This window comes from Nicotiana tomentosiformis, chromosome 1 (assembly GCF_000390325.3).
Source record: "Nicotiana tomentosiformis chromosome 1, ASM39032v3, whole genome shotgun sequence".
Taxonomy (NCBI): Eukaryota; Viridiplantae; Streptophyta; class Magnoliopsida; order Solanales; family Solanaceae; genus Nicotiana; species Nicotiana tomentosiformis.
In genome coordinates this window covers 115,286,739-115,358,827 of record NC_090812.1, presented here as the reverse complement: position 1 = coordinate 115,358,827, position 72,089 = coordinate 115,286,739, and the positions used below count along the sequence as shown (strand labels likewise).

General features: G+C 36.1%; 1 protein-coding gene and 1 non-coding gene across 2 annotated transcripts; one reads left to right on the top strand and one right to left on the bottom strand.

Moving 5' to 3' along the window:
- Nucleotides 1-51,483: 51,483 nt before the first annotated feature.
- Nucleotides 51,484-58,931, bottom strand: LOC104112535 (transcriptional corepressor LEUNIG_HOMOLOG-like). Its single transcript, XM_009622481.4, has 19 exons — nucleotides 58,594-58,931; nucleotides 58,442-58,485; nucleotides 58,246-58,327; nucleotides 57,535-57,632; nucleotides 57,224-57,333; nucleotides 56,826-57,127; nucleotides 56,606-56,681; nucleotides 56,388-56,496; nucleotides 54,971-55,020; nucleotides 54,628-54,882; nucleotides 54,348-54,434; nucleotides 53,875-54,069; nucleotides 53,525-53,666; nucleotides 53,333-53,439; nucleotides 52,996-53,145; nucleotides 52,669-52,824; nucleotides 52,450-52,569; nucleotides 52,132-52,329; nucleotides 51,484-51,927 (listed from the first exon to the last, which is right to left on the bottom strand). The coding sequence occupies exons 3-19, from the start codon at nucleotides 58,275-58,277 to the stop codon at nucleotides 51,784-51,786; spliced, it is 2,331 nt and encodes a 776-aa protein (XP_009620776.1). The 5' UTR covers nucleotides 58,278-58,327; nucleotides 58,442-58,485; nucleotides 58,594-58,931; the 3' UTR covers nucleotides 51,484-51,783.
- A 510-nt stretch (nucleotides 58,932-59,441) lies between these two features.
- On the top strand, nucleotides 59,442-59,655 carry LOC117280626 (small nucleolar RNA U3). Its single transcript, XR_004511178.1, has one exon. It is a non-coding gene; the product is annotated as a small nucleolar RNA U3 (small nucleolar RNA).
- Nucleotides 59,656-72,089: the final 12,434 nt, after the last annotated feature.

Sequence of the window (72,089 nt, the reverse complement as noted above, 5' to 3'; positions counted from 1 at the left end):
GGGTTCATCCAGTTTTTCACGTGTCTATGCTCCGGAGGTATCACACCGACTTGTCTCACTTGTTAGACTTCAGTACTATTCAGCTAGATGAGAGTTTGGGTTATGAGGAGGAGCCAGTTGCTATTGTTGCTAGACAAGATCGCCAGTTGGGGTCCAAGAGGATTTCTACGGTAAAGGTTCAGTGGAGGGGCCAACCAGTCAAGGAGGCGACCTGGGAGTCCGAGGAGGACATGCGGAGCAGATATCCACACTTATTCAGCACTTCAGGTATGAATCTAAACTCGTTCGAGGACGAACGTTTGTTTAAGAGGTGGATAATGTAACGACCTGACTGGTCGTTTTGCTTTCTAGAACCCTGTTCCCTTAAACATGACTTCCCGTACTTGCTTTTATTGATTTATGACTTGCGGGGATGGTTGGTTTGGGATTTGGAAGAGTTTGGGTTGAAATCGGAACACTTGGTTCCTTAAGGTTGGCTTAAAAGGCCAAGTTTGATTTCGGTTAACATTTTGAGTAAACGACCTCGGAATCGGGATTTGATGATTCCAATATGTTCGTATGATGATTTCGAACTTGGGCGTATGTTCGGATTAGGTTTTGGATGACTCGGGAGCGTGCCGGCGTCCAATAGTGAAAGTTGGTTCTTGAAGGCTTTAGAAGTCCTTTAAAATTTGGTTTGTAGAGGGTTTTAGTGATATCGAGGTCCAAATGGAATTTTGAGATCGGAAACAGTTCCGTAGTGTCATTTAAGACTTGCACACAAAATTTGGTATCATTCCGAGTAGTATAAGTACATTTCGGCGCATTGGAAGTAAATTGAAGAACTTGAAGTTCTTAAGTTTGTTTCAATTGGTTTTAGGGAGTGATTCTTAGTTTTAATGTTATTTCGGGCGTTCTGAGAGTTAGAGCGAGTCTGTTTTATGATTCAAAACTTGTTGGTAGGTTCGGGCGGGGCCCCGGGGACCCCGAGTGTCAATCGGACAAGGCTCGGACCAGGTTGGAAATTGGGAGCCAAAGCTGAAGCTCCCAGCTGATGTGATAATCGCACTTGCGCTTGACCAGCCGCATGTGCGAGCTCATAGGTGCGAGGAAGGAGCCGCAGAAGCGAGCAAGCCAAGGCTGACTAGGATCCGCAAGAGCGAGAAGTTTGGCGCATCTGCGAGCGCGCAGGTGCGATGCCCGTGTCCGCAGAAGCGGCTTTCTCCGCAGGAGCGCCCCCCTCGACGCAGAAGCGAACTCCGCAGGTGCGGCTCCCCCCTTCGCAGAAGCGACCTTCACTGGCTTGAGGAACTCCGCAAAAGCGGCCCAAGCGCCGCAGATGCAGTACCGCAAATGCGGCCAAGGCACCGCAGGTGCGAGAGTCGCCGAAGGCAGCGGGTGTTTTAAATCGGGGTTTGAGCATTTTTGCTCATTTCTTGCACTCTTGGGGCGATTTTGGAGCTGGATAGAGAGGGAATTTTCATCACTAATTGAGGTAAGTAATTTCTATATAATGTGTGTTAAATACATAACTTATGGGTAGATTATAACATGTAAATTAGTGAAAATTATGGGTTTAGGTGAAAACCAAGGTTTTTTTATAATAAAAATGAGATTTAACCATGAAATTTGTTATGGAATTTATTAAAAATCATATATTTATGTTCCTAAGGTTATGGGTAACAATTTTATTTAAATATTTCCGAAATCCGAGCATGTGGGCCCGAGGGTGAATTTTACGAATCTTGCAATTTTTGGTTGGGTAATCACTTAAATGGTGGAATTATGAACCTTTGAGCATAGATGGATTAGTTTATATGATGTTTGACTAACTTCGAGTCGTTTGGCATCAATTTTGGAGGTTTGAGCGCGTTCTTGAATTGGGAATTAGGCTTTGAGACGAGGTAAGTCTCCTTTCTAACCTTGTAAGAGGGAATTAACCCATAGGTGAATTAAATAAATGTTTGTACCTAATTGTGGGGGCTACGTACGTACGAGGTGACGAGAGTTCGTACGTAGCTACTATTATGCTATTGTCCGGGGTAGTTTAGGACCCGTATCATGCTATACTTGGAATGTTTGTACCCTTACTTGCTAATATAACCACTTAGTCATGATAAAAATTGATAAAACAATTATGTAAGGTTAAATTCACTTACTTGAAGGGTTGTATGAGATACTTGACTGTAAATGAGAAACTTATATTTTTTTGAAAATAATTGTTATTTGTGGATCGGGCCGAGTGCCTCGGTAATAAATAGATGCATCTATGGTTCACATCGTTCGACTCTCCGGCAGTGCACATTTTAAAATACTTTGTTGGATCGGCCCGTACGAACTCGGCATAATTGCGCATGTTAATTATTTGGAACTCTCCGTGATTTATACTGCTTAAATGCCTTGAAATGTAAGTGGTTAAATGATATGACCGAAATTCAAATTTTAAATTAATGAAAGAAGTACTTATCTCTTAATGTTATTGAACTGTTAGAATTATTCATGATATCTATACTTAGCATAACACTTTAATTTCATTATTATTGGCCCTAGTAAGTGTCAAGTCGACCCCTCGTCACTACTTCTTCCAGGTTAGGTGGGATACTTACTGGGTACATATTGTTTATGTACTCATACTACGCTTATGTACTTAATTGTATAGGATCTGAGGCTGGTGCATCTAGTTACCCGCCCAACGCGCATACCTGATCTTGGACCGAGACTTCACGGTGAGCTGCCCCTTCTGAGCCGTCGAGCAGCATGCATGAGTTTCTCTTTTATTTTATCTAACTATCTTGTTTCATATAGTAGGATAGTCATATTTTGTATATTCTACTAGTTGCCCACATACTTGTGACACCAGATCTTGGCACGTATTAATAGACTTTGATGTTTTTGGGTTGTAATTTAATAGTTATAACTGGTTTTAGATGTTTCACTTTGTTTGCCTTAAAAATCCTTTATTTATCAAATGCTTTAAATGTAAGTATAGCTAAATGTTGGAATTGCTTAATAAACAAAAATGGAAAATCACTAAGTTATTCACTGTTGACTTGTCGAGCAACGGTGCTGGACGCCATCACGGCCTGACATGGAGTTGGGTCGTGACACTTTCAATGCCACCCAATAACTGTTGTGACGACCTTTCCTCTAAGGAACATCATTCAGATACCTGAATCATCTAGTTGTTTGGCTAAATGGGCGGTTAAAATTAGTGAATTTGACATTGAGTATAAACCTCGGACTGCTATTAAGTCACAAGTTTTGGCCGACTTTGAGGCTAATTTTAGCCCGAGAATGGTTCCTTTAGCTACTAAAGAAGTAATTCTAGTACAAGGAACTGTCTCTGGTGTATGGACCTTATTTACTGATGGAGCCTCCAACGTAAAATGTTCCGCTCTTGAGATAATATTAATCACTCATTCGGGAGAAACCCGGAGACAGGCCATCAGAACTATTCCGTTAACTAACAATAAAGCCAAGTATGAAGCTTTGGTTGTAGGACATGAATTGTCTCGGGGACTAGGCTTCGAGGTGATTGAAATAAAATGCAACTCTTAGCTGGTAGTGAATCAGATATATGGAATCTTCAATACCATAGAAGAGCGCATGCAACAATACTTGAGCAAAGTTCAAGTTTTACTTTCTTGGTTCAGGGAGTGGTCGATGATTCATATACCAAGGGAATAAAATGTGGAGGCGGACGCGTTAGCCAATTTAGGTTCATCCACGTAAATGAAAGTAGTTGATTGTGGTCTAGTCGTTCAGCTTTGCATTCAGTCCTAGACGTGGATAGATATTGTGAAGTTAACTCAACCAACCTAATTTGAAAATAGTGAAACGAGTTTATAGAATATTTAAGGCATGGAAAATTGCCTGAAGATTCTAAAGCCTACTAGGCATTACACACAAAAGCTGTTCGGTATTGTCTCGTTGATGGACAATTATAACGAAGGTCTTTCCAAGGACCGTTGGCTCGATGTTTAGGAACATCAGAGGCTAATTATGTGATGAGAGAAGTTCACGAAGAGGTTTGTAGAAATCACTCCGGTGCAGACTCATTGGTGCTCAAATTGATAAGAGTCGGTTACTATTGGCCCCGGATGGAGCAGAATTCTAAGGCATTCATTCAAAAATGTGATAAGTGCCAATATCATGCTCAATTGGCACATCAACCGGCGGAGCTTTTGCATTCAGTGGTGTTACTGTGGCCATTCATGAAATGGGGTATGGATATAGTGTGTCCTTTGCCTTAAGGACCTCGTCAGGTAAAATTTCTTTTAGTATTAACTGATTATTTTACTAATTGGGTTGAATCATATGCTTTCAAGAAGATTGGAGAGCGAGAAATGAGTGATTTCATTAGGGATTATATCATTTGCCTGTTTGGAGTACCAAAAGAAATTTCTTGTAACAATGGCCACAATTTATAAGTTCAAAAGTTACAAAATTTCTAGAAGGTTTGAAGATCAAAATGATCGCATCCTCCCCGTATCACCCAAGTGCTAACGGTCAAGCGGAGTCAACCAACAAGGTAATAATTCAAAACCTCAAAAAGAAATCAAAGGATGCTAAAGGCAGATGGCCAGAAGAGCTGTCAGGAGTATTATGGCATATCGAATGACAAAAATGTCGAGCACAGGAGAAACACCTTTTTCTCTTGTGTACGGTGCGGAAGCTTTGATTCTGGAGGATATTAGAAACCGACCATATGGTATTCTTGAGCAAACGAGGAGGAGAATGGTGAAGCAATGTTGATTAAGTTGGATTTGCTTGAGAATCAACGAAATTTAGCTTATGTAAGGATGGTGGCATAAAAGCAAAGGATGGAACGTTACTATTATCACATAGCAAATCTATGTTATTTCAAAGTCGGAGATTTGGTTTTGCGAAAGTTAACTCATAATATCGAGAAAGTCAATACTGGAAAGCTGGGACCAACCTGGGAAGGACCTTATTTGATTTCAATTATAATCGGTAAAGGGTCATATCAACTGAAAAATCAAGATGGAGTAAAATTATCAAGCAATTGGAACGTGACTCACCTCAAAAGGTATTATCGTTAAAGATCCTTGATGATACTAAAAGTATGTGCTACACTTTTTTTTCATTCGTCCAGTATTTGTCCCAATTGGATTTTTCAGGCAAGGATTATAAATGAAGCAACAACGTAAAGCATACTCTAAGAAGGATCGTTGACAATAAAAAGTACTCCACTGTTTGAATTCTTGTACTTTGCATCCGAACACGGGGGAAGGAGGGAGGGTGAACTATTGTATATCAGAGCACTAAAAGTGTGTGATACTGGGGACTGTTAGAACCGAAAGTTTTATCTTGAACTTAAAAGTTAAAAGTTTAGTTCTTTTGAAAGACCTTGAGTTAGGACTGGGGACTGGATGATCAGCCCGGTAGAAATAAGAAGTACACTACTTAGCCACATGTATTGGCAGCTTTATTTACTTAAGCGAATGTAAAAAAAATTACTCATGTAAATATACTTTTGGAAATGGAAGGAATAAATTAAATTCCTTTTGTTTTTATCTTATTTCTTGTCCAAATGATATGATATGGTATTGTTTTATTTGAATATTACTTTAACTTCAAATTCTAGTGCCGCAATGAACATGAGACGTCCTTTTCAAGAGCACCGTAAATATAAGGGTACTCTCATATAAATCTCTCATAATTAAGGGGTAAAAATCAGAAGTATGAATGCTCGGTATTAAAGTTATGATGTAAAGATTTTCGAATTTTATCAAATGGAAAAATAAAAAGATGTCCTTTGCACAAAAGTTAAGTAAAAGATGTCTTTTTTTTCCAAAAATTGGCGAACCCAATAGAGGTTTTGACATAAAGACAAAAGAAAAAAACATTTACATTAATTTGTTTTATCAGCAGAGTGCGGAGGACGAGAAGTCGTTGCTGCATCTTTTAAAGGTAAAGGTTTCTCAGCGCCCGTTAAGCACCTTCATCCTTGCCCTTATCTTCTTCTACTTCAGCTTCCTCCTCAGTTTTTGAGGAATCAAAACAAGTGCTCGAGGAACTTGAAGTTGTGGGTCGGGCAGGAATGTTCTCGAAGGCGGTATTCTCTAAATTGAGAGCTTCAGAAATGCAATCGTCCATGTTTGCGATGCCTTCTTTGGCTTCCACCAAAGTCTTCCTACTCATGTGATAAACTGTATGCGTTTTCTCAAGCAGGAAAGAATCCTCTTGATCTTGGAGTTTGGTTTGAAGTTTTTGGATTTTAGACTGTAACTGATCATTTTCAACCCTCCAGATATCCTAATTCCGGCAAAGGTCAGTATTTGTCTTCGCATGTTCGCAGTTTTGCTCCATGACCCTTTTGAGCCTTTCCTCCATTCTTGCCCTCTTCTCCTATCACGACCCAAATTCCACTATAGGTCGTGATGGCACCCAACGTCGTCGTTAGGTAAGCCAACAAAGTCACAAGTGCATGAGCATCTATTAGAGAGTACAATACTAATAAAACCTCTATCTAAAATTAGAAAAACATAAATGAATATGATGGAGACTCTGTATGCTACGGATCATGACATAAAATGCAGCTCGCCATAAATTTCCCTCAGCAGTTGCGCCTATGCACCAAGATGACCACCAAATGAACATGTCTCAGTACCTGACCAATTAGTGCAGAAGTGTAGCATGAGTATGTAAATCAATGCACATACAATAAATATCTATCCTAGCCCTGAAGAAGTAGTGACGAGGGGTCGACATCGACACTTACTAGTGGTACAATAAATCAAATATAATAAAAGTAAATATGTACGAAGCATGGAAACTAAACAGTGATATCCAATATATGTATATAACACGATCCTCAACAGAAGAAATAATATGAAGTCCTCAATAACAGGATAATTCCTAGACTAGAATACATAATGGCCAATACCAAATAAATAATGTAACAATCCGATCGGTCGTGCTAAGAATTTATATTCCGTTCGGGTGTTTTAGGTCACGAATAGCTTCATATGATGTATTATGACATGTATGAATCATTGGTTTTGGTTTTCAGGTGATTCGAGATTTATTTAGAAGAATGATTCTCAGCTATGAAGCTTTAAGTTGGAAGAATTAACCAAGTTTGACTTTTATGTATTTGACCCCGAATCATATTTTTGATGGTTCCGTTAGGTCCGGATGATGATTTTGGACTTAGGCATATGCCCGAATTTGCATTTGGATGTTTCATTTTGGCCATAATTGGCGAAAGTTGACAATTTCAAGTTTTGGAATATTCAGAAGTTTAACCGGGAGTTGACTTTAATGATATCGGTATAGGATCATTATTACGGGAGTTGGAATAGTTTCGTTACATAATTTGAAACATGTGTGCAAAATTTGAGGCCATTCCGAGTTGATTTGGTATGGTTCGACCCGAGTTTTGGAAGTTGAAAGTTCAAAAGTTCATTAAGTTCGATTTGAGGTGCAATTCCTGGTTTGGATGTTGTTATATCTGATTTGAGGCTTCGAGTAGGTTTGTATTATATTTTAGGACTTGTTGGTATGTTCGGTCAAGGTCCCGAAGGGCTCGGGTGAGTTTCGGACGAGTTTCGGACCATTTTGGGCCATGTTGGTATTGTTGGTTTTCTGCTGTTACCTGTTGCCTCTGGTGTTCTTTGCGATCGTGAAGTGTGTTTTTGCTATGTTACAGATTTGTTCATCGCGGACACGATAACTCTCATTCGCGAAAGGTTTAACTGATTGTTATACGCTTGCGATGCAGTGTCGCATTCACATTGAGCAGCTGGGAGTTGGAGGAAATGTCTTCGTGTTCACGAGGTAATTGCCGTGTTTGCGAAGGTCTGGGTCAGCTGTGCACCGCTTTCACGAGGTCTTGGATGCGAACGCGAATGGTTATTCTGTAGGCTGGGAGATTTGTGTTTCGCGAACGCGAGGCTTCTTCTGCATTCGCGAAGGATACCCCTGGGCAGTGCATATAAGTACTCTATTTCGAACCTTTAAGTTATTTTATCATATTTTGAGTTGGGGAGCTCGGATTTGGGCGATTTTGGAGAGGATTTTCATCACATGAATTGGGGTAAGTAGTTTCTACTAAGTTTTGATTATATTCCGTGATTCCATCTTCGATTTTGGCATTTGATTGATCATTTCAAAAGAGAAATTGAGGCTTTTTGTCTAAACTTTTCTAAAGTAAAATTTTGAGCTTTGCACATCGATTCAGAGTCGAATTTGAGTAAAATTAGTATGGTTGGACTCGTAATTGAATGGGTTATCGCATTTTATGAGATTTATCGGGTTCCGAGGTGTGAGTCTGGGTTGACCTTTTGGTTGACTTTGAGTATTTAATTAAAGATTCGACCTTTATCGTTTGGGTTTGTTTTCTTTGGTATTATTTGATGTTTTGAGTTGATTTTAGCTAGTTTCGAGCCGTTTGGAAGTGGATTCATGTGGGGTGGAATTTCTAAAGTATTGTTTGGCTTTCTCAGTATTTGATTTGGCTTATTCGAGATAAGTAATATTTCTAAACCTGGAATTGAGGGTAATTATCCCTGGGAACCATGTTATTTGTGATGTGTTGAGGTGACACACTTGCTAGGTGTTGGGCGTGTGGGCGTACCTCGAGGTAATTATGATTCAAGTTGACTTTAGACTAGTACCAGACTTGTTCTACTATCATATCCTGCTATATCTGCATTTTCCCCTACTTGTTGATTATCTGAGTTGTGGTTCATGTGAGAAACCATGTTTAGGCTAGGTGCTTATTCGGTTGAGACCTAATGAGGCTATTCCTGTTGTTTTGAATTATCTAATTTAACTGTAACTACACTCAGTCATGGTTCTTCATTTGCATATCATATCTCACTCTATTTTCATCATTCATTGTTACATCGCATGTTATCATTGATCTTCCATATGTGGAGTTGTTGGGATGAGTGGTATGGGACAGTGGGCCCTTGAGACTTGAGAGGTTGATGATTGAGGTGGGTGTTAAAGCCGTGTTGAGAGTGTTGTTGTGGATCGGGTTGCACACCGCAGCAGGACATACTGGCTATATTATTACTATTATTATTGTGGATCAGGCTGCACGCCGCAGCAGGCGTTATTGGCTTTATTATTATTGTGGATCGGGCTGCACGCCGCAGTAGGCCATTGGCTTTTAATTAGCGCTTGGTCAGGATACGCCCCTCCGGAGTCTGACATACACGTAGTGAACGCATGCACAATGATAAATATATACACGTGCTTTGATGAGGGGCTTATGAGCCAGGCACCCGTACAGTGTTGAGTGATTGTGTATGTGTGATGAAATGGGAAAATGAGACAGACAACTTGAGCTTGTTGAGAGTGATAGTACCTTGGGATATCACCGTAAAATCATTCATATGACATGCATACTTGGCATGTAGACATAGAGATGCATCTTCGTCATGCTAGACGGTAATGTGACATTTATGATTTGACATATATATTTGACATGTAAGCATAGAGATGTATATTGCTCATGCTAGGCGGTATATCATAATTGATGACTTGACATGCATATTGACATGTAGGCATAGAGGTATACTTTTCTCATGCTAATTGATAAACGAAACGTCTTATTTGATGTTGTAAATTTGGAAAGCGCGATTCTTTTGATAAACCCATGTTTAATTGATTTCATTGGTAAGATTTAGACTTGAACTGTTATACTTGAAAGGCCTGTCTACTTTTCTGTAACTGTGAATGAGTTGATCATTACATCTCTTGAGTTATATATCTTTACTATCTTCACTATACTGTTATGAATTGTTATTGGTTATTGGTGATGGGAACTGACCTTCTTCCGAGCTCGTCGGTGCTTTTAATCTGAGGTTAGGTTTGTTACTTATTGAGTACATGGGGTCGGTTGTACTCATACTACACTTCCGCACCTTGTGTGCAGATCTTGGGGTTGATGTTGCTGTGTACGGTGAGATCTAGCTTTGAAGATGTACCTGCATTATGGTTGCAGCTGCCACTTATCCTTGGTAGCTTTAGATTTGTAAATCTATTTATGTATATTTCGAACAGATGATGTATTTACTTCGTACCAGTATTGTAAACTCTAAGTCTTATAAGCTCATGATTTGTACCACTAGTCCTTGGAATTTGTATATAAAGTTCAATTATTTTATTCATTGTCTCTTATTACTTGATTGGAGTTGTGTTGATGGTTATTTGGCTTACCTAGGGGATTGGGTTAGGTTTCATCATGACTAGTTAGATTTTTAGGTCGTGACAAGTTGGTATCAGAGCTCTAGGTTTATAGAGTCTACGAGTCATGAGCAAGTGTCTAGTAGAGTCTTGCAGATCGGTATGATGACGTCCATACCTATCTTCGAGAGGCTACTGGACACTAGAATAAACTTTTCATCTTTCTTTCCTTATCGTGCAACAATGATTCAGCTTGAAGCGTATCTCTTGGAATTATTTCAACTCGCTCGTATGTTATGTGAACACTCAGTATCAGCTGTGCTTCGACGACTTGTGATGCCATTGATGAGGTGCGAGATGTGTTTTCTGTGTTTTTGTGATGGGCGAGTCTGTAGGACTTGAGGCCAAGTTTGGACCGCAACTTAGGCTCGGTAGTTTCAGTTGTGTAAGCATGTGCTTTTGGACTTATATGTTCGGTAGTGTCCCTCGGAGTAGGATTTATGGCACGGTGAGTGTTTGGATAGCTATATGATGAATATGATGCAACTGCGGAATGTGTTCAGATGGCTTGGATGCGACGAGAAGAGTTTGCTTGGGATGTAAAAGGACTATTGAGTTCTTGATTTCTGTCTTGATGTATTGTTTGGTCCTAAGTTACGAGTGTGTTAGGGATCTTTCAGTTGTTTGTTTGTGGAATGAAGTGTGTTCTTATGCCTTGTTGACGATTTCAGACTCGGAAAGATTTAGTGCTTGCAGAGTGGTTATGGACATGAAAGGGCATAGAGAGATGCTAGGTTCTAGGTTGAGGCTAAGTAGGTGGGTTTTCTCCGGCGGGATGTTCTGATGTTATGTGATTCATATGATGATTATGTGGATCGGCTGAGGAAGTTGACTTGACTGTCACGAGGACGAATACGAGCATAGCAGGTGATTTGAGGTATTTTATGATTTCTGTTAAATGGGATTATGAAGGATTTAGTTGAATTACAATGCAGGATTATAGCAGAAATGGAGTAAGGGTATTGTGGGTCATCGGATGTCGTGTTCCATGGCTTCGAGCCAAGTGGGGTAGTATCTATCGATGATTTGATTGCATGGTTATTATTTATATTAGTTTGGTGTGAGGCATACTTGTGGACCAGTTATGACTTGAAGAGTTTCATTTTGAGGATGACTTGAGTAAGGGAATTTCTGGAAGCGTGATGTATTATACTTTATGGAAATATGGGAATCTTAGAATGATTTGGGTTTGTTATTTGTGATGGATGTAATGTGCTAAGAAAAGGGAGTCACTCGAATGCATTAAAGTGGGGTCACTTCTTTGGGTGTTTGTGTGCTAATGTAGCATAGGTCGTTCAGTTTGTTTAGGAGGTGCATTTGAGATTAGAATAAGGTGGATAACTCTCGAGAAGGTTCTAATGGGTCCAAGATTCATATGTGATATTTGAGGAATTTTCGGACTTTTAACTGGATAAGATCTGAGCTTTGAATTGGATGGTGTCGAGACTCGCGCTATTTCTATATCATTATGGATTCCACATTTCAGTATCGGAGGGGTAAAGGAAACAGATTTAGATTCACATAAGGTCTCTTTGGAGTGGGTATCTCGGATGCGGCATTTTTGGGTACTTAAGAAGGAATACAATGACTTATGGACTTTAGGGAAAAGTCGTTTCATGCTAAGATCTCTTGTTGTGAGCATTGGGTTAAAGATAGTAGTGTAGTGGCAATAAGAAGTGTTAACTTGAAGGCAAGTTGAGAGGAACTTGAAGAAATAGATTAGCTTGGTAGTAGTTTAGATCGGCATGGTAATGGGAATGATCAGTTCTTTTTGGTTCTCTTGGTGTGGTGTGGTTCTATCGGTATTTTATGGCAATACTCTTGGGCTTGGCCACCTATGTGACTTGGTTGAGTTAGAGAAATTCAGTCGTGATGGCCGGCTATGTGCAAATGGGTTTCATAGAGTTCTCTCTGATTTCTATCATGTCTTGCGATGAATGTCCTCTACAAGCATGGGGGACAATACACCTGCCAGGCCCCCTTCTTCGCAATTGCGGTCATTAGCCACACTATCGCGGTTAACAAATGTTCTGACATGATTTTCTTCATCACGATCGCGACCAAGAAGGTCCGCGATCGAGATGTACAATTTTTATTTTCCTTTGCATAGACACCCTTAGGTATAATAGCCATAACATTTATAAAAAAATCTAAATGAAAAACAATTTGATTTTTAAAAAAACTAGATTCAAAGATCTACAACTTTCATTTTTTGGATCATTATTAAATTCCTTATAGATTGCAAGATAAAAGCTCTCAAAGTCACACCACTGATAGCAGAAATTCCTTCTACGCGACCGCGATTCATAAGGCCTGAAATGCACTTTGCACTTCGCGATCGTGGCCCATACCTCCACGATCGCGATTCACACCTCTGACATAAGTTATTAGCAATTCAACAACGCCTAAAAGTGGTCTAAAACTACCACAAAACTACCTTAGGTCCGAGAACCCTGTCCAATCATTCTAACAAGTTTATATACCCTATGTAAACTTTTCCAAAGGCTCGGCACATGAATTACAACATCGAAACCAAGAATTAAATATCAAACTCAATTTCTTAAACTCTCTTAACTTTCAAACTTTCAAACTTCACCACACGCATCTGAATCACACTTAGATATTCCGGATCGCGATCAAACTTCACGCACAAGTTCCAACCAATAAAATGAACCTATCCAAGGTCCCGAAATACCTCCCGGAGTTTGATAATACCAAAGTATACTCTAAGTCAAATTTAGTGAATTTCAAAACCTCTAAAATACAAACTTCCGATATTAAGCGCATCCCGAACCATCTAATACTCAACCTGAATACACGCCTAAGTCCGAAATCACTTTACAAATCTATAGAAACCTTCAAATCTCGATTCTGAGGCCGTTTACGCAAAAGTCAAACCTTGGTCAACTCTTCCAACTTAAAGCTTCTGAATTAAGTGTTATTCTTCCAAATCAATTGTGAACTTCTAAAAAATCAAAACCAACCACACGTGCAAGTCATAATATATATAATGAAGCTACTCAAGGTCTCAAACTACCGAACGACATGCTAGAGCTAAAAATGGTCGGTTGGGTCGTTACAAAATCCTAGCTTATAACTTGCTTGACTACAAAATCTATACCTATATTGACACAAGTCAATATTGGTTCACACGAAAAGAATGTCAGTACACCATAACAGTACTCAATGAGTAAAATAATCCTCCCACTAAAGCTCGAACGAGAGTCTAGAAGGAACATTAATTCATGATACAATAAAATTCTTGAAATATTTAATAAGGTAGATGTGCAAAAAAATTCATAATACTTTCATGAAATCTTTTCTCTATTTCTTTTCTATAAACAATATATATAAATCTAAAATAGATAAATATTGAAATCTAGGGAGTACCATTGATTCTGACATTCTTGTTTAGTTTTATTTTGAAAATGTTACTGTATGGTCAGTATGGTAGAGGATCCTAACCCAATCGCCTAGACTCTATTCTTGTGGTGCCTCACAGTTCAATGTTCTAGCATGCTCATTTTTTGTGCCTTACCAAGGCATTTCTATTATAGTTCTCGAACCAACAGTATGCTAATCTCTTACTCTGGTACGATTACTTTTGGGGTAACGTAAATCATCATAGATTATGAACCCTTCTTAGAAATCGAAGGAAACACCCAAAATTATTTTAAGGGGAATTCTTTAATCACAAAATTCAAAATAATAATATTCCTTCATAGTCCTCATAAAAACACTTCTATAAGATAATATAAAAGAAACTTCAATAGTCTATAATATTGAAAGTCATGAATGCATTATGGAACAACAGACTATTCTTGTAATATTAAATATGACAATCATCTAAGTTCTTTCCTATAATTCTAATGGATAATATGGGCATGCTCGATCCAATCAAAATTCACATTAATATCCTATCAAATTTAACAATAACTTGTAACATGATCGTTGTGAAAAGAAAACTTTAGTAAAAGCATTATCTCAACTCACCTTAGTTCTTTTTTCAAGCATTCTCGTTCTCTCTGATTCAACTTTCCAAATCAATATCTACACAATTATACCGAGAATCAATACTATTAGTTGCACAATTTCTAACTTTAAAAATCCTAGGTTTAATTCCTCCCAGTTTCTAGTGTTCATAGTTAATCTAGGCCTTTGTAGGGATTTCTATGAAAAAATATCAGCCATAATTTCTCTAAATATTATAGTTGCAAATAAGTAGCGAAGTTTACCTTGAATCATGAATCTTTTGGCACTGGGTCTTGAAGAACTCTCTCAATTCTTAGTAGAAACTTAAGTGTTTCGAATTTTAGGTATTAGATGATGTAAACCTAGTGCTTGTAACATGAATATCTGATAAAAATCTTACGTTGTGTGGATTGGTGGAACCCTTAGTCATTTTCCCCTGAAAAGGCTACCAAATGTTGTAGAATAAAATAGATTTCTCTCTCATTGAAATGCTCTTTTAATTATTATTTCATGCTAAACCGCATCGCACATGGATCACCAAGGACATTGCATCAAGAAAAATCTCCATAAACCTGATTTTCTACACTTTTGCACGATTTTAGCATGTCGCATCGCGTCAAGGCCTTTTTTTAGAATCAGATTTCTGTTATGCTACCTTTCAGTAAAAGTTCATAACTTGTTGTAGGAGTGTCAGAAAGACAAACAACTTGATGCTCTGGAAACTAGACTCAAAGAGCTTTTATTTTTTTTTTATATATAAATAGCTCAATTTCTGGTTAAGATGGGGTCACATAAGGGATCAGTACTCAGCCCATTTTTGTTTGCTCTGGTGATGGACGTACCGATGCGCAACATCCCAGGGGAGGTGTCGTGGTGCATGCTATTTGCAAATGATATTGTATTAATTGATGCGACGCAAGACGGTGTGAATGCGCAATTAGAGATATGGAGACAGACCCTCGAATCTAAAGATTTCAAGTTGAGTAGGATCAAGACAGAATACTTGGAGTGTAAGTTCAGTGATGAGACTCTATGAGGGGGAAGAGGGTGTGAGGCTGGACTCGCAGGTCATCCCTAGGAGAAGGAGTTTTAAGTACCTCAGGTCTATTATTCAGGGGATGGGGAGATGATGAAGATGTCGCACATCGTATTGGGGCGGGATGGATGAAATGGAGACTCGCTTCCGGTGTTTTGTGTGACAAGAAAGTGCCGCCAAAACTTAAGGGTAAGTTCTACAGAGTGGTGGTTAGACCAACGATATTGTATGGGGTTGAGTGTTGGCCAGTCAAGATTGCTCATGTATAGAAGATGAAGGTAGCAGAGATGAGGATGTTGAGATGAATGTGCGGGCACACCAGGTTAGATAGGATTAGAAATGAGGTTATTTGCGATAAGGTGGGTGTGGCCTCTATTGAGGACAAGATGCGGGAAGAGTGGCTTAGGTGGTTTGGTCATGTGAGGAAGAGGAGCACAGACGCCCCGGTGAGGAGGTGTGAGAGGTTGACATTGCAGGGCCTACAGAGAGGTAGAGGTAGGCCAAAGAAGAGGTAGGGAGAGGTCATTAGGCAAGACATGGCGCAGCTTCAGCTGACCAAAGACATGACCCTTGATAGGAAGGTTTGGAGGTCGAGAATTAGGGTAGTAGAGTAGGCAGTGTAGAGTGTTCATAACATTAGTATTGACACGCAGTCTCATTTTCTGTTGGTAGTAGATTTTTATGACTAACCATTGTTTTCTTTCATTGTTGATCACTTTACTGTCTTCTTCTTGTTGTATTCTTCTTTTATATGGCTTTTTGATACTGTCCCTTTTTGCCTATATTTTCATTAATGTGGTACTTATAATATCCTGAGCCGAGGGTCTATTGGAAACAATCTCTCTATCCTCACAAAGTAGGGGTAAAGTCTGCGTACACACTACCCTCCCCAGACCCCATGGTGTGGGATAATACTGGGTATGTTGTTGTTGTTGTTGTTGTTATTGTTGTTGTATATAAATAGCTTAATTCATGATAGGCTAGGATATATAATCATTTGAAATTAGGTCTTATGTAACTATGATCATCTTCCCCCTTAAATATTTTCAATTTATTGCGTACCACCTCCCCTCACCTCCAAACATCTATACTAACTTTTAAACATAAGATTTAGCTATCATAACCCTTTAATACTATTCAAACATCATTGTGTCCAACTTAGAGCTTGAGAAAGACCATAATATTTAAAAACAAAATTGGGGCTTTACAATTTTCCCCTTAGCATGAGTAATATCTCACGTAGTCATATAAATGGAGGAAACATAACATCAAAGAAGCATGATAGCAAAACAAGGCACATAATAGCCTAAGAACTACCTGGATCGTGAATACCTCAGAGCACGCACACACGTCCGTCACCTAACATGGTGTCACCCCCAACTGATCTCAAATATCATAGTTCTCAGGGATAATTACCCTCAAATCTAAGTTTAGATATGTTACTTACCTCGAACAAGCCAAATTCATACTCTAAAAATGCTATCCCACATGAATCAACCTCTAAACGGCTCGAAACTTACCAAAAACAACTCTAAACATCAAATAATGCCATAGAAAACAAACTCAAGCGATAAATCTCGAATCTTTAACAAATACTCAAAATCAACCAAAACGTCAACCTGGGCCCGTACCTTAGAACCTTGCAAAACTCACAAATTCCGACAACCCGTTCGAATGTGAGTCCAAACATACTAATTTCACTCAAATTTGACTTCGTATCGATTTTCAAACCCCAATTATTCATGTTAGGAAAGCTTAGGCAAAACCCCCAATTTCTCTTCTAGATTCATCAATCAAATGCCAAAATCAATAATCGAATCATGTAAATCATTAAAAACGAGTCAAAAATACTTACCCCAATCCATGTGGTGTAAATCCTCTCCAAAATTGCCCAAAATCGATCTCCAAATCTCCAAATGTGAAGAAATAATCAAGCCCTCGATATATGATATAAGCTGCCAGGGAACTCGCATTTGCGCTCACTAAGTCACATCCGCGACAACCGCTTCTGCAGTCCCCATCTCGCATCTGCGATATTGCCTCAACAGGCCGCTCACTCTGCGGCAACGCAGGTGCGGTTCCACAAGACAGAAGTGCATATTACCAGCCTGATCAAACTCCGAAGGTGCGCACAACCAACTGCATGTGCGCAGAAGCGGAACTCTCCTGGGTGCCTCCTCTTTGCATAAGCGAGACCGCACCTGCGGCCAAAACTACGCAGGTGCAAAGAACCAGCACTAGAACTGTCCATAATGATCAAAACAATCTGAAACTTATCGGAAACACACCCGAAGCCCCCGAGATCCCGTCCAAACATACCTATAAGTTCCAAAACATAACACGGACCTACTCGAGGCCTCAGATTACATATAGTAATATCAAAATCACGAATCATACCTCAAATAAAACTTAATGAACTTTTGAACTTTCAACTTCCAAAACTCGTGTCGAACTAGGGGTGTTCATCGTTCGATACATCACAATATTTAGTCATTTTGGTATTTGGTGTCTTAAATTCCTATACCTATACAATACCTAATTATATTCGGTATGTTCTTGATTAAAGCACTCAATGAAAACGTTCTAAGTTGACAAAGTCTTTGTCCAAAACCATCAAGTATCAACTAAGAGAAAAAGGTACATAAAGGAATACATTTGATCATGGGAAATATCATGTTACTTGCTTAGAGTTAATTGTTGAATTAGAGAATACAACAAGGACTAATCCAACATATACAACAACAATACAAGAGAAACGGAGTAAGAAACACCCTAAAATCATTGAAACATTACGTTAAATTGCTTGGCAACCTAGTGAGTAAGAATTAAAATCTGCATCTTACCTTCTTCCTCAATTTTCCTGTCACGACCCAAAATCCAACTAGTCGTGATGACACCTAACCCAACCCGCTAGGTAAGCCAATTAACAATAATCCAATTCAAATGTGATTTACAGAGAAAATAAATGATATAATAGTTGAACTTTTATACAACAACCCAAGGACTGGTAGTACAAATCATGAGCTTCTAAGATTTAGAGTTTACAAAGCTGGTAAGAAATAAATACAACATTTGTTCGAAAAATACGTAAACAGATTTATAAATCTAAAGCTACCAAGAACAAGAGGCAGCTATAACCGGAACGCAGGTACATCTTCAATGCCAGCTCCTGCCATACACAACGTCAGCTCCAAAAAAACTACACGCAAGGTGCAAAAGTGTAGTATGAGTAAAACCGACCCCATGTACTCAATAAGTAACAAACCTAACCTTAGTTTGAAAGCAGTGATGAGCTTGGACATCGGTCATAGTCCAACACCAATAGACAAAAACAACTCGTAACAATATAATAAAAGCAGTACAAGTAATAACTCAATGATATGATGCTCAGCTCGTTCACAGTTACGAAAAATAGGCATGCTTTTAAGGTAAAATAGTAAAACCCAAATCATTCGCCGAAATCACCAAAATATGAGAATGTCAAAAAATTATGATTCCCCCCCCCCCAAAAAAAACTTTTAACAACATATAAGATATTTCATTCTCAAATAGCATGAGGAAAGTACACCTCTATGCCTATATGTCGATGTGCATGTGAAACCATGAATGTCACAATACTGTTTAGCATGAAAATATGCATCTCTATGCCTACATGCCAAGTATGCATGTCAAATGTAATGCATCATAGTGATGAACTCATGTACTGACACTCTAAGAGTACTCAATCTCACTGTCTGATACTCAATCACTCGGTACACCCAATCACTCGGCACTCAGCACTCGGAACATACGCTCATTGCTGGTATATCAGACTCTTGAGGGGCGAATCCTACCCAAACTCTAATATAAGCCAACAAGGCATGTTGCGGCGTGCAGCTCGATCCCATAATGAATCAATAAAGCCTATTGCGGCATGCAGCCCGATCCCATAAACAACTGTTGCGTCGTGCAATCCGATCTAATAAATAACTGTTGTGACGTGTAACCCAATCCCATAAACAACTGTTGCGGCGTGCAACCCAATCCCATAAATAACTTTTATAGAGTGCAACCCGATCCTATAAATAGCACTCACAACTCGGCCCTTAGGACCCAACTTAGTTATCAATCTCTCTAGTCTCTTGGGCTCACAAATCTCATGCCAATCAACCCAAACAATGATAACATGATGTAACAATAAATGATGAATAGAGACTGAGATATGATATGCAAATGAAGAATCATAACTGAGTATATGATTACAGTTATAGCAGATAACTCAAAAATAACAGAAATAGCCTCATTAGGTCTCAACCGGCTAAGCACATAGCCTAAACATGATTTCTAACACGGTTCACGGCTTATACAATCAAACAGGTAGGGAGAACATGGATGTAATAAGATATAACATCAAAACAAGTCCGGTCATAGTCTAATAGTTGACTAGAATCATGGTTTCCTCGGTGTACGCCCACACGATCGTCACCTAGCATGTGTGCCACCTAAATACATCTCTTATAACACAGTTCCCAGGGTTAAATACCCTCAAATCCAAGTTTAGATAAGTTACTTACCTCGAACAAGCTGAATCCAATATCGAGCAAGCCAAACAATACTCTAGAAATGTCATCCCATGTGTACCGACCTCCGAACAGCTCAAAACTAGCAAAAAACAACTCAAGAACATCAAATAATGCCAAAGGAAACAAACCCAATCGATAAAGGTTGAATCTTTAATCAAAACTCAAAGTCAACCAAAAAGTCAAACCCAGGCGTGCACCTCGGAACCCGACAAAACTCACAAAATTCGGACAACCCATTCAATTATGAGTCCAACCATACTAATTTCACTCAAATCCCACTCCGAATCGATGGTCAAAAATCAAAAATTCACTTTAGCAAAATTTAGACAAACCCCCCAAATTTGTCTGTCAAAATCACCAACCAAGTGCCAAAAACGAAGATAGAATCACGAAATATAATCAAAACCGAGTATAAAACACTTACCCCAATCCATATGGTAAAAATCGCCTCCAACATCGCCCAAATCCGAAGTCTCTAACTCAAAATATGACAAAAATGAACCAACCCTCGAATTTATAAGCTTCTGCCCATAGATTCTGCTTTTGCGAACCATCTGCCACTTCTGCGACGTCGTTTCTGTGAAAACACTTTGGCACACCACTCATTGCATCTGCGATAGCAAATCCGCTTCTGCGGTCGCGCTCTTGCGCTCATGGACCACACATGTGATTGCGTAGATGCGCTCATTTCCCTGCACCTGCGGCCTCTCGCCCTCCAGTCCGAATTTCCTTTTACAATGAAGAGAGCGCATCTGCGGACTCGCTTCTGCGACCAAGCTTACACAGATGCGGCTACACTAGCACCAGGAATTCCTTTAGCCATGCCATATGAGACAAATTGATCCGATTCTCGCCCAACACTCACCCGAGATCCTCGGGAACCTGTCCGAACATACCAACAAGTTCCAAAACATAATACGGACCTACTCGAGGCCTCAAATCACACATAACAACAACAAAATGATGAATCGCACCTCAAATCAAACTTAATGAACTTTTGAACATTCAACTTCTAAAATTCGTGCCGAACCATATCAAACCAACCCGGAATGACCTCAAATTTTGTACAGATGTCCCAAATGACATAACGAAGCTATCCAATCCCCGTAACCACAATCTGAATCATATATCGGCAAATTCAACTCCCGGTCAAACTTATGAACATTCCAAACCTTCAAATTTCTAATTTCACCAAATAGTGCCGAAACCTTCTAGAAATATCTAAATGCAAATCCATGCATACTCCCAAGTCCAAAATCACTACCCGAACCTAACGAAACCATCAAAACTCCGATCCGACGCCAAATATTCAAAAGTCAAAATTGGTCAACTCTTCTAACTTAAAGCTTCCTAGTTGAGAATCATTCTTCCAGATCAATTTCCGAATCACCTCAAAATCAAAATCGATGATTCACACAAGTCATAATACATCATACGAAGCTATTCAAGACTTCAAATAGTTGAACGGAATGTAAATGCTCAAAACGATAGGTCGGGTCGTTACATTATCCCCACTTAAACATACGTTAGTCCTCGAACGTGCCAAGATTCGTTCTAAGGTCATAAATTCACCGTATAATCTTACCATACACATACCCGGGGATGAATTCCACGTCAATCTTATCCCGTAAACCTTAGAACCCAATTTCCAACATTCGGAATTCCTTACAAGACCCAAATCTCGCATATACAGACTGTATAAGTCTGAACAAGCTGTATAAAGTCATAACCATAACCCAAGATGTAATCACATGATATACCACATAACTCGCATACCCACATAAGTAACTTCTGACCATAATAGCTTCCCAAAACAAACCTGACACCGGTAACAACCTCATATAAACTAAAACCTTGTTCTAATCCTTCATACACTACCAATGGTAAATGAAACATGCAGAAACTCATAACCACTCATCGGATCAAAATGTCATGGAGCTCTCTCTCGTCCAACAAAAGCCAAAGCCAAATTCTAAGTCGACTTCCGATATTATGCTTCCAAACATATCGTAATCAAATCCGATAGTATCCATTCTAGGTCCAATGATCTCATCTCATCAAACACAACTACTCTATTGACATGCTACACCAATACAACCTAAAGCCACAACCGTGCAATCTGTGCACTAATAAGCAACAATTGAAGTGCACTCAAACATGGGAAATGACCCAAATGAGAGAACCGGTCCATATGAAATACCTCAAGCCACAATGCCCAAAAGAATATCAAGAACTACATGCAGTTCGACATCAAGTACACGAAGGGCATGGCTATAACTATGGAGAAGCGAATAACACAATATACCACATCCCGAAAAAACCATAACCAAGGCGCAATCAACCATTCAACACCCCAATAATCATCTCGCTCGAATTTCGCTACAAGGCCCAAACAGACTATGCATATAACCAACTAAGCGCAACCCCTCGTAGTATAGAAGAGTAGCACATAAAACATATTAGAACACGAACAAGCTCAACTCTAACTGAATTCCACACCCCTCAACACTAACAGCTCTGAGTCAACCAAATACGACCCGGTGTAGAATACACATCCTCATTGGGCCTACCAATGGACCCCTAAATCAACTCCGGTCATCCCCAAATGGATAAATGGCCCTCAAAAATTCCACAATGACCTAACCATGGCACGTACCACCATCTAATTAACTTTGGCCACATCTTCACAGTCCACAACCCCAAAATAATCTGCTTCTGAGAATTCTCAGTATCCAAATCCATAGAACACATGAATCACCATAGTCGATCTCAAACATATGCTAAGTAATCGATCACATGAATCACCACTGGAATGAGTAACACATCTCTCATACACAATTATCCCCACGAGAAATATATTTATAATTCTTTCATGCCACATAACAAAATCTGAATATCAGTAATCGATCAACCAGGCGAGTACCGCAATACCAATGAGGCATCCGTAAGTCAAAACAAAGTGCGCCTTCTAAAACGCGCACCCTTCTCAGGCAATGCTAAGTAGTAATAACATTCATCTAGTCATCCGAAATCGTACATGCTGCCTAAAAATTCATGACCTTCCTTTTGAAACTGAACCGTATACTTGCACATGCGAATCCTAATCTCACACAGCGCTCCGCCTCTCTCAGGCCATCATATAAAAATACGAGAACCTCATTAACAACTTTGAGTCACAAGTAGAACCCGTTCGAACATACCAACAAGTTCCAAAATATAACACAGATTACTCTAGGCCTCAAATCACATATAACAATATCGAAATGACAAATCGTACCTCAAATCAAACTTAATAAACTTTTGAATCTTCAACTTCCAAACTCGTGTTGAACCATATCAAACCAATCCGGAATGACCTCAAATTTTGCACACAAGTCCCAAATAACATAACGAAGTTATATCAATCCCTGGAACCATAATCCGAACCCGATATCATCAAAGTCAACTCCCGGTTAAATTTTGGAATATTCCAAACCTTCAAATTTCCAACATTCGTCAAATAGTGCCGAAACCTTCTAGAAATATCCAAATGCAAATCCGGGCATACGCCCAAGTCCAAAATCACTACCTGGACCTAACAAAACCATAAAAACTCTGATTCGAGTCCAAGTACTTAAAAGTCAAACTTGGTCAACTCTTCTAACTTAAAGCTTCCTAGTTGAGAATCATTCTTCCAGATCAATTTTTGAATCACCTGAAAACCAAACCAATGATTCACACAAGTCATAATACATCATACGAAGCTACTCAAGACTTTAAATAGCTGAATATAATGTAAATGCTCAAAACGACCGATCGATTCGTTACATTTCCTAAATAAGTACATGGACTTTAATACTACCCTCAACATGAATGCCAAAGAGAAGTATTGTGTAACTTAGTATGTTAATCAATAATATTTGTAATGTATAATTTAGTATATATTTTGGTACGGTATCAATATCGGTATTTCAGTATTATTTTTTTAAATATCGAATACCAAATTATTTTAAAAATTAAAACCAAATCCCATACAAAATACCAAAATACCGAATACTATATACCAAATTTTTTGATTTCGGTACGGTAATTTGGTATTTACCATATTATGCACAGCCCATGCCGATCTACATTAAAGCAATCCAGAATGACCTCAAATTTTGCATACAAGTTCCAAATGACATAACGAATTTATTCCAACTCTCAGAATAACAATCCGAACTCGTTATCATCAAAGTCAACTCTCGGTCAAACTTATGAATATTCCAAACCTTCAAATTGCCAACTTTGGCTAAATAGTGCCAAAACCTTCTAGAAACATCCAAATAAAAATTCGGGAAAACGCCCATGTCCAAAATAACCATTCGGACCTAACAGAACCATCAAAATTCCGATCCGAGGTCAGATACATAAAATTCAAACTTGGTCAACTCTTCCAACTTAAAGCTTCGATATTGAAAATCATTCCTCCAAATAAATTCCGAACCACTCGAAAAACAAAACCAACCATGCAAGCAAGTCGTAATACACTACATAAAGCTACTCATGACCTCAAACAAACAAACTGAATGCAAATACTCTAAATGACCGATCGGATCGTTACACGACCTTAGATCGGTATTTTGACGATTTCGATAGGTCCATATGATATTTTTGGACTTGTACGTACGTTTGGTTGGGGGCCCGAGTGACCCGAGGATGTTTTGGTGCATTATGTGATAGATTGTGAAAAATAAGTTTTCAAGTTGAAATCTTGAGTTTTGATGATCGATTCTAGTCATTTGATGTTATTTTGATGATTTGAGGTAGCGAGCAAGTTTGTATGATGTTATTACACTTGTGTGCATGTTCGGTTTGGATCCCGAGGGATTTTGGTGAGTTTCAGATACGTTACAGTTAAGTTTGGAGTAGTTGATGCACAATTGTTACTGGTGTTGAACTGCAGGTCTTGTAGTTGTGAGGACTTGTTCTCAAATGCAAACTCCATTTTTGCGAAGTCGAGCTCACTTTTGCGATAATAGGTTGGGCAGGGCAACTACGTGGTTGCGAAGAAGTGTTCGTAATTACGGACAACTTAGAATCACTTTTGCGATGTGTTGGTCATTTTTACGACTGTGCGCTAGAATTAGGCAGATTCACAATTGTGAATCTTTGACCACATTTGTGATGAAAGGGGTCTCGCAAATGCGAGGGTTTTGTCGCATTTGCGACTTATATGGGCTAGGGGCATTGTTCGTATTTGCGATTGTCGCAATTGCGAACACTACCTGCAATTGGATAAAAGATGGGAAAGTCGGGACTTAGCTCATTTTACATCATTTTTCAACCCTAAACACTCTAGAGGTAATTTTTGAAGTGTTTTATCTTCCCAAGTTCATTGGTAAGCACCTTTAACTAGTTTTCAATCAATTTCAACTACTTTTCATGAATTTCTAACATCAAATCTATGAATTTCAAGGTAAAAATTATGGGTTTTGGGTAAAATTTAGGGATATTACAAAATTAAGATTTAGACCTGAAATTGAGGTCGGATTTCAAAACAAACTGCATAACCGGGCTCAGGGGTGAATGGGTAATTGGGATATGGTCTGAAGCTCCAATTTCAACCAAGTGGGCTCGGGGTTGACTTTTGTTGACTTTTTTAGTTTAGCTAAAGATTGAACATCTTTCATTCGTGGTAGTTTTGAAAGCATTCTTGGATTATTTTATGGATAATTGGCTAGATTCGACTGGTTTGGAGTCTTGTTCGAAAGGAAAAGCCATGATTGATTGTTGATTTGGTTGCAAAAAGAGGTAAGTGTCGTGTTTGACTTTGACTTGAGGGAATTAGGAATTGTTTGGTCTATTTGCTACGTGAACTATATGTGGGGACGACATATATGCGAGGTGACAAGTGTATATGCGTTACCATGTGTTAAAGCATGCGGGTAGGGCTATTTATCTTCATGTCGTCATTTATTCCATGTTATATCTCGTTACATGCTTTGATTGCTACATGTCCTTACTTGTTATTCATGCCTTGTTATCTGTCATTTACTTATTACATGTTTTGGTTTATTCATTCCTCGATCAATATTTACTTACTTTCTAGATGTTCCTACCTACATTAATTTTATATCTTTATTGATTCTTGTCCCTACTTGCCTTTATTGTCTTTATCTTATTTGTTATAATTTATTATGTTATATTCGATTGTGTGAGTCCTTTGGCTATTCTTGCGGTTAATGATTTGTCGAGGTTTGTGAATATGAGATATTGGTTGTTCTCTGTTTGTACCAGCAGTTCCTTGGTGTTTTATATGCTTTAGTACCTTTTATGTTGAGATTACAGAATTTGGTTGTGTTGAGTTGTTCATGTTAATGAGTTGATATTCGAAACAGGTTGCACGCTGCAATAGTATTAAAATGAATTGATAATGGGAACAAGTTGAACGCCACAACAGATATTGATATGATATTGGGATTGGGTTGCACGTCGCAAAAGATATTGGAATGATATTAGGGTCGGGTTGCATGTCGCAACAGAGTATGATGTGTTGTAATTATTTGTAATTTTAGTGCTCTATTTGTGTACTGTGATATGGGGTTATGAGATTGTAATAACCCGATTGGTCGCTTTGTGTATTGTATCCGTGTTCCCCTATTTATCGCTTTTTCTATGTTCATTTGTGGTTATGTGACTTGCCGGGGCGGTTAGTTTGGTTTTGGGGATATGTCGGAGTGAATTGGGATACCTAGTCTCAAGGTTGGAAGCTTAAGTTGAAAGAGTTGATCGAAATTTGACTTTTGTGTAGACGACTCTGGAATGGAGTTTTGATGGTTCCTAAAGCTTTGTATGGTGATTTTGGACTTAGGCGTGTGTCCGAATATTAATTTGGATGTTCGTAGGTTGTTTTGGCTTGAATTGGCGAAAGTAGGAAAGTTGAAGGTTTGGAAGGTTGAAAGGTTTAACTGAGAGTTGACTTTGTTGATACCAGGTTCGGATTTAGGTTCCGGGGGCCGGAATAGGTTTGTTGTGTCATTTGGGACTAGTGTACAAAATTTGATCATTCAGAGTTTATTTGATATGGTTCAGCGTTAGTTTTAGTAGTTGGAAGTTCATTAGTTTCATTAGGCTTGAATTGAGGTGCAATTTATGATTTTGATGTTGTTTTATGTGATTTGAGGCTTCGACTAAGTTCGTATAGTGTTTGATGGGGTCTCGGGGGCTTCAAGTGTAATTCAGATTGAAATCGAATTGATATTTGGACTTGAGGAATTGCTGAAGCTTAAGGCTTCTGGTGTGATCGCACCTGCGAGGTCTTGACCGCAGGTGCGAAGTCGCAGAAGCGATAGGCTAATCGCAGAAGCAGAGGTTAGCTGGTTTTGGTAGTGGTCGTAGATGTGAGATATTTTCCGCATATGCAAGCCCGTATGTGCGAGGTTTTTGCCGTTGAAGCAGATATGGGATAGAGCGGCTGCAGTCGCTGAAGCGGAAGTTCTCCGCAGGTGCGGATGCGCAAGAGCGAAGGTAGGACCGCAGAAGCGGTCCCGTAGGTGCACATTTTTGAGCCGCATGTGCGCTTGGTCGGGTGTCTAAGTGAATTCCGTAGATGCGGAAAGTTGACCGCAAAAGCAACGTCACAGGTGCGACCTTTTGGACCGCAGATGCAGATTGACTGGCAGAACTTATAATCAAAGGGTTTCATGTTTTCTCTCATTTTGGACTTGTGGAACTCGTCTAGGGGCGATGTTTGAGAGGGTTTTGGCTACAATTGAATAGGTAAGTGAGGATTCATCATTTTTATTGATAAATATTGATTATCCATTGATTATTACACCTAGTTTATGCATGTTTGAGGTGTTCGGGATTTGTAAATTTGTTGGGTTTTGAGGTGCGGGCCCGAGGTTGACGGTTTGGGTTGACTTTCCAATTTTGATTAAACACTTTAGCTTTATTGTTTGAAGTTGTTTCCTAAGACAATATTTCTTGATATTGAGTTGTTTGTGATTAGATTTGAGCCGTCTAGAGGCCGATACGTGTGGGAAGGGCTTGTTGGAGCATTTATTTACGCGTTTTGAGGTAAGTAACACATCTAAACTTGGATTTGAGGGTATTTAACCATGATAAATACGTTATATGAAAGATATTGGGGTAACGTCCAAGCTAGGTGACGAGCGTGTGTGCATGCACCGGTGCGTTCATGGTCTGGGGAGGCCTTTAAGCTATTATCGGGCTTGTTTCGCTATCATATCTTATTATCCCCTCGTTTTTACCTACTTGTTTAATCATTTGAGTTGTGATGCATGTTAGACATCATGTCTAGGCTAAGTGTTATCGTTTTGAGACTTGATAGGGCTATTCTTGTTGTCTCAGAGATACATGCTTTATTTGTATACATGTTCTCAGTCATGATGCTATACCCATGAATGATATCCCTGTCTCAGTACTTATTATTTGATTCCTCACATGTTGTTGATCCCTCTTATGTGTAACACTGTTAAATTAAGCATTTTGAGATGTGTTTATCTGAGACATGAATGATAAATAACTGAGTTTGGGCCATAGATCCTGTTTGGTATTGGTTTTGAGGTGACGTGTATTCCAGGACCATATTGAGCTAAGTCTTATTGTTTTGGGGCGACACGTGCACCAAGCCTCACTATTGGGCCAATTGATTATGATTAGCGCTTGGGCAGGATCCGCCCCTCCGGAGTCTGACATGCCAGCAGTGGGCGCATGCACAGTGTTTTATATACGTGCATGAATGATGGGCAGTTATGCCAGGAACCCATACAATGCTAAGTGTGAGTATTAATGGATCCATTGTGACATTGTTGTTTGACATATATACTTAACATGTAGGCATAGAGTACTTTTCACATGCTAACTGTTAAATGAAATGCTTTACCCATGTTGGGCTTTAAATGTTATACTTGAAAGTATGTCTAAATTTCTAAAATGTGAACAAGCTGAACATGATATCATTGAGCTACTTGTTTCTACAATTTTTCCTTTATATTCTGAACTGTTACTGGTTATTGATATTAGCATATGACTACTATTCTGAGCTAATCACTGCTTTCAGCCCAAGGTTAGTGTTATTACTTATTGAGTACATGAGGTCGATTATACTCATACTATACTCTGCACTTCGTGTGCAGATCCAGGTACATCCGGTCGAGGTAATTTCTATACTTGAGTTGTTGTGAGCCTTTGGGAGACTACGAGGTAGCTGTTATGATGTTTGTAATCCTTGATGTTCTCTTTCAGTTATTTCTATCCTTACTATTCTATTGTTCACACAGTTGTATTAGAGGATTTTACTTGTATCTTGTTATTCGGTAGTGCTCGTGTACTCGTTGACACTAGGATTTGGGGATAGTTGTAGCAGTTTTATGGTTATATTCTCAGATATTTCATGTTATTTTTTCGTTGTTGAGTTATTGGACCATGTTTATTTGATTTCATTGTTATTATATGACTATTGGTTTACATAACGGGTTGGGGTTAGGTGCTATCACGACTAAGGAGTTTGGGTCGTGACAAAGATTATTTTACTCTGGGGGCCTCTGTTAGTTGACTTTCGGGTCCCGTTCTTATCAGTTTATTCACTTTGTCTATATTTTTGTTGTCTTTTATTATTACTCGTACATGTTATTAGTGAGTGTCTTGTCATATCCTCGTCACTACTTTCTCGAGGTTAGGCTCGATACTTACAGATTACATGGGATCGGTTGTACTCATACTACACTTCTTGTGCAGATCCCGACGTTGGTTCTAACGGCGCGTAGAGGAGATTTTTCGGTTCCGACTTCTTTAGGAGACTTGAGGTAGAGCTGCGCAGTGTTCACAGTCCCTGAAGTCCCCTTCTATCTTGTTTTACTATTGATCTAGTTTCAAACAGTTGTATTTCATTTCAAATCATATTTTTAGTATTCTAGTCGCTCATGTACTTGTGACTCCGAATTTTTAGGATTAGTATAGTCTGCGTTACTTATGTATTTATTTCATGTATTTTAGAGTTTATCAGTCGTTAATTATTACTATTTTGCCTTTAAATTGTTAAAATTTGATTAACTCTTTAGCTAATGTTAGCTTGCCTAGCAAGTGGATGTTAGGCGCCATCTCGGCCCCGTGGTTGAAATAAATACATAAGTAACGCAGACTATACTAATCCTAAACATAGGGTATACTAACCCTATGTTTAATTCCTCTTAATTTTTAAGGTTAATAGTTAATCTAGGCCTTTTTAAGGATTTCTCGGACCAAATATCAACTATAATTTCTCTGACGATTGTACTTGAAAACATGTGGCTAAGTTTACCTTAAATCACAAATCTCTTGACCTTGGGTCTTGAGAACTCTCTCAATTCTTAGTAGAAACATAGAAATTTAGAATTTTTATGTGTTAGATAATGTTAAGCTAGAGTTTGTAACTTAAATATTTGATAAAAATCTTACCTCGAGTGGATAAGTGAAGCTCTAGATCGTTTTCCCCTCAAAAAGCTCTCCAAAATGGTGTAAAATAAAGTAGGTTTCTCTCTCCTCGAAGTGTTCTTTTAAATTAGCATTTGGGGCCAAATTTGTCCTGCCACATCACGCCAGGCATCACCTAGGCACCGCATCAAGAGAAATCTACATATACTTAATTTTTTTTTTATACTTTTGGCATGATTTTGGCCTGCCGTGCCGTGCTGGACATCGCCTAGGGCGTCATGTCAAGGTATTTTTCTGGAATCAAATTTTTGCTCTACTACTCTTGAGTAAAAAAGTCATAATTCTTATAGGAGTATTGGAATGATGAACGACTTGAAGTTATGGAACTAGACTCGAAGTGTTTTCATTTGATATATAGATAATAGCTCAATTCATTATATGCTCGGATATATGGTTGTGTGAATTTGGGTCTTATGCAACTATGATCGTCTTCTCACTTAAGCATTTTTTATTTGTTGCGTACCCTCTCCCTTCCCTTTAAATATCTATACTACCTTCTAAACATAATATTAAGATATCATAAATTTTTAATACTATTCAGACACCCATGTGTCTAAATTAGAGTTTGAACAAGAACATAATACTTAGTAAAATTTTTAGGGCTTTATAAAATCTTAAAAGGATTCTATTTCTTTCCTTAAATGATTCTTTCATATGTTTTTTCTTTCCATGCAATTTTTTTCATAATTAAAGAATCCTGATCGACATTAATTTCTCAAGTTATTACCATACTTTTAGCCCATGAAATAACTTCTTCAAGAAATCTAACTTTCATTAGGAATCAACTTCCAGCTTCCGATGAGCATTTTTAGGTGATTTGGTTCTTTCGATGTCTGACCTGGTTCTTTCGGTATCTACTTGACATATCTGCAACCCTATACATCAACACAATAAATATCTTCATGAGACCTTTTTTTATAACTTTTTTTATTCTTCAAAACCAATTTAAACTCAGCTCAACAATAATCTAGTCAAACGTTATATTCATTAGACAATACAATACAATATTATATCTTATATTAAGCGCGAAATTTAAAAGTTATAAGTGCATTTTTTAATTAAAAAAAAGTCACTTGTTTGCTTTATACATGGCTATTTGTTCTACAAAGTTTTAAGATCATTAAGACATTCACTTAAGTATTACGTGGATACGTTTCCACCGACAACTTTACTACACAATCACCAATTTTAACCTATGTACCTCCATCGCCAACCATTAACACACAACCATCATCACTAAACACCACCAACAATCATCTCTACTGCTAGCAGCAATCACCAACCATGACCACCAGCCACTTCAATTAACTTTTATGTTTTTTATCTTGAGAAATTTACTTATTAGAAAGTTTAGTTTATACTTAATTCATTATCTTATGATTCTTGGGGAAGTCTCCATACAAGATATTATGTAACTGAGTTAGATATTACTTCGCTTCAAAATTGAAGGGCGTTTAAGGGGAAAAAATTCTTAATCATCTGCTGATAAAATTTAGGGAGGGGTGCAAAAGCTAAAATTGGAGTGCGTATCTCATGTATAGTAGTGTAACTCGAAATATATACGTGTGAGTTGAAGATCATAACATATTATTATAAACATACCGCTCTTTCAAAACAAAAAAAAAAGGTTTATTTATTCAATAGGCAAAGGACGAATGCGATTAACTTTGGTCGGCTATTTGCTACTGACCAGCATATTTATAGGATAATTCTGCTTTCTTAAGAAGGCAAAAATTTGGACTTATTCTCCCATAATTTTTATTCACTTCATTAATCGCTTATTAAGTTATACCACTATAAACGGATTTAAAATATCAATTTTACATGTATATTCTGAAAGTACTAGCAAAATCTTGTAAATAAGTCAAAAATCATTTTGAAAGATAACCCCTTCGTTCCTTTATAGTTATCATATTTTTCTTTTCGAAAGTCAATTTTAAGTTAAATAGAATTAGATCAATTTAATATTTTAAAATTAAAAATTAGACATTTAAGAACTATACAAAAAATAATACAAGTTAAAAAAATTTCATGCCAATATAATAAGTAATATAATTATTTTAAAATATTGATCAAACCTCGTTACATGAAAAGTAACACAATATTACATGAAATTGGTTAGCGGATGGAAGAAAGTGCCAAATATTTGGCTTCATGACCCACAGGATTTCTTTGGGATGCTCAAATTGGTTAACTTTTCATATTTGTCATCTACTTATCTGTTGCTGGCAAAAAGCACACTCCAATCCATCTTTTCCCCCTAATTTTGGGCTTTACCGTACCATTGAAATACGTTTACTACTACCATTATTAAGTTCCTAGAATCTTAATATTAATGTTAATTATGCATAATGTACTGATTGGTACTATGACTAACATTAAATAGATTAGAGTTAAAGAGATGAACATTGGAAAGAATCTCTACTTCCCAAAATATTCCCGCCAAAAGCATGAAATATTCTTGGTTAAAAAAATCGAATTTTCCCAAAAAATCATCTTTTCATACCTTCTATCTCGGGTTAATACCACCCCAAAATTTGAAGAAGAAAGTGGAAATTTTTTAAGAGAAAATCCTTTAACAATTCCCTTGAAAAGTTGCTACTGTACTCAATTCTATTTTAAATAATGTAACTAGAGAAATTCAATTCTAAATTTTAAAGAAAGAAAATGCAACCGTCAATAGTTGCATATCAAAAGTTAAGTTTTCTCTTGAGAAATAAAAACTAGGCGAAAAGCAAGAGTTAAAAGATTGAAAATGCCGCTCAATTAAGATTCCCTTAAAATAAAGCCGACTAATTCAAATAATGCATGCCTTTTAGAGTTTACAACATGCATGAAAGCGGAGAGGATCTACGATTTTAAGATAATGAGTGTATTGTTGTGAAAAGATAGATTTAAAATTTATATTTAACGGGTTTAACTTTAATTTCTTACTATTAACCCACTATACTTTTGAAATTATTGGTTCAATTTTTTATTTTTATTTTGAATTTTTAGTGATTTTCACACACACGCATATACATATACATATACACACACACATATATAGTTGCATTATTTCTCTTTCCCGAAGAAGGTTTATTTGTTAATATTTTTGTTATGAAACATTCTTATCCTCATTTGTTGATCAACGTTAATTAGTGATCAAAATGTCAATAAAGGAGTGTGTATGCATATATATATATATATATATATATATATGCTGCATATTTGTATATATATAAGTAATTTTAAAGAATTATAATATTGTTATACATGATTTTAGGTAGGAATGCACATGAACCGGATTGGTTCTTTTTTTATGAAAACCAAATCAAACCAACTATATCGGTTTGGATTGGTTCGATTTTATCGGGTTTTCGGATTTTTTGTTACATAAATATTATTTCAATCTTACTTTGTTAAAGTTATAGATAAAGTTTTGATGAATGAATATATATTTAGTAAAAATTTTAAAAAATTGACAAACATATGAGTTATTAAAATATTCTTATGGGTCAATTTTTTAGTAACACATGATAATTATTTTCTTAGTCGTCTAATAATAATTCTTCGTTGATGTGCGTTTTCAAGGTTAACCGAATTTAATAATTAAACATAAAAGTCAATATTATACCTAAATAATGATATGTTCTATTTAATTTTAAATTATCCAAATACCATTTCAAATTCGAAAAAGATATAAGAAATCTTGACATATGAATATGAAAGAACAAAGAGATATTGACGTATTTCAATAACACTTGATAAAGAAATGATACAACCCATTATTTAAAATAAATAAAAATGAATGCACTTCATAATTCTATATTACATTCAATGAGAGGATCCCAAATATTTTCTATATATTTTTTTAAAGAAAATTCTATATAAATCTTAAAGTATAAATAAAAAGTATGTATTTATATGTCAGTTTGGTTCGGTTTTTTTATTGAATACTAAATCAAATCAAATCAAACCTAATCGAATTTTTTAATTAGTTTGATTTGACTTTTTGATTTGACATGATTTTCTGATTCGATTTGAACACCCATAGTTTTAGGAAATGAATATGGGTTCACCAGAACTCATATCCCTGAGGTAGATACGCCCCCTGCATGCAATGAACTCATGTTTATCCTTATAGTATTTAAAAAATCCAAATATTTGTGTGATTGTAATACTTTCAAAATTTATGATTTAAAAAATACTATAACCTGTTCGTGTTATACAAGCTTATCATTAAAGGTAAAATAATAAATTTAAATTAAATTGGATTCAACTTAGAAGTTATCATACTCTTCGGAATGCACTAAAAGGAAAATAATGCCACATAGAGTGAAATGGAGGGGTACCATTTTAACTTAGAGGTATATGACAGTTTGATACTTTGACTAGAGACAATATTTAAGAAAAATATAAAAACTTTAAAAACTTGTTATTCAAAAATATGTTAAATATGCCAGTATAACTTTTTTATAACTATAAAAAACTTGTGAATAAGAATAAAATACAAATTTTAAATTAGGTTTTTCCTAATGAAAGAGTGTTACTCTTTTTCGAACTGAGGGAGTACTCCTAATAAGTTTCTTTCTCAAATAAATTGACTCAAATCGCATTTCTTTAATTTTTTGTTTGGGGGTTTGGGGGGGTGGGGGGTGGGGGTGATGGATCTCTTGAAAAACCTGACTTCAAATATTTTTGGGTTTCAACTTTCACCCTTCGAATTGAAGTGTATAGATCTACGAGATCACTAACTACACTACACTATATTTACTGTAAAGGGCACAGTTACCATGGCGCTCATTTAATTTACTCCTATCTCAACCTCGTACATATTACTGGTATAAAAGCCAACTAAGTAATTCATAGTATCGGGTGTTTATACCTAATTAAGTAATTAATCCTTAAATTTTTAAAAATTAAAGTAAAAAATGAATATTACTTAATTCTGATCAAGTATCAAAGAGTGCATATAAAAAATATATATTTGACATTCATTGGTTAGGTATAAATACCAGTAACGGAGCCACAGTTTAGTGTATGAATTCGACAGAATTCAATACTTCTTTTATCAAAATCTTGTATTTTGACGTTATTCTAATAAACACTCATACAGATAAGTACATTTATCATGATTTTGACGTTAGTTTAATAGTAGTAGTATCTCAACCTCGTAGATATTACAAATGTCAAAACTCAGAGCAAATCATGATACTCTTCAGATCTGCAACTTACTGACTCACTTCTCCAGAATTAAATCCTCTTTACTATTTTTTTCATAAGTAGAATATAACTTCTTTTTCAAGTCCTCCCGCTCTTTTTTTTCCTTTTTTTTTTTTCTTCCTTTATCCTTTTACCCAGAAACCAGGTTATAATGTTACCCAGTTTACACGTTGATCTATTCAGGTACGTGCCCTTGACGCACATTTAGTCCGTACAACTACAAAAAGTAAAAAAGTAAAAACCAATAGTACTAAAAATTGAATTAGAGTAGTACTTAAAACCGCGTTTTTAATGCTACATATTTTTGTGAATAATATTTAAAACATTTTTTGTTTAAATTTACTTGAGTATTCAGGTTGGTAATTTTGTGTAATATAGATAGTGAAATGAGAGGTTAAGGTAATGATTTATTATACTCCTGTATACGGTCAAAATCGGTTTCGACCTTTGTATGATTAGTCAAGATTGGAACATAATGGACCGAAAGTCATTTTCATAATATCGAGATAAAATCTGAAGCCATGGTACCGAGCTCAAATTTTTGGGACTGATCGAATACCGAGCTCAAAGTCATTACCGAGCTCGAGTCCAAATCGAACTATGATGTGAAGCGGTGTCATCGAGCTTAAGAGCCAGAGACCGACCAATATCGAGCCCGAGTCGATACCGAGCCTCGAGTTAATATCGAGCTCTAAATCTGAAAATCGACCAATACCAAATCCGATCAAGATCAAGCCAAGAGACAAGAGTCGTTACGACCGCACTAAGGGAGAGAATCTCAGCGAGAATTAGAGAAAAACTAATCTATCATGGGATCCCATTATGTATTTTTAATTATATCTAAAGTAGAATCAATCCACTATAAGAGGGATGACTACTATTTCTGTAGGCAGATCCAACATTAAGGCATTCATACACTCTCATATTATTGATATTCACAGAGAAAAACATACTGATATTCAGATAGAGATTATCCTTTTTTGGGTTTTGTATATTGATTCGTATTGCTTATTCATAAACCGTTTCCCACTCAATTTGGTTTGTATTTCATTCTTTATACAGTAAATATATTTCTACTTACTTTTCGATTTGTGCCAAGTTATAATACGTATTCTTAAAACTACGTATAAATTCAACTCTATTTGTTTTTTGGGTAAACAACTCCATCAATTAGGTGGCATTTGGATGACTTCTTGCAAGAATTTCTTTGCATGAGTGTCCGGATGACATTTTTTTACCCCTTTTTTAATTTTATCTCCAATGGTTTTTTTAAACATCCAATGGCCTTTTTGTTAAGACCTCTTGAAGTGTGTAACCATGTCGTCTAAAAGTTTTAACTATTAGAGAGTATATACTTTAGCCATGTAAAATTTATTGGATTCAAATTTAATAAATAACTTGGATTATATTTTAAATATACTAGTCCAAATAAATATTATGGGCTAATATAATTGAATTAATATATATATATATATATATATATATATATATATATATATATATAGAGAGAGAGAGATTAAATAAATAAGTCTTAATACATTGGGCTAGCCCATTTAATTGGGCAAAAATGATGAGTCCGCTTCATTAAGCCCAATATATTGTCTTCCTATAGACTTAGTTTGGTGCCACGTATCAAATGACGTGACACGCCAAGTCACACAGAAAAGCCAATAGGATCATGCCACGTGTCAAAATGATGAGGCATGCCAAGTCACATTAAAAGGCCAATAAAACCGCCCACGTGTGCAAGTGACATGTTCTCGCCAATCAAATGCGGCCTTATCACACTTCATTTTGATTGGTCGGAAAGAGTTTATTCTCATCACAACTCTTCCCTCCCACAACTATAAATAGGGATATTCATAACTCCGAAAATGGACCATAAGTTATAAAAAGAAGACATAAGGGATCTCGTTGATCATATGCCACAATTCTCTGCAAACTGCAAGTGTTCAAGCATTCGAGCACTTCAACACAAATTTCAAGTATTCAAGATCAAGAACGAAGTCAAATCAAATACAAGTCATTCAAGATCAAGGCTACTTGTTCGTGATAAAATTCGCGGCAACAATCAAAGTGTTCGCGACGGATAATCAAATTCAAATTCAAGATCAACCTCAAAGGCCCTTGAATTTATATTGGAAAAGTAGAATCAGAGGATTCATAGAGATTGTGATACTCAAATATTTGAAATCAAATACTATTATTGTTGCAATATTTTTCGGTCTTGATTTTATTTTCTCGACGCAAATTTATTGTCTACAAATTCTGGCATTCCCAGTGGGACAATCTCTACCTCTCATCTCAACTTTTCAATGACCAAAGTTCAAGAACATCGAAATGGCTTCATAGAAAATTAACTCCAGATCAACTTCTAGTGAGGCTGCTAATTCCAAGTTCTATGAAGATGTGGAAAGCATCCCCGATGTTACCTTTGGAAGTTTTAGGTTAGTTATAAGGAGCAAAGCAAGCTTTTTAGGACAATAAGCACTCCAAGTGTCGTCCATGTCAACCCTTATTTTCGGATCTTCGTCTTCAAAAGGAGCAAGATCCTCTACAAGAACGACCCAAAAAGGGAATGATGTCGTTAAAAAATCGAAAATGTTCTTGCCCAACTTAGTATATCTAAGTCTGAGAAACCTTCCATGCAAGCTTATGGTGATGACTTGAGCACAAGATCTACTTTAGTCTCCATTAATGCGACCTCCAAGCTCTATCCCAATAATGATCTATTTAATTCTTCATCCTCTACGAACGTGATGCAAGCAATGGTTATTGAAGTTTTTACCGTAGAAGAACAACTCGCACATTTGACGAAAGTAGTTGAGGGCTTGTCAAAGCGCATGCAATATCAAGATGCTAAACTTTCAAAGTTAACAAATAAGCTGGATACCATAGTAGAAAGAGAATCCATACAAACACCTTTAAATCTTCAAAGGTTACAAGGGAAATGTGACTCTTCCGAAAAAGCAAGCAACGACAACTAAGGAGATCCAAGTCTCCACTGAAGTTCTAATATCCGTTGAGAAATTGAAGGACTTCATCATGGAGGCTATCAAAGATAAGCCCGAGTCGTCGTACAAAGTATCTCTCACATGTGCAAAGCCATATACGCAAAGAATTGATAACTTGAAGATGCATTTTGGTTATCAATCTCCTAAGTTGCAACAATTCGACGACAAGGGAAATCTGAAACAACATGTAGCGCACTTTGTTGAAACTTGCAACAATGATGGAACGTACAGTGATTATCTTGTCAAACAGTTTGTTTGATCTCTCAAAAGTAATGCATTCGATTGGTACACAAATCTCGAACCTGGATCCATCGATTGTTGGGAGCCGTTAGAGTAGGAGTTTCTTAATCGTTTCTATTGCATAAAATGCATCGTAAGCATGATTGAACATACAAACGCTCATCAACGAAATGATGAGCTAGTTATTGCCTTCATCAACCGCTAGAGGAGTTTATGCCTCAAACAAAGATCGCCTTAGTGAAACTTCTGGTATCGAAATGTACATTCAAGACATGCATTGAGGTCTTCGCTATATCTTACAAGGCATAACTCTTAAAATATTTAAAGAACTAGCAACTCATGCTCATGATATGGAACTAAATATGGCCATAAGTGCCGACCAAGGGCTACCTGTATTTGAGCCTTGCGATGAGGACGAAGAACAAGAATGAGAGGATGGGGGCAAGTTTTCATTCGAAAATAAAACCGAAGAGTTTATGCATGTCACTATGCTCCTTAACGTATGAGCCTAAATTGCAAGTTATAATGCTCCTCAATGCACAAGCCTAACCTTCAAGTTGTAACGCTCTTTAACGCACGACCCTAAACTGCAAGTTATAATATTCCTCAACGCACGAGCCTAAATTGCAAGTGATAATGCTTAAAAGGCACATGAGCATTTATTGTATGTCACGAAACTCTCCAAATTTGAACTAATCTTTAAGACGTAAATCTCGTCAAATTCAATAAAGTCTTCAAGTTGTAAAACTCTTCAAATTTAAGCAAGGACTCAAGTCAAATTTGAGCAAAGGGTTCAAGTTGCAAAGATCTTCAAATTCGAGCAAAGAATCAAGTCAAAAGCTCTTCAAATTCAAGCTAAACTTCAAGTTGCACATCTCTTCAACTTTGAGCTAAATATTCAAGTCACAAAACTCTTCAAATTGAAGCCGAACTTCAAGTTGCAAAGCTCTTCAAATTTGAGCAAGTCTTCAAGTTGCGAAGCATTTCGAAACATATGTTAAATATTCAAATTACTCTGCTCCTGGACGCACGAGCCTAAACAATATGTCATGGAGCTCTTCAAATTTGAGCAAATCTTCAAGTTGCAAAGCTCCTCAAAATACGAGCTTAAACTGAAAGTTGCTACGTGCAAGATCATAAACTGGATTTTACTCCTAACCCACAAGAGTATAAACTATGTACAACCCAAAAAAAAGTCCGCTAGGTTTAAAACCTTGAAAGAGGCTGCATAGGAAAAAGTTAAGACATAAAAAAAAAAAATTAAAAAAAAAAAAACCACCCATTCTGAACTACGGTATGACTAGGTCCTCTTCACCGGGTACTTAGGTTGCTTAGAGTTTCATTCTAAGTTCAGTAGCATGGGTTTAAAAGATACATATTGCCCCAATCGTTGTTCGAATAAAGCGTGATAGAGTATAATTCACTTGATTGGAACTTTAAAAAATTACTCTTACATGTATTCTTACGTTGGACTTTATGCCTTATCAAAGATTGATGGTTTAGTGGGGGCAAGCCTCCATAGCAGATTGGCATCTCTGATGGATGGATGTAGTCTTTTAGTAGAAGGACAAATCTTCAAGTTGAAGTATTCAAGCCCTCAAATTCTTCAAATTGAAGTTTTCAAATCTGTTATTTTTTTTCAAGTTGAAGATTAAAAGTCCAATCGTTGCTCGAATGAAGTATGATGGAATTTAATCCATTAAATCAATACTTGAAAATCAAGTCGAAACACTATTCTTCTGTTGAACTTTGGATCCCTAAAGGGGCAAACTTCCATGGTAAATTAGTGTCTTCAATGATATGATTATAGTCTTTTAGGAGGCTACTAAGTATTTTCATTGAAATCTGGAGATCGTTATGCCTTCGGGTTCAAAAACCTTCAAGTTTTTGGTCTTCAAGTTTAAATGTTTAATTCCTCCAAGTCTTCAAGTTGAAGTCTTCGAATCTGTCAAGCCTCCAAGTTGAAGTCTGCGAATCTTCCAAGTCTTCAGGTCGGTCGGTCTTCTAGTTAAAATCTTCAAGTCCGCTAGTTCTTCAAGTTTAAGTTTTCAAGTTCACCGCCCTTCAAGTTGAAGTCTTCAAGTCTATTAGCATGTAGGCTGAAGTCCTCAAATTCACCGGTATTCAAGTAGAATTATTTTAAGCTTTTCAAGTATGCTAATTTTTGCAAGTTGAAGTTTAAAAGTCTATCGCTCTTCAGGTTGAAGTGTCAAAATCCGCCGAATCTTCAAGTCCATCAAATCTTCAAGCTTGTCGGTCTTCAAGTTGAAGTCAGCAAAGTCCGCCAAGTCTTCAAAGTTCGCCAAGTGTTCAAGTCGATGTCGTCAAGTCCACCAAATCTTTAGGTTGAAGCTTTCTAATTTGTCAATCTTAAGGTAGACATGCTAGTCACTTTGCACCTTAAGTTGGCCTCTTCACGGGTTTGTCCTTAAAAGGAACTATAACTTTCCAATCTTAAGGTGGACATTTAAGTCCATTTGCATCTTAAGTTGGCCTCTTCAGTGGTTTGTCCTTAAAAGGAACTATAATTTCCCAATCTTAAGGTGGACGTTAAAGTCCCTTTGCACCTTGAGTTGGCCTCCTTAAAAGAAACTATAATTTTCTAATCTTAAGGTGAACATTTAAGTCCCTTTGCACCTTAAGTTGACCTCTTCACAAGTTTGTCCTTAAAAAGAACCATAATTTCCAAGAATTTGTAGACAATAAACTACGTTGTTACAACAATCGTAGTATTTTATTTGAAACGAGATGAGTGTTACAATCTCTATGAATCCTCTGATTCATAGAGACTATTGTTGCAACAATAGTAAATAAAAGAGCAATCGAGCTTAATCTTGAATTTTATTTTACTTTAATCCAAGTGCTTGAAGTTTGATTTTGACGTATTTTTAATCCAAGGGCTTGCATCGTATTCTTGAATCTTCGTCTCGATCTTTTAATCCTTAGAACACTTGAATGCTTGTAGCTTTTAGAGAAATCTGCAGCGTTTGATCCACGAGCTCTCTCTTGCTTCTTGTTATAACTTCTCGTCCTTTTTCTAGGTTATGAAAACCCTTATTTATAGTTGTGGGAGGTAAGAGTTATGATAAGAACAAACTCTTTCCGGCCAATCAAATTGAAGTGTGACAACGCCGCATTTGATTGGCCAGGCATGTCACTTGCACACGCAGCGCGGTTTTATTAGCCCTTTAATTTGACTTGGCATGCCTTGTCATTTTTTACACGTAGGGCACAATCCTATTGGCTCTTCCGTTTAACTTGACGCGCAACGTCATTTGACACGTGGCACCAAACTGGGACTCTAGAAATATGGAATCTTGGGCTTAATGAAGTGGGCTCATAACTTTAGGCCAATTAAATGGGCTAGCCCAATGGATTAAGACTTATTTATTTAATCCATATATATTGGACCTATATAACTAATCTAATTATATTAGCCCAATAAATTTATTTGAACTAATATATCTTGAATTTAAAATATAGTCCAAATTATTTTATGAATTTAATTCCAATAAAATTTATATACCTACAAATGCCTACACATACTTTTATTCATTTAATTGTTTCTTCAACAAGTACTTCCGACACAATTTTTCAAGTTGAAAAAAGTGAAATGGAATATTCTTCCACCAACTTAAAGCAAAGTTTTGTATTCTGTTCTTCGATTTTATTGATGTTAATCCCTCATCTTATGTTGTCCACACTTCAGTTACCATGCTGGGGTTGAATATCCCATATCGGTTGGAGACGAGAGTATTGAATTATGAGCTAAATTTTGAGATTGAGTTAAACCAATATTTATTTTTTAATCATTAGTTAAAATTATAAACATAATTAAAAACACAAAACAAGAATTGAAGTGGAGATAAATCAAGAGTATACGCGTTCAAAAGGGAATATTGGCCTATTTTATGTACCAAATGGCCTCAGGTTTTAAATGTGGGCCAATTAGGCCAGTTGAAATGGAACCCGTTACTCTCTATCCGCTGACATTATTCGAGGGGGACACATTACATATTTCTGGAAACGACAACCTTTACCTACCCAAATGCAAGCACAAAAAGAACATGTATTAACATGAGTGGTTAACACCCAACATTTACCTGTCATGTTTGCACGATATGAAACTTATTAATTTCCAAATGGAAAATATGAAACTTCGTGTGCGGTGTTTCCATTTAGCAGCCGTATAAATTGATATTTAAAAATCAATTAAATCGATTAAATCATATTGTACCGAATCGATTTTAAAGTTTTTTTAAATAAAAATTATAGATTTTAATATAAATTTATAATCGTATCGATAATTAGGATATGTTTTTTATTTTATAAAAATAAATCGAAAAAATACCGAACCGTACCGAATAAATTTACATGTGAAAAATATATTTATATATTATGTTTAAAAATAATAAAGCATTAAATTTTTCCTTTGGGTCTTGAAATTATGAAAACGGTTACAAGCCAACGAGTAATTAACTCAAAATCCTAATTTCCAAACTTATTATGCTATTCCTATTGAAATTAAATTACTCTCGGCATATGCAAGACACAAGGTATTCTAGCGATCATGAGTAGCAAACTACAATGTATTGAATATGTTTCCTTTAGTATGATTTAGATTTGTCTTTTTGAATATTTGATCTTTTATAGACTTTATTCTTGAATCCCAACTTAGTTAATATCTTTTTACTTGTGCGATTTATATTTTTTTGTCTTTGCTTAGTTTCTTTTACACTGTAATAAAATAATTGATGGGTATATACTCTGGCCATCTTTCATGTTTTCTTAATTCATCACCATTTAAACAGTAAAAAATGTCTAGAGAGTTTTGCGAAATCCTATAAAAGTATGTATTTATTATATTCTACTTCTACTAGTGACTTTTACATGACATTAAAAAAAATAAAATTAATCGAACCGTACCGATACCGAAGATAAACCGACATGATTGGGACGGTCTTGAAAAGACTAATTTTGGTTATACATAATAGAATAACCGAAAAATTGATACGGTACAAATTTTATAAAATAACCGGCCGAATCGAACCAAGAAACTTCGCTAAGTGTGTTTAAATTTTGAAGAAGTATAAATTTATTTTTCGATGGATGGGTGCACTGAATTTTTTTCAACAAAAGACACTATGCGACCTCATTCTTGATAGATTTCATTGCCTAAAGAATCAGCAAGATTGCAGTAGTATCAAGGCAGAATGTGAAATCATGCATACAAAGAGTAAAAACACATGCAAATATGTCAATTCAAGGAGCTAAGATTCAGTAACTTCCGTGCCCAAAGTGAAGGAGAGTAGAGTTGTAGGCCAAACCACTAATATTTGAAATACTTGTTTTAGGTCTATGCTAAAGTTAGCAACTATCCTAGGAGCGGATAACCTTGGGAAAAGAAGTTGGTGGCAACATACATATATTTTGATGAATTTAAGTTATATATGTTGGAATTAGGTTGCCTGAGGCTTTGGCACGCAGCCAGGATGCTTATGTTAATAGATCTGTATTACTATAATGAAACAATAAACTTTTTGAAATAGAAAAAAGAAACTGAAAGTTAGCAGCAACAGAATATCGAAATAATATCTTAAAATAATTTCGGAATAAATCGAGCCCACTGAATGCACAGTGTGTCCTTAAGAAAATTATTCCCCTCAAGTACCCGAGGTGCTGGAATATTATCCTCCCAGGATAGAACGATTTAACTCACCAGTGTATTGGTACCAAAAACTCTGATGAACTTCGAACCACTCAATGCTTGTAAAACACACTAGAATTATAATTGTGCAGAAGAAGGAAAAGAAGCTCAGAAAATTTCGTAAGGAAAGATTCTGGGATCAAGGCATATTTATAGCCATTTTTAGCATTGTTTCTGATAAATTAATTTAATTAATTAATTAAATAATTGAAAGAAATTTTGTCCAAAAATATTAATCAATCAATCGATATTTGACCAATTCTGAATCCGAATCCGAGCGACGACGACGACGGCAATGCAAGGCTTACTTTCTTTCCAACCCATTTAACACCAAGAGAAGTGCTTTCTCAATATAAGCACATTCACTTTTCTTTCCACCACCAATGAGGGACACTTGCTCGTTCCAAAGCAAAATGGAGCTCATTTTTCCTCCACTTTCTTGCCTCAATTTCCCATTCACCAATATTTTAATCCCAAAAATCCCCCACATGAATGGGGAATGGCTATAAGACAAAGGAATGCATGGGCGATTGTGTGATTTACATGCAAGGATTAATTGCATCCGGATAAGTAGGTTTCCCTTTGAACTTTCCGTAGTGAACTTATATCGGATATACTCAGTCAATCGGTAGATTTGATATCTTTGAACCGTCGATCTTTGGTGTATAACTAGACAACATAAGTCACACAATCAACCCTTAACCATCTATGGTTCTCACGGTTGTGTTCGTTTTAACTATGAACATCGCCCGGTTTCATGAGTGCTTAGAGAATGGGACTTTACTTTCATTCTTCTTGAAGCGGCTTACACTTCACACTCACATAGGTGATTTCTAAACGTGTAATCCTATATACACAGTATTTGTCATTTCATGCCAGACTTAGCAAATCATTAAAAAAATTTAAGCTTTATTGACTTATCAAAAAGCCTTAATGCTTTAACCTGATTTCTTAACATTGTCTTCATCACGAGAATGAGTTGAGTTATTTAAAAATGTTGAAACGTCATTCATAACTTTGTTTGATCTCTTTGAACCTAGCTCTTGGGATCTCCAGTCTGCTAGGTAGAGTTACCGCCATGATGACTTGTCCTAGACCTTAATCCCATTTCCTTTGATGATCTTTCAACTGCCTCTCTAGATGTAAGTGGATTCGACACATTATCTCTTGACTTTACGTAGTCAATTGTGATAACACCACTATAGAGTTGTTGTATAATGGTATTGTGTCTCCGTCGTATATGACGAGATTTTTCGTTCTACATAACGCTCCCTGCCCTGCCTATTTCTGCTTGACTATCACAATGTATACATATAGGTGCCAAAGGTTTGGGCAAAAATGGAATATCTTTCAAGAAATTTTGGAGCCATTCAACTTCTTCACCGGCCTTGCCTAAAGCTATGAATTCAGATTTCATTGTAGAACGGGCGATGCTCGTTTGTTTGGATGATTTCCAAGACATTGCTCCACCCCCAATTGTGAAAACATATCCACTCGTGAATTTAATTTCAGATGATCCGGTGATCCAATTTGCATCACTATATCCCTCGATCACGGAGGGATATTTGTTATAATGCATAGCATAATTTTGGGTATGTTTCAGATACCCCAAAACTCGTTTCATTGACATCCAATGTATTTGATTGGGATTACTTATAAATCGACTCAGTTTGCTAATAGCACATGCTATATCTGGTCACGTACAATTCATGATATACATCAAACATCCTAATACTCTTGCATAGTCCAATTGTGAGTCACTTTCACCTTCATTCTTTTGAAGTGCATAACTCACGTCAATTGTAGTCTTGGTAATCTTGAAATCCAAATACTTGAACTTGTCAAGTACTTTTTCAATGTAGTGAGACTGTGATAATGCTAGACCTTGTGGATTCTTATGAATTCTGATTCCTAAGATTACATCAGCAACTCCTAAGTCTTTCATGTCGAATATGCTAGCCAACATGTGCTTAGTAGCATTTATATCTGCCATATTTTTTCTCATTATCAACATGTCATAAACATATAAACAAACAATGACTTCATGACCTGGAGTATTTTTAATGTAAACACATTTATCACACTCGTTGATTTTAAACCCACTTGCCAACATTGTTTGGTCAAATTTGGCATGCCATTGTTTGGGTGCTTGGTTAAGTCCATAAAGCGACTTCAAGACCATACATGGCCGCCAGTGCCACTAGAACCCTAATAGATGTTATCCTCATTACTAGCGAGTAAGTGTCAAAGTAATCAAGGCCTTCCTTTTGTCTATAACCTTTGATAACAAGTCTTGCCTTATATTTGTCAATAGTGCCATCAGCTTTCATTTTTCGTTTAAAGATCCATTTCGAACCTAAAGGCTTATTTCCTGGAGGAAGATCAACCAATTCTCATGTATGGTTATCCAAAATTGATTGAATCTCACTATTGACTGCCTCTTTCCAAAATGCTGAATCGGAATATGACATAGCTGCTTTGAAAGTTTGAGGATCATCTTCAAGCAAGAATGTCACAAAATCTGGTCCAAAGGAAGTAGATGTTCTTTGACGTTTGTTATGCTTTGGATCTTCTTCACTTGGAGTATTTTTTTTTGGTCCTTCCCGTGGTCGTTTAGGTCTTTCACTTAACGACTTGCATTCAATTTTATACGGATAGATGCTTTCAAAGAATTCAACATTATGTGATTTAATTACCGTATTAACATGAATTTCGGGTTTATCAGATTTATAAACCAAAAACCGACATGCTTTACTATTTGTAGCATATCCAATGAAAACACAATCCTCAATTTTTGGTCCGATGTTTACCCTTTTAGGTAAAGGTACTTGTACCTTTGCTAGACACCCCCACACTTTGAAATATTTGAAGTTGGGTTTTCGTCCTTTCCATTTATCATATGGAATAGATTGAGTTTTGTTGTGGGGTACTCTGTTAAGTATTCGATTAGCTGTAAGGATAGCTTCCCCCCACAAACTCTGCGGTAATCCAAAACTTATTAATAAAGAATTCATCATTTCCTTTAATGTCCGATTTTTCCATTCCGCAATTCCATTGGATTGAGGCATGTAGGGGCAGTAGTTTGATGGATAATTCTATATTCCAGATATATTTTTGAAAACGGACATTCATATTCTCCACCCCTATCACTTTTAATTATTTTGATCTTTTTATTCAATTTATTCTCCACTTCATTCTTGTATTGCTTATAACAATATCGAGTACAATCGTCAATAAAAATTATAAAATACTTTTTCCCACCTCGAGATGGTGTCGACTTCATATCACAAATGTCAGTATGAATTAAGTCTAAATGATTTGAATTCCTTTTAACAGACTTATAAGGATGTTTTACAAACTTAGATTCAATACATATGTGACATTTCGATTTATTACACTCGAATTTAGGCAATACTTCTAAATTAATTAACTTCCGCAAGGTTTTGTAATTGACATGTCCTAAACGAATATGCCATAAATTATTTGACTCCAATAAATAAGAAGAAGCTGAAATTTTATTGATACTGTCAACAACCATTACATTGAGTTTGAAAAGGCCCTCTGTGAGGTATCCCTTTCCAACATACATTTCATTCTTACTTACCACAACTTTGTTAGATACAAGTACACATTTGAATCTATTCTTAACAAGTAAAGAAGTTGAAACTAAATTCTTCCTAATAGTAGGAACATGAAGAACGTTGTTGAGCGTTAACACCTTGCCGGAAGTCATCTTCAGGAATATCTTCCCATAACTCTCAATCTTGGCTGTTGCAGTATTTCCCATGGAAAGCACTTCTTCAGGACCAGCAGTAGAGTAAGTCGCAAATGCTTCTTTGACATCACAAACATGTCGAGTGGATCCAAAGTCAACCCATCACTCCTTCGGATTTCTAACTAGGTTGCATTCGAAAGCATTGCACACAAATCATCGATGTCATCATTTTTCTCCACTATGTTGGCATGTCCCTTTTTCTTATCCTTTTTCGTGAGACGAAAATCGGGGGTTTTGTGACCAGCTTTTCCACAATTGTAGTTGTTGCCTTTGAATTTCTTCTTGTTCTGCTCCTTAGTTTGTCCAGAAATCTTCTTCCTCTTCTTACTTTTTGGAGCAGTCTCTTCAACAATATTAGCTCCCATAATCGTTGAATTTCCACGAGATTTCTTCTCGGTTGTTTTGTTGTCTTCCTCAATCTCGAGACGAATTACAAGATCTTCCAACTTCATTTCTTTGCGCTTGTACTTAAGATAGTTTTTGAAATCTCTCAAAGAATGAGGCAATTTTTCAATCATTGCAGCCACTTGAAATACTTCATTCACTACCATACCATTAGCAATAAGGTCGTGAAAAATAAGTTGAAGCTCTTGAACTTGGGTTCCAACAGTTTTGTTGTCTATCATTTTATAGTCTAGAAACTTGGCAACCACAAACTTTTTTAAGCATGCATCTTCAGTCTTGTACTTCTTCTCAAGTGCGTCCCATAATTCTTTCGAAGTTTTCATAGCACTGTAGACATTGTACAAGTCATCCTTCAAAGCACTTAGGATGTAGCCTTTGCAAAGAAAGTCTGCTTGTTTCCACGCCTCAACAATAATAAACTTCTCATTGTCCGGCATGTCGGCGGCAGGCATGGGAGGGTCTTCACTGGTGAACTTCTGCATATCAAGCGTGGTAAGCCAGAAAATACCCTTTGCTGCCATCCTTTGAAGTTGACTCTAGAAAATTTCTCCGGTTTCTCGGCCGGTGGCACAGCAGTTCGGCTTGACGAGACTATCGTCGTTGCCGCAATAGTCGTAGAAGGATTTTCATTATCAATTGTCATTTCTCACTGTCAACAACAGAAGAGTTCAATTAATGGCAAAAAATAGTTCAGTAAACAGTACTGTAATTAATGATAAATAATACGTTTAATAAATAAAAACTAAAGTTTTTATATACTGTTTCACATAAAAAGATGAAGTTTTTATGTTCTTTAAATCGTTTCTGAATTTTAATACTTCGATGAAGTTTTCATATCTTCAAATCAGAATAGAAAAATTCAGAAGGAGTAGAAAACCACACAGGTTTTAATCTCCAAAAACAGAATACAGATTATAAACTAAAAAATAATTTTCTTAAGATTGTTAGCCAATATGTATTACTATAATGAATAATGAAACAGTAAACTTTCTGAAACATAAAATATAAACAGAAAGTTAGCAGTAACAGAATGTCGAAATAATATGTGAAAATAATTTCGAAATAAATCGAGTCCACTGAATGCACAGTATGTCCTTAAGGAAATTATTTCCCTCAAGTACCCGAGGTGCTATATTGTCCTCCCGGGATAGAACGATTTAACTCACCAGTGTATTGGTACCAAAAACTCTGATGAACTTCGAACCACTCAATGCTTGTAAAACAGACTAGAATATAGCCATTTTCTAGCATTGTTTCTGAAAAGTTTTGCAACATTTCAGAAACAGCCATGGTTGTTGGAACATGTGGGAACATTTACCGTTTGAAATATTCCAGAAAAAAGGATTTAAAATAATCCGGGAAAAAAACGGACCGGGTCACGTCGCGAATCCTGGGTTATTCCGGGTTGAATTTTCGTTAATTTATTAAATTAAATAATTAAATAATTGAAAGAAATTTTTTCAAAAAAGATTAATCAATAAATCTTTGGACGAAGCCGAACGGGCGACGACAACGACAACGTGAGGCTTACTTTCTTTCCAACTCATTTAACACCAAGAGAAGTGTTTTCTCAATATATGCACATTCACTTTTCTTTCCACCACCAATGAGGGACACTTGCTATTTCCAAAGCAAAAGGGAGCTCATTTTTCCTCCACTTCCCTCTATTTCCCATTCACCAATCTTTTAATCCCAACAGCTTGCTCTTTGAACATGAAGTAAACGTGGTCATTATCCCGGTGTTGTAGAAGGTATAAATGTACCTAATTAGTTGAGGGTGGGCTGGAGCTTAGGGCGATACAAAATAGGTGGTCTAGTGTTCGAGAGACGATAACTATTTCACTTATTATTTTAGTATTAGCCACCTATGTCGGACTGGAAGGCGACAAAACAGGAAGAACGCGAAGCTCTAGCACGACAAAGTTCTTGGTTATTAGCAAGGGGGAAGGAGGGATCTCCACTCATTTCATTCATTTAGTGCTTGCGGTTGGGGCACGACCCACGACAATTGGGCATAGCTTGTTGCAATCCTATATTAGTATATTAGGCTTGGTAGGCTTAAGCTATATTTAAGCAGACTCACGGCTGCTTAATAGAGAGTTACTTGATATTATAGATCAACTTAACCTAAGAATATAAAAATCTTTCACACTGTCTGTCAACATAACTTAAATTATCATTTGTATTCTTAATAATAGCCCACATCTATCACCAGGGAAATATAAGTATGGACAGAGAAGCTACAACAGGAGAATCTCAAAGATTAATAGACAGGATTCAATCATGCAAGAAACCCCTGTGCTTTATAATCCTTAACATTAGGCAGGTGATCATATGGTATGAACCCCTTTCGTATGCTTGTTTGATTTTGTAATCCATCATATAAAGAAGTCAAGAAAACTTCCTTTTATAATTCGAGGGAATATTGTTTAGGTATTAATATGTTGAACACATGTCTAGATATAACATAACTCAAATTTCAATTCCAGCAAACTGGTAACTGATGGAGAACTTTGATGACGCAAATTCTAGTGGTATAGAGTAAGAACGACAAAACTAGAGCTTGAGGTCCTATCCTATATACAGGCATCCGTTTCTTAAGTTTATGTAGTGGGCTAGTGGCTATAATGGAAATGCAATGAACTAGAGATTTTAATAGACCTTTAAGCCATAAAGTTGCATTATTATATACGTATTCTTTATTAGCTGTGATTTCCTTATATTGAATAATCAATGGCAATAATATCCAGATCAAGATCTCAAATCTCTAAATAAGTTAGTATTCTATGATTAACACAAAAAGAATTTTTCAGGGGAAGTAGGTCAACGTGTTTTTAGAAAGATCCACAACATCTGAAGAAACGAAAGGGATGGTTATAACTTCTAATTGGTCGATACACTACTGCATCTAACAAAAGAACTTTACCCATTCAATTAACCACTACGCTTGTTGTATCTTTAAGAGGAAATATTCACCCTAAGGGTGAAGAAATTATCTTAACACTACAGAACTATTGCTCAGTGCAACTTGCTTCTCAACCGCAAACCTCTCTCTAATGTTTTACTATAACAAGCACAATCATGGTTATTCTTTATCAAAAACAACAAGCTATAAAGATACCTAGAAATATTTTTTGTTACATGCAGAAAATACAAGCAAATGCCAACTGCTTTTATGGTGACATCTTTGACATTGAATCATATCTCCTTCATTTCCATAACTTGACCGAACTGTCATGACTTGCAGAACCAACCATTCCAGTCGCTGGTGACTGTGCTAGAGCAGCGATAATGTTATCATGTGCTGGAACTGTCATGCTTTTATTCTCAACCATATCCCACAGCTCCAGAGACTGCAACATAAATTCACAAAGTATCAGTCAGCAGGGAACCCAGAGACTGCTGTAATGGCCGGCAGTGAAGTGTTGTGCATTGTCACTAAATAGTCAAAAGTGTATGAACATGAAGTAATCCCAAAAGCCTTAAGTGACATCTTACCGACGTGAATTAAACAGACTTAAGAACAAGAGTGCTTAAAAAAGGAGAACACTAATTACCCTCATTCCTCCAATCACCAACAAAGCTGAATAACTAGGATGAAAAACGCAAGAGTGGAACTGATTCCCGGTAGCACTTAGCTCATGAATGCAGTCACCGGTGGTCAATGACCAAACTTTGACAGATTCCTCACTAACTGATGCCAGTAACTCACCATTTAGATCCCAACACAGGTAGTTCACCACTCCAGGATGTCCCTGTAACCAAACACCCATATTTATCTGAAAAGTAAAATGAAGCCTAGGACACCCAGAAAATAGAAACGACAGATAATGCTAATTGGAAGAACTCAAAAGTCATCTAGCACGAAAACAAACCTGGAAGGAATGAATTTGCCTGTCATTTTCGACATCAAAGATGGAAACCACCTTATCTGAAGCGGCAGCCAACAGACGGCCGGTCATTGGCTGAAATCTCACTTGTGCACTGCCTCCTTGCTACAAACAGAGGGATATGAAGTTGAACATAGCTCAACAGGAATTTATTTCTGCAAAGTTGATTAAGAAAATAACAGTAATTAACAATAGAAAGCACACCTTGGACACCCGAGTACAAGAAAATGGACTAACACTCCAGTAGCGAATTTCATTGTTGCTATCGCAAAAACAGAAGAGATCGTTCTTCTTCGGGTGAAAATCCAGCGACATAACATGAGAAGTATGCCCCGTATAAGCTTGCAAACAGTAGCTAGGCTGCAAATATAAGTTCAGCAGAAGATTGTTGAGCATAAATTTATTTAACAGCAAATTAACTGAAAACTGGCAAATTGTATGAATGTATGAAGTGCTATGCACTACAGCTAAGGCCTGCAACTACATCTCGTGGTTATAAGAAAAATGCCTAGAGAATGTAAGAATACTAACATTGGAAGCATCCCATAATCTCACAGACTTGTCAAATGAAGCAGTTGCAAGTTGAGAAGAATTAGGCCGGAAGCGGACATCTGTAATCAAGTATTGATGTTCCTCAGGGGTGTTCTGTGTTTGCAGAGTATCCATGTTCCAAAGAACTGCCTGATGTATACATGGAAAATGGTTCATAATTTACAATTTCTTGGATGAAACCAAAGCGTAGAAGAAAATGGATATGAGTAATGAAGTAAACAGAGGACAGAGCCTACATTCACATACCACAGAATGAAATAAAACAGTCATCCGGTTATCTTATGCTAAAGACATCAGATACTCTGAAGCAACCTACCTTCTTGTCGTGTCCAGCACTAGCAAGCAACTTCCCATCCGATGAGAAATGACAGCAAGTCACTTTATTTCTCGTGCGTATACAACCAACTTCACCGAAGGAGAAACCTGAGATGTATCCTTTAAGTTAACATACTGTAACCAAAGAAGAAAAACAATAGAGAATTTATAAGTACAATTGTGAGATTATTACCTTTTGAAGAATCAGGCTTGTGCTCAGTAAGAGTTTGCTTCAATGTGCTGTAGATGTTTCCATCTCCCCCGTCATTTGACAGGAATGATTCCACATTATCTTCGAAAGAACCAATGTCTCCAAAAGTCTCCCCTAAGTCATCCTGTACAACAGAAGAAAGCAAGAAGAGCATACAGATTTAAAATAGCGAATGATACTTTAAATTCATGATATAGTTAAAAAATTAAACCTTCTCAACCATAAAAGATCCATGAAGCTACATAACAACCAAATACTTCATTAACAAATACAAAAATCGTATGTTTAGAAATAGATAATGCAAACAAACATGAAAAAAGTGAAAGAATTACCAGCTGATTTGTAGAAGATGCAATACCACCAGTTCCCTCTCCTCCATACATCATCAAGCCTTTTGACACGCTAGTCATCCCATCACCTGGGGTATGTGTTGATGCTGGTGAGCTTGGTGAAGGCCCAACTGTGTTACCCGTGCCAGTACTATTAGCAGGTCCAGAAGACGAATGTTGCTTCCTTTTTCTGTTGTTCTGGGAAAAGAGTAAGAAGATGGATGAACTACTCTTTAATTGCTTGGACAGTTGGAACCGGTTAGATAAGTAACTTTCCAGGAAACCCCCCCCCCCCCCCAAAAAAAAAAAAAAAAGAGGAACAGGAAAAGACAGAAATTCCCAACTATAGAAAAAGAGGGACAAACGGGTAAGGCAAGAAGAGATGTTAAATATTAACAATACTTGATGTTGCTTGAGTTTGATGGATATCAAAAATCCGATATAAATACAGCTTTTTACGCTTTCCTTACACTAACCTGTTGCAGTTGCTGCTGCTGTTGTTGCTGCTGCTGCAACTGGTCCTGTTGTTGAGAGGAAGATTGCTGCATTTGGGACATTTTCATCTGTTTAAGAGAGGTATATGGTATAAGCACTTTAAACTTCAAATGTTCTATGGATTGGAAGAGAATAATTGAGATAAGCTACAGAAACGTCATCCTCATCAAAAGAATAGTTATGCAGTGTAATGGACAAAACACCACATAGTTAACGCCCGGAAGCAAAACATATTCTCGACTCTAGGAGAATAAAGTTAACCTTTGGTGAATTTGACTGTACTGGAGAGCAAATGGATCCATCATTCCTTGGAGGTTGACCATCTTTAGCATTAAAGTTTCCTCTAGGTAATCCACCGAACCCATAATTAGGTGAATTTCCAAGGTTACCTTGGGCTTGGGCTTGAGCTTGAGCTAGGACCTGTTGTTGTTGTGATGCCAAAAGAAACTGATTTTGGGTCTGTAAGTTGGGCTTTTGTACTTGCAAACCCAAGCTGGGCCTTACCTGGTCGATTCCCTGTATATATTATGAACAAAGCAGCCGATATGCACGTCAAAATCTCTGTATATCTTGAATGATGATAATTAAAAGCAATTTAACTTACTGTTAAAGGCCAACCCTTCAATGGTAGACCAGTGACACCTTGGTTCAACCCTAACGAACAAGGAGAAAATATAAGGACTGAATTGCCCAAGTAAGATCATCTAATGATATAATTGACATACAAGTACTCCCATAAGACAAGATAAAACCTAAAAAGGCTCATCAGAAAGAGAAAATGTACAATACATAAAAAGGAATTTTCAAGAAAGTTGAGTTGGAAACACAGAAATCATAAACCAAGTCAATAAACAGAAAAAAGGCAGAGAAACAATTCATTATGCTCACATAAAGATGACCAGTTCCAATATATTCCGCCCATTAACTGTAATACACTGCTGCTGAAGGCAGATGAATGACGCTTGGGATGTGATAGCAGACAATTACCAAAAGCGAAAAGTCAAAAAAAATATTTTAAAAAAAAGGAATTCCTCCTAGATATTTATGTTCCAAGTGCACTTGACAGTGTCTCAATGAGAAGTAGAAGCCTTAAATCAGACTTAATTAATAAGAATCGAGAATCTTTCAATATATAGTCTAGCAATATTAATAGTTTAATGTGCACAGCAAAGAGCACAAATTGAAATTATCCATGATAGCAATCAAAAATTCAAACAATTCAGGTTTGGAGGATAACGGCAATTCCACATAACTTCACACTATTAAGTGTCTTACTCGGAGATGAGCAGGTTTTAGGAAAACCCATGCATCATGTCAAAGTGCTGAGTACCACATCAGCTCAAGATGTGTAACTTGGACTCCTTATATGATCTGGGGCAATTCTCACCTCATAAGCTAGCTTTTAGGGTTAAGTTAGGCTCAAGGTCCATTTATCATGGTCTCAGAGCCAGGCCCATTTCATTATTTACTCGATGTTAGGCCGCCATCTTATATTGTTCACGCTCCAGTCGTCCAGTATTGGGCATGCAGGGGGTGTTGAGTCCCACATCGGCTCAAGATAGGTAACTTGGACTCCTTATATGGTCTTGGGTAATCCTTACCTCATGAACTAGCTTTTGGGATTGAGTTAGGCCCAACTGGAGTGTGGACAATATGAGATGGGGGCCCCAACATCGGGTAAATAATGAGATGGGCCTGGCTTTGATACCATGATAACAATGGACCTTGGGCCTAACTCAACCCCAAAAGCTAGCTCAAAGGGTGAGGATTGCCCAAGACATATAAAGAATCCATAGAAACCATCCATCTCCCATGTGGAGTTTCATCACAAAGATAAACAAGATAATTTGTGAACTCACTGCTAAATGTGCATTTAAGATGGGTATATTTTCAATTTGAAATAATCAGTTCAATAGATGGCCAAAGGGGTGTCAAAATTAAGAAATGAGCCAAGGAAGATCCCCATCAGAAGTTGTATCTCTTTTTTTTGTATACTGAAAATTATTCTTTGGTGGAAATACCTGCACCAAGTCCAGCCTTTGACTGAAGAATTGCTTGCCCGTAAATTGATGAAGGATCCATGGGCAAAGACTTCTGAGTGCCACCCAAGTTCATTTCCCCTTTAACATCCTACATAGTTGAAATAGGTATGGATCTTAGCTAGGTAAGAGAAGATGAAACACCGAGTATTCAACAAAGAAGAGATATCCTGTCAAGAAATAAGAGCTCATGTAGTTACAGTTGCCAGCTGAGACCGTCCTTGTAGATGCTGCAATGCTGCAGACATGTTCCCTGAATTTCCTTGTAGCAACTGGCTGAATCAACAGAGAAGAAATAGAGATACAAATAATTCAATCAAACCATGCAACAAATAGATAGATGTTATGTTCCCTTTCAAAAATAGATAGATGTTATGTAAACTAATGCAATATCATATGGAATGGTTGCACCAATCATACCCTTGATGATTAGTTGCTGACTTGAGAAGTGCCATCCTATTGGGGTCCATAAGAGCTGAAGATGTCTCCGAGTCCATGGACTGAGGGTGCTTCATTCGTTCCTCGTACATTTTCATTGCCAATACACTGGCAGATGGCTGCCCCATCATACCTTCGGAGTTGATAGCATTTATAGGACCACCAATGGGGGAATGATTTGGATCCCTTCGCTGTAACTGTGCATTTCTTTGTTGCATGAGTTGTAATTGCTGCATTTGTAACTGCTGTTGATGCTGCTGCTCCCTTGCTTTCATTTGTTGAGTCTACAATAGAAGGAAGTTTTTCAAACTTGATATAAAATGCCATAAAGCTTCTTTTAAGTAATTTGTGTCGACGGTGATTCCTTAAGTTCAACAAACCTCTATGTATGCTGCTGCTGCCTCTGAATGTTTTTCATTTGTCCGTGCAATGAAAATGTCCCAAAACACAGACCACCATTCAAAAAGAAATCCTCCAGGTGCATCAATAGCTATAAAAGTAGGAATCAGAAGATTAAAACGTAGATTCTCATCAAGGAAGTGAATCAAAACATGTCGAAGTTATGCAATTAATGCACAAGGCAATCTATTGGTGGTAGAACATGAACCACTCTGCAGATGGACAAGCCAAACGTGCAAAACCTTTAAACCAAAAGGAAATTTAAATGTAGAGCATCGTCTAACATCATTACCTACAGGATCAGTAGCAACATTTCCTTCCGTCATGAAAGCTTTTGCAGAATTATGCAGCTTTCGTTTCAGCAGATAGTCATGAATGTAAACATCCAGCCTAACAAAAAAACAAGAGGCCAAAAATTAAGGGTGAAAATCCATAACATTACAAGTTAAAAGATATAATATCCCCTCCGTGTCATTTTGTCTGGTACAATTACTATTTGATATGTCAAACAATCCTCTAACTTCTCAAAAAACTATTTAAAATTTTCTACATAAAAAAAAGTTGTATCTTTTATAGTTCTTTTATGTAGTTTCTAAAAATGTGATTTTGTTAAAAGTAAGAAACCATGTGGGAATCCAAAGTGACGATTAGATAATTCGATCCTCATACTCCTCCCAAAACCACCATTTGTTTTTGGGACGAAAAGAGTACTTGTCCCGAAAAGAATTTGTTTCCCCCCCCCCCCCCGCCAGCTTGATATTCACTTGCGACTAGAAATTATTGTTTGTTCTCTTGGCTCTTGTTGAACAATTGAACCCTAAAATTTACAATCTTTTTATCATCATTGATAAAAAAAATGATTCTGCTTAACCAGCAGGGCCAATTAAGAACTAACGATTATGAAACCCAAAAAAAAGGAGAAATCAATAAACTATTACTTCATCTAAAGCAAAAAAAAAAAAAAAAAAAGAAACAATGAAGCTAGCCACAGGAAGTTGCATACATCTTATCTGCTTCCCAATTACTCTGCGCCATTACTGCAGGAAATTCAAACACAGCACAAACCACCCGCGTGTGTCACTGAGCTATAGGATCAAAACCGCAAAAACACAGTTAAAAAAAAGTTTACTATAATTATTAATTAAAACATGATTAAGGAAACGAAAGTGATTATCATAAAGAAGATCGCGAAATCATACCAAATTATAAATATTCCAGCATTACTGATCAAAAGAAAGATTTCCTAAAGAAGAACCAAAATTGAAACAAAATCAGCTCCCAAATCAGAGAATTAACAAAATTCAAGCAATGAAAATCAAGATCTCCGCCTTTTTTGGGTTCAGGATCTTACAGTGAAACACTTGCAGTGGTTCGAATTCACTGAATCAGCTTAACAAACTCGAATTTGTACACAATCTGGCTCAGGTCAAAGATTATCTCAATCTCCTTGTAGATTATATGAATCAATCAAAATTAAATCCTAAGTATTAAAGTCCGTAATCTGATCACAACAGTAAATTAATTACGCCTTATTAAACACACATTAAATTCTGACACAAAAACGAACACAGAGTGCGTTATTGAGAAGAGCTTAAATTTTTGAGTCTCTCTTTTGCAAGAAAATTCTAGAATCTCCTATAGAAAAAACTAAAGAGCTCAGAAAATACTCTGAGTTGAGCATCCACTTTTGGAGAGGAGAGAGAATTAGGAGAAAATATCAGGGCAGGTTGTCCCGTAAGTATCCGAGCCTTAGCTTCGGAGCAGCTTTAAGTGAGACAATGACTAAAATGGTCCCCAATGTTTGCCGATAGGATTAATTTGGTCTTTTAGATATGTCAAAAGTAAGCAATTTTATCTCCATCAAATTACTAGCAAATACAACAACAACAACAACAACCCAATGTAGAGACTGTTTCCAATAGACCCTCGACATCCTTCCCTCCAAGAACTCCCCACCTTGCTCTTGGGGTGACTCGAACTCACAACCTCTTAGTTGGAAATGGAGGTTGCTTACCATCAGAGCAACCACTCATGTCTAAAATTATTAGAAAATATCAACAAAAAAAAACTAATCAGAAATACTAGAAAAATCACGTCAGATTCCAAAAAATTACAACACCAAAAGTACACCAGACACCCGAACTAAATTTAAAAAATATATTGTACCTCAAAAAATTATACTTGATGCTAGATATAGATACGACCTTACTTGAGCATGGTCTGTTCTATAGGCTCGTACCAATGTATCCTTGAGTTCTAAGGAGACAGGAAACCAAATCTGGTTGATGAGGCATGACTATTGGACCAAAGCGTGACTAACTGCTCCCACGACCCTCGGGTCATGGTGCTGTAGATGATCCTTCTCAACTCCAATCATGACCGTTGGGATGATCTAATGGTTGTTTGACAGACTCTTCAAGTCTTTTAAAAAAAATGATAAATATAGATTGAAAATAATGAAAACTACTAAAATTGCACCTTCAAATATTACTTTTCATTAAATCATTTTTTCCCACAATTTTCGTTCAATCAACAACTAAAGTTTGTTAAATATTTGACGGAAATCAAAAGTATTTACTTTTGGTAAATTTAAAGGATCAAAATTGCATATGAATATATTTGGGGGTAATTTTAAACCTACCCATAAACGTAAAGGACTATTTTTGTCATTCTCAGCTTTATGTCGTCCTTTAATTACGTAAAATAGGTCTAGCCTTAGGTTCGGTAAGAAATGTTGGGTCTTTAAGAGGCTTGAAGACGCGGTTCGGTGATTCCGTTTTAACGAATGGGTAAAGACAAGTAAGTTTACGCAAGCCCAGTAGTTTACGGATTTGTCTGTTTCCTTATTGGGAAAATAATTTTGACATAAACGCATGTATTCATATTTCATACTTAATTTTCTTTTGATATAAAATAAAAATAGAACTTAAACAAATTGAGATAAGCTTAAATGAGTCATTAAACAGCAAAAGTTCATATAATTGATCGTAATTGTTTTGCGATTGAGATATAATTATATTTTTTCCAGTATTAGATTCCACAGTGCTAGTATAATTTGAATTATCTATTACATGTAATATATTTGATTTTTTGTATACAAATGTATTTAACCACTATGTACATATTCTTTTGCTGAAAATCAATGTTTTAATTGTTATTTATACGAGATCTAATAGATGGAAAAGTTCACCTGTCAAATACCTCGGTAATATCACCTAAAGTTGACCAAGTATTTTTAAATTAAAACCTTTTGTTTTATTAAACAAATAAATAAATTTAAAATCGTGTGATTTTCTCTATAAAAAAAAAGGAAAGAAAGGAAAACTACATCTTGTACAAAAATTCTAATAAGGAAAATTAACTCTTGACTGTAATATTGTAACTACTGTAGAATAATCTTTATATTATTAGTATTCATTTTGTACTATTTACACGTACAACAATATATTTTTACTATGATGTCGTATATCAATTTCTATTATAATTTGTCACATAATAATTCCTTATTTAAATATTTATATTAACAAATGTGTGAACCAAATGTTTCTCAAAGTGTAGTTGTGAGGCAAGACATTCGACTTTTTACCGGCTCAGTGAAGCCAAAAGTGAAAGGTCTTACCGACTTGACAGTACTTCCAAGTTCCAACCATAATTTACAACAGCACACATACAACTCTGTCTGTGCAATAATGATTGTACATTCTTGCGGTCCTTAATTCCAAATTTCAAACGAAAAAGGATGATATTTGCACCTCTATTAAAAAGATAAGTTATATTTATCCTTCATTTTGTTTTTCTAATAAAGATACCCCTACTATTATAGTTCAGAATCGATAGTGTAAAAAAGCTAGGACGGGCGGTTTTAGGATTAAAAATAGGGCGGGCCTTTTTATTCAATAAAGCTTGATTAGGGCCGTACATTTAGATCGGATATCCGAGAATCCGAATCGATCTACTCTATTCAATTTTTTGGATATTCGGATCGGATATGAGTTATGTTTTTTAAAATTTCGAATATTGGGATCGGATTCGGATTGGTATAATTTTAATCCAATTCGATCCGAAATTCGAATTATATAGACATTATAGGGGTGTTCATAAAAACCCAAAAAATCGAACCAAACCGACCAAAAAAATCGATACTTTTTAGGTTTGGTTTGATTTTGGTTTTGAATTTTAAAAACCGATCAAATTTGGTTTGATTTTGGTTTTAATCAAAAAATAACCGGAAAAAAACAAACCAAACTGACTATAGAAATAGCTATTTAAATTTATTGTTACACACACACACACACATACACATATAGTCTATAATATTTTTATGGTACATATTAGTCGTTTGTATTTTTAGTCTAGTTCTTTGCTATTTTAATCGTCTAATTCTATGCATTTACATTCTAGTTTGATTGGTAGTTTTCTTTTGCTAAGTACACGAATTTATTTCATGTTAAAAATAATCGATTTTTAATTGAGTACTTAAATTTATTCATCACTATTTGATTCAATCATCATCAATATATCATGATCAATATATCTTGGTAAATGATAGATTTCTGAAAGTGCAATTGGTTTGATAGTGTTATGTTGAAAATGTAGTCGTCAGAATATGCATGTCTCGTATTTAAGAAGAAAAAAACCGATAAAAAACCCAAAAAACCAACAAAAATCGAATCAATAAAAAACCGACGTAATTGGTTTGGTTTGGTTGCAATATTTGAAAAAGCGACTTACTTGGTTTGGTTTCTTTTTAGGGAAAAGCCAATCCAAACCAAACCATGAACACCCCTATACATGTATAAATATTAGACTTATATTTTAAGCTTAAATTTTCTCATTTCATTTGCCTCTCTTTAGATTCTTCTTTTCTTAGTTTATATCAAAGTCTCTCTCTAATCTCTCTTCAGTTTAGTATGTCCGCTTCTCTTAAGTCTTACCTTTGTGTCTCTCATTCTCGGCCTCTCCTTCCTATCGACGGACAACACCGCCTCTCCCTTATTAGGCATTTATTTAGAATTTTAATTTATTTTATTTTGCTATGAAATACTTGTTTTGTCTATTGCTATGAAAGACATTTGTTGCCTTTCAATTTAATAGAAGGGTAAATAACAATAGCCTTAAAAAGTACAGTAGCCAATATGATTGTTAGTAGCCTTAAGGCGTACAATTCGATTCGAAAATCAAAAATTCGAATTTACAAGCCAAAATATGCTAAATTCGATATGATCCGACCGATGCACACCCCTAGGCTTGACACATAAAATTTTTAAGTTAGGAAGAAAGTTTTGATGGGTGACTGGGGTGAGGGAGGAGGTAAAATAGACTCTAAAGTATAATGGTAGAATATCTTTATTAAAAAGGTAAAATAGAGGATAACTATAACTTCTTTTTTTTTATAGTCAAGAGACAAATATGATCCTTTTCCGAATTTCAAATTGTTTGGGCCAACTTGTTAGTTGTTACTACCAAAATGAGTTTTAATCAAGCTCCCAATTAATGCAGTATTTTATTTTCACATTCACTTCAACAATAACTAATCAAAAAGTTTCACAAATTCTAAATTGAAATTGAATTACATAATTTAACTCTTGAATTCTATTCACTTCCCCTCTTTTTAAACAGGTGATGTACTTCAATCCGCTTTACTTTAGCAGTCAATAAATTTGTGGTCATTACAACTGTTTTTAGTTTTATGTTTAAAATTTTAAAATATCATCGTTAATATTATACTTAAGAACTTTGGATAATTTTTCCGTTTAAATTGTAAAAGGTTATATTAAATTATTTCTTCTGTGAAAAATGTGTTATCATAATATCACCCACCAATGAACATAGAGATAATCATTTTTAAGAACGTGAAAGATAAAGTCTTTAATCTAAAAACGCAAACTTTTACTATTCTTTTTACTAAGAAGGGACATACGCAATTTTCCAAACTCATATGTTCTTGAATCATATGGATAATTGACCCATGCGTGACAAATATCTTTTTTTTTTCAAAATTTAACATTTATCTAATTAAATATATATTTCCTTTGTGTTGTTTTATGTGACACTTGTTTTTTGGTTTACTTATCATATTTTAAATAATATACCTTTAAAATTCTCATATTATTTTTAATGAGATGGTTTTGTAACAACTAAATTTCATTCATGAAAAATAATAATCCAGACAAGAAATATAACGACAAATATTATATTTGATTTCAAGTAATGGAGTTACAATCTCTAGACTATCTCAAATCTAAAGAGACTTAGTCATCTCATTCTTCTCCTCACAAACGATGGTTCAAGAGCTTGAGAGCTTGATCTTGAACTTGAAGGATTTCAGATTTGTGGTGCGTCACATCACAAACAATTGGAAGGTCGTCGTGAACCAGGATTGTTGTTCGGTTATCACGAACGGAAGATTTGAAGCCGTCCGCCTATGATTTGAGTTCGTTTTTGGGATTTGACCACAGAAGAAGATTGCAGGTGTGGAGGGAGACCTTGATGCTATTCTTCAGAGCTTCTTTAGCCTTTCCTCATGCTTACTTGATTCCTCTCTAACATTCTCCTTTGACCATTTTATATAGGTGTGGAGTGGAGTAATCTCCAAGAAAACCTTAGTGGGTCATTAGCCTTGTAGCACCCCGAAAATTTTTGAAGTACTTAAGCGTTATTAAGAAAGTTGATGTGCGCTAATTATATTATTTTGTGTGCAGACGATGACTATTAATATGATGGATATTAATTGGATGTGATAATAAATGTAAGAGGCACATTATAAGTGATGTGTGGTATAAGGAGAGCCCTAAATTAAGTTGGAAATTACATTATGGACCAAAGTTCCAAATGAGTACGCACAAGAAAAAATTTTGGACGAGCATATTTACATTTATATAAGGAGTTATGTGATGGACAACCTATCAAATGAAATATCTTCGAATCTAGTTTCTAACTCTTTAAACCGTTTGTCATTTGGACATTCCTACAAGAAGTTATGAACAAATTACCAAAGGTTGGCGGAGGAGACTGCGGATGCGAAACATCTGAGGCCGCGTCCGAAAGAGAGGCTGGCAATGAAGTGCTGCCATAGCGTCCAGGTCTGCATCCGAGCTTCAAAGAGGAGTGAAGTGGGGATGCGAAGCATCCATAGCCGCATCTAAAACCCAGAAATCTGGGCCTATAAATACAAGGTCGGGGGAGGGGAATATTTTGAGTAGTTGGGGGTTAGGGTTCTTGAGGTGAAGGTGCGATTTTGAGCTCAAATCAAGTCCAATCAACCAAGGTAAGTTGTTAATGATATTTCGGGTTAATTATTACTCAATATACATGAGTTCTAATATCATTCTTATATCCAAATACTATATTTCTTCATCAAATCCTCAAGAACACAAAAATCACCAAAGTTATGATTTTTCAAGATTGACCTGCTAGAGGTAATTCCAATGCTTCAAACTCGTTTATTATGAGTATTTAAAAGTATTTGAAGCATTTGTTACAAGTTTTAATAATTGAAAGATTGGATTATAAAACTCTAGTTCATGGCATGGATAGTACTTTTGAGAAAATAAGAGAGAAGATGAATGGTAATCTTGACGATGAAACTTATGAATACAATGAATGTATGGAAATAATTGTTAGCAAAAGATGAAAGTGATCAACTAAGTAATCACCCGAATTGTATATTTTGCAAGTGTTGATTATGGAAGACGATAATTAGTAACTTGGTAGCAATGGACAATTGATATAGTATCATTAATGACTTCGAATGTGTATTAAAACATAAGAATGAAGTTGAATGGTCTAGCATGTAAAACTATTTGGCGATTTGAGTTGTTGGAGGCTTGTAGCCAACTTATGGGCCATATATGAAAATTGATCAATATCTTAGGTCATATTCTGATGTAATTAGGATATCTAATTGTAGATATCGACTTGTTGGTGATGTTGAGCATTTTAATCAACATTGGAATGATGGAGGAGGATTGTAAGCATGTGAATGTTAATAAAGCGAAAGCGGGGTAAGTTGATTAAAACATACTCTTCTTGAGGGACTTTCTCTAAAAGCATGTTTCAAGTTAATACATAAGTTGTTTGCAAATGTGCTTTCGTGCTTGTGAGGACAAACAAGTACGGATATCTCCATGTACTAGAATATTATGTTGCATACGCAGTGTCATGCTGTTTTATAAAATTTTATTTTAAATCTTGTTGGCAAAGTGACACTCAAGGTAAATATTATAAGTTTTTATCAAAACTTACATATTGACAAGAGTATACATATTTGAGTGCTAAAGATAAGTTTTCATGGAAAGTACTTCTTTTAGAAATTGACGAACAAAATAGCACTTGTGGTATCTTTTAAAGATTGACGTTAAATTGCTAAAGGGTGTAGCATGTAAAAGGTTTTTTATTTAATTTTTGTTCAAATGATTTAGATTTTCTATAAATGTTATGAGTTGATAAAAATAGATCATTTAAAGCTACTATGCTATGAATCTATTTTTGAAGTATCAAATATTTTGGGAGTTACTTGTGTTCACCGAGATTGACTTCGGAAATATCGTGTTCGTTGTCATGAAACTACACGTGTCGGTGTAGGCGTAGATGGATACTTTGTGGTATAGACTACGGCAGAGTTCTCTCCCTTGAGAGGGTACTATTTTGTGTTATTATTAGCATGACTGAGTCGATTCGTACGGCACTACGATAAGATGACCTGAGCAAGTAGGGTATATGATACTTGCCTCTAGGTACATAACCTAGTTGACCTTCTTATGTCGGTGATGGTATAGTACTTCCAGTGAAAGTTAATGATGAGTTTTTTTTGTTTAGGCCTAAGGAGCCGAAAGTGATTCCGGCGACTTAAAGCAAATGTAATAATTTTGTATGATTTTATCCAAAATCTTGGATTGATGTAAATGCTTTAAAATTTTATATTGTGGGTTATATTTCACTTAGTTGTTATTTAAAATAACAAGGGTCGTGAATCGATAGAATTTCTTATCGTTTTATATCAAATATTGGTGCATTAGTTTTATAAAGTTTGTCCTAAGAACTTGAGTTAGAGAGAGTCTATGACACTTATTGAGTACCGATGTGGTGTACTCAGCCCTTAGCCCCCCCTCCAGGGCCCTGCTTACTTTACATGTTTCAGGATGATATGATATGTGGCATGCGGTCAGGCTAGGATGACTCTCTTTCTGAGGTATTATGAAGAACCACTTTTATCTCAAGGTAGCTATCATGTTCTTTCTTATTTTATTTTTTTGAAATTACTCCAACCGTTGGTTCTATTCTTGGTATAGAGGCTCCATAGATAGTTATGAAAGGTTATAATAACGGGGTTGTACACAACATATATGAAAGTATATTTATTTTACATGGTCTCATTTTTATTATCATGAAAGACGTCATGTATGATTTTGAATTGGAAAATATTTTATCATTTAACTTGAAAATGCATATGATTTTTAAGGAGCTTCCGCAGTTAAATTGGTTTTAATGCTTATGATTTGGGTGCATCACGTAGTTTGGTTCGCTCGGGTCGGGTAGTGTGCCGGTCATGTGGTTTTGGGTCGTGACAAACTTGGTATCAGAGTACTAGGTTCTAAGTCGAGTCATATGAAGTCTATGGAACCGTGTCAAGTTGAGTCCATCTTATCGGTGTGTTGTCATCTACACTTATATCGAGGAGGCTACAATACATCTAGGGAGTTTCATTTTTTTCATACTCTATATCGTGCGTTTGTTCCTGAAATGAGAGTATGGATTCTCGATCGTATTGATTTCCTGTTGAGGAAGATATTGAAGTTACGAGAATAAAGCGCAATGTTCAAGTTATAGTACGAGATGTTTGGGATAATAGCAAGAAAGTTTCAGATTTGTTCAAAATGAAAAGATAAGTTGAGAATAGATTGGGATTGATATAGTCAACACGTATGACTTTGGTGAATAAGAATTATCAGTCGAATACTAAGAAATCATGGAAGAAACTAAGGTGATTATGTCAGCTAGCATTATCAGGATGGTGTCCTGACTTATAAAGAATTTTACTAAAGGATGTGAATAAGGGCACATATTTAGGCCCTAGATTTCAATTCAAGGTCGTTGGTCAAGATGCTGGAGGGACTGTTAACTATGGTAATCACCATTAACGAGTTTAGCAAAGATACAAAAAAAATATTATAAGTGAAGATGTTGCATCTTAAATCATCATGACTATATATAGAGAGATGATATGGATCTACTTGATAAGTGAATGTGAATTATTCAAGTTTGTGGTAAACATAGTATGACTCATAAGAAGTTTTTCATAGTTAAGACAATGTCAATAATGACCAAAGACACATTCCCAAAAGAAAAAGAAAAATACTTTCTTGATCATTCGAAAAGGGAATGTTACAGGATGAGGGACATGAACCTTAATTATACTAGATACCATTTCCTCTGAGCATGATATGTTAACGCCATAATTGTGTCATATGTAATATAAGTTACACATAAGAAATAAAGTGCCACGTGTAAGTACAAGTTGAGGATAGACGAAGCATGCCATATGTAAAAGATGGGCATGGCAACCTTGAGTTCCTCCAAATGATGAATGTGATACAAATAAAAGTCAATCTCTAATTATGCATACCAAGGTATGCGGGGATAAAGTACGTGAACTTAAATGGGTAAGCATGAAAATATTAAGGCATGAGATGCACAAAAGGCATAATCTTGGAGGTTATAAGAAGCAATATAGGTTGTTAGAGAAGGAGAAGAAAATGACGTGGAACGATAATCTTAAGTTTTTCTAGTCGAGGTATGTCTTATTTTATTCTGTTGAAATGATGAAACTTTGAGAATTTCCAAGAATTATCTCAAAGCAACTCTATATGTGCCCGATATTGAAAGAACAGTTAACTTGTGAGTGAACGAATCCTTATGATTCAAGAAGAATAAATATAGAAATGGCTCATGGGCTAAGTTAAAGTTGTTGGAAAGTTATACGTATAAGGTGTACGACGTAAGTCTCAAAACAATGATTGAAAACGGTTATGGTACGGATTTGAAGATTGAGAAGTTACAAGAATTCTAAGACTACATGATAATGTTTCATAAATCCCTATATGAATGTGTATGGACGGGGTCAACAATACCATAAAGAATGGGAAAATATGCAAGTATATATTTATCGTATGAAACGTGTTGATATAAATACGTGTTATTAGCTACAACCAAAAGAGTTCATATTGTGATAAAGACATGAGGTAATAAGACCCAATATATATGCCATCTTTATCATAAGTATTAGCCTACTCGGTGGGATACCATCAAAATAAAGTTTCATGAAAGGACTTAAGAGCAAGAAATATAATTTCAGAGATATATACTATGGAATATATATATATATATATGCGGCTTGAGAACATGATGGTGGCATAAAGATAGGATGTGTAATTCTAATATGTAGCATTATGAAGATGCTATATGTTGTGAAAAGTTATATAATGATATGTGGATTTAGTCTAAGGGAGTCACACTTGTTCAACATACTTAAACATGAGATGAGAGGCGCAATATAGCCGTACTTGCTAGAAATGTATTAGAGCATAGATTGAAGGGTGAAATATTAGAAGAGATTTCAACGGTAGAGTGAAGTGCTAACTATAAAGATGTCGTAAGGGCGGAAAATAATGGCCTTTAGCAATATATGTTGCAACTAGTAGCGACGTGATACTTGGATATGAAAATGAACAAAGAAAGTTCCTATGAGTATAACCAATCTATCCTATTGTCAGGATAATGAGCATTTCGACATAATGATGAAATAAAAGTCAATGTACGATGAAAGATTGAAGCGGTAAAACATATATTTCTTATTGGGTGAACAAATTGATTGTCAATGAAAAGTTTTATGTGAGGTAGAAGTTTAATAATGACTTTGAGTGGCAAGTAAGAGTTTGAATTGGGTTTATTCTTAAGCAGGGGAGCATGTAAATAGTTTGAAAAAAATTATCCGAAATTTTAGTTAACTCTTTGAGTGGTAGGTAAGAGTTTCAAATTTTATTTGCTCCTAAGTGAGAGAGCATATGAGTAAGCAGATGTCACCTTTAAAGTGATGGTTTATTAAAAACAAAAAAAGTAGGAAGGGTTATAGTTACTAATAACAAGATGAATAAGGTATTATCAGTAATCTTTATGATCAGAAGGGTACAATTTTCATGAAGTGCTTGTATGATAATTACAAACTCATTACGAGCAATAGTTATGATGTTCTGCATCAGAGATGTTGAAAGTTATGTCTGATAGTCAAGGATTTAATAGGAAACTCGAATATATTCCTACAACTTTGGGGACATGTGCGATTTGAATTAAATTCAAGTGTTGGCGGAGAACAAGGAGGTACTTTGAATTGTACGTGGGATTAAGTGGAATAAGAGGATATTTTAATATGTGCTCATCTTACACGGAATAAAATAGAAAGGGGTAATGCAATGCTTATTCTTAATGAGAATAGACTTCTATACAAAAATAAAGTATGTGAGTAAAAAGCATGGGTTCAAAGAAGAGCACTAATATTAAAAGGGTGCAAGTACCATCGTGGTAACAATGACTCTTGACTGTTGAAAGTTTACGGGCTACGTAGCATGTCTATGGTACGCATGAAAATAAATGTAATCCTAAATTTTTGGTAGAAAAATATCACAAGATACTCAATGATGTCAAGAAATTGGTAAAAGTTAAGAAATAAAACTAGAATACGGATGTCGAGTAGGTGGCAAATTAGTGTCATGAACTCAAATGAAGTGAGTTGAATTATTTTTAGAGCAACCTTGTTGGTAATAATAGTTATCAAGTTATGGATTTAACATGGGCTCTAAAGGTATGAGCGAAAGTGGGGGTATGAAATTATCATATGATGGATAAATCTGAGACAAATATCTTATTAGTCTTTGGAAGGCATAGAAGAATATTCCAGAATAATTTTAATAATTATAGGACATCAAGAGTCCTAAGTGGAAAACAAACATCATGTATGGAAACAAGAATCGTGAAAGGCAACAGATTTATTTGAAAGGATTCGTTATAAGAAAATTTTGAGACTACGAGTCGTAATGAACAAGTTTTGCAGATACCAAGTGGCAATATAACTTCGATCTCATAAACTATGATATATTGCCTTGAGAAAGCTAAGAAATTAAGGGGGCATGAAAATGAGTTATTATTTATTAAGGAAGTCCAATCACAGAGAGATTTTTGATTTATTTGAAGATACTTTTCAGGTACAACTTGACGTATGCATGACAAAAGAAAATGTAGGCATGTATAATAGTGATATGGGAGCTATGTATAGTAGCAATTATTGATATTGAATGGTATTCATATATGTTACAAGTTAAAATTTTAAAGATATACATTTGATGCGCTTATGGTATATGTACGGCCGAGTGAGGTCAAGATGGTACATTATATTGTGTATTGTTGGTTGTTGAGTGATATTGTTATTGGTGCCCGTGTGGGGGCTTATTTTGGACAAGTTAACATTTATGGATAGTACTAGTTATAGGGGAAACTCTTCCAAAATTTTTAAAAATTTGTAAAGATAGCCAATTTTTTAGAGTCATAAGTAAGTTGAGATTTTGGAAAGAAAGTATAAGACCCATGTAGTCATAAGTGCATATGCATAATGGTTGGAGGTAAAATAAGGGTAACTCTATTCTTAGAAGTGACTTGTAAAACATTCGAGGACGAATGTTCTTAAGTGTGGGAGAATGTAGCACCCCGAAAAATTTTGAAGTACTTAAGCGTTATTAAGAAAGTTGATGTGCGCTAATTATATTATTTTATGTGCAGACGAGGACTATTAATTTGATGGACATCAATTGGATGTGATAATAAGTGTACGAGGTATATTATAAGTGATGTGTGGTATAAGGAGAGCCCTAAGTCTAAGTCAAGTTGGAAATTACATTATGGACCAAAGTTCCAAATGAGTACGCACAAGACAAAATTTTGGACGAGTATATTTACATTTATATAAGGAGTTATGTGATGGACAACCTATCAAATAAAATGTCTTCGAGTCTAGTTTCTAACGCTTCAAACAGTTTGTCATTTTGACATTCCTTACAAGAAGTTATGAACAAATTACCAAAGGTTGGCGGAGGAGACTGTGGATGCGAAACATCTGAGGACGCGTCCGAAAGAGAGGCTGGCAGTGAAGTGCTGCCATAGCGTCCAGGTCTGCATCCGTGCTTTAAAGAGGAGTGAAGTGGGGATGCAAAGCATCCATAGCCGCATCCGAAACCCATAAATTTGGGCCTATAAATACAAGGTCGGGGGAGGGGAGTATTTTGAGTATTTAGGGATTAGAGGTAAATGTTCGATTTTGAGCTCAAATCAAGTCCAATCAACCAAGGTAAGTTGTTAATGATATTTTGGGTTGATTATTACTCAATATACATGAGTTCTAATATCATTCTTACATCCAAATACTATATTTCTTCATCAAATCCTCAAGAACACAAAAATCACCAAAGTTGTGATTTTTCAAGATTGAACTGCTAGAGGTATTTCCAATGCTTCAAACTCGTTTATTATGAGTAGTTAAAAGTATTTGAAGCATTTGTTACAAGTTTTAACGATTGAAAGATTGGATTATAAAACTCTATTTCATGGCATGGATAGTACTTTTGAGAAAATAAGAGAGAAGATGAATGGTAATCTTGACGATGAAACTTATGAATACAATGAATGTATGGAAATAATTGTTAGCAAAAGATGGAAGTGATCAACTAAGTAATCACCCGAATTATATATTTTGCAAGTGTTGATTATGGAAGACGATAAATAGTAACTTGGTGGCAATGGACA

Coding starts and splice junctions, on each gene's coding strand:
- LOC104112535 (XM_009622481.4), bottom strand. CDS start 58,277: ATGGCGCAGAGTAATTGGGAAGCAGATAAGAT. Junction 53,146..53,332: donor GTGCTGGACACGACAAGAAG/GTAGGTTGCTTC, acceptor TGTATACATCAG/GCAGTTCTTTGGAACATGGA. Junction 52,330..52,449: donor GGCAAATTCATTCCTTCCAG/GTTTGTTTTCGT, acceptor GTTTGGTTACAG/GGACATCCTGGAGTGGTGAA.